At 39.8% G+C, this 60,948-nt stretch overlaps 2 protein-coding genes across 3 annotated transcripts; both read right to left on the reverse strand.

Annotated features, from left to right (window-relative positions):
• Positions 1-13,433: 13,433 nt before the first annotated feature.
• SOD2 (superoxide dismutase 2) lies at positions 13,434-23,097 on the reverse strand. Of its 2 annotated transcripts, XM_026109831.2 has the most exons (5): positions 22,948-23,096; positions 21,427-21,629; positions 17,083-17,199; positions 15,252-15,431; positions 13,434-13,953 (listed from the first exon to the last, which is right to left on the reverse strand). In XM_026109831.2, the coding sequence occupies exons 1-5, from the start codon at positions 22,974-22,976 to the stop codon at positions 13,808-13,810; spliced, it is 675 nt and encodes a 224-aa protein (XP_025965616.1). In that variant the 5' UTR covers positions 22,977-23,096; the 3' UTR covers positions 13,434-13,807. The 2 variants fall into 2 exon arrangements, with proteins under 2 accessions (XP_025965616.1, XP_064365280.1); XM_064509210.1 differs by lacking the exon at positions 17,083-17,199 and having other exon boundaries at positions 22,948-23,097.
• A 7,501-nt stretch (positions 23,098-30,598) lies between these two features.
• Positions 30,599-59,015, reverse strand: WTAP (WT1 associated protein). Its single transcript, XM_026109829.2, has 8 exons — positions 58,733-59,015; positions 54,810-54,847; positions 54,667-54,722; positions 47,103-47,161; positions 45,394-45,521; positions 38,800-38,978; positions 33,801-33,955; positions 30,599-31,821 (listed from the first exon to the last, which is right to left on the reverse strand). The coding sequence occupies exons 2-8, from the start codon at positions 54,837-54,839 to the stop codon at positions 31,238-31,240; spliced, it is 1,191 nt and encodes a 396-aa protein (XP_025965614.1). The 5' UTR covers positions 54,840-54,847; positions 58,733-59,015; the 3' UTR covers positions 30,599-31,237.
• Between the last annotated feature and the right edge of the window lie 1,933 nt (positions 59,016-60,948).

Consider the following 60,948-nt stretch of genomic DNA (forward strand, 5'->3'; position numbering starts at 1 on the left):
GTACCAAACAAAACAACACTCCTCCACTGAAGGCAAAGAAATTAGTACCAGGCTCAAAGGTAAGCATGTCCTGAAGTGCTTTGCAAAAACAGATGCACCATCCTTAGCACCACGGTGTTCATGGTGAGGGCTTCCTCCTGATAGCGGGTGTTCACAGATGTAATGTGGTTCGCACATGTGCTACAGAGAGGCAAAGGCTACAGAGAGGCAATTTATTCATGGCCTGTGCATCTGTGTTCCCTGCTAAAAGAGCAAAGACAAATTAGCCAACAATAACAATGATTGTTTTATTGCCATCTCAGTAGACATTCTAATAGAGCAAAATAAAGAAAGCTCACCAGAGAAGGAAAAGGTCTAAAGGCTAATAAAAAAAATGCGGCTATTGTGTGTTCACTTGGCAGTTCATAAGGGAGTATGATTTTCTTCTCTTTTTTTTTTTTTTAGTAGTGAGAAAGTGCATTGATGAATCCAAAATTAAATTTCAGCTTTTCACATAAGGCTAGTCATTGAAAACCATGTGATTGCAGAGTCAGGATATTGACATAGCCTACAGATGACAGATTTACACGTGCTAGTTTTCCCCTTAATATCATTTCTGTTTTTTGAGTTTTCCTTCCAAACAGTTCTGGCTATCAAAAAGAATCAGTGCAGTCCATGACAAAATGTTGGCCAGAAAGGCAATTTTACACTGAAAACACTATATAGTTCTTATAGGCCATAGCTGGCCAGATGCTGCCCTTATTTAGTGTTTCCAGCTAGGTAATTCACTATTTTTAATCTTTAAGCTCATAAGTGTTCCTTTGCTCATAGTCAAACACTTGCTGAAATGTCTGGCCGGACTGGGGCTTTGAACTCTGATTTAGCAGAACATGATACACGGTTTATTTCTGACCATACTCCTTTCCAGCACAATAGCTACACCATGGCTTTGCTGGAATCAGGAACCCTATTGCTGTTTATCTCAGAGGACACATATACCTGTATACATATACAACTATCCTACGTATCTAAGAGTCACTTGGTACAAGCAGGGCTGGAATTTGATTTTCTTACAGTAGAAAAACAATCACAGTGCTGGAAAACATGCCCCCAAAGACAAGGAATTTTAATAATGCTGCCTTCTCTAGGAAGGATGCACCTGCTCTCCCCTGCCATCTTGCAAGGGTCAAGACTCTCAAGCAGTAACAGTAGCCTGGTGCTATGAAAGTGTGGGCACCTCAGGAGGATCTAAGTACCCGAGGTACTCTGCAACCAAGCAGGGCAAGTAACTGAGGCAACACGTTCGCCTGGGCTGCCAGACCTTGGCTCTCTTCAAAGTCAGTGGCGAGAAATAGTCCTCGCTCTGAAGTGAAGCAGGTGCTGCAGGGAATCTGAATACAGGCCATGGTATGAGGAACAACCATTTGCCACTGTGACAGAAGCTGGGGGATAAAGCAGCTTGAAAGGCTGCAAAGTAAGTTGTATGGCCACACTTAACAGTGCAGGATTGTTCCCAGGAAATAGCAAGAGAAAGCCACTGTTGCTAGTAAAATTTTCTTAGTTTTGCAGGAAAATACACTCAGACTAGATCTCTGCATTTTTATAATAACCAGCACACTTCCCATTGATGGAATCCTACACAAATGTCAGCTGGAACAATAGCATCTGTAATTGGCCTAAGTTTAAAATGCATGACAAGAGCTGCATCCAGGCTTCTTGCTCAGCAGGTTGATGGAAGTAAACAACTACAATGGTCTGTGGTGGAAAGAGGGCAGTGTTTCGATGGGAAACACTTCCCTTCAGAGGCTCCAATGGGAAACCTGTAGCTGAATTACTCTTCATATTTGAAAAGCAGTTTTTTCCCTTTTCTTTTTTTCTTGGGGGGGGGGGGGGGGGGAGGGGGCAGGGAGGAAGCGTTCCCAAGACAGCATATTTTCCTTGCTTTAAAAATTCCACCTTGGGGCCTTTCACTTCATCCTTTGCTGAAGTTATGCTATGATCACAAAAAACTCTTTTTGTGCTCTATCTAGTATGTTACATATCTATTAGTATACTCTTTGTATGTAGTAATAATACATCCTGCCTCAATTTCTCTTAACTTTATTTCATTCCTCTAAAAAATACCAGCATGAGATTCTGCAAAGAGCTAATGCAACGTTGTGGCAAGTAAGCAGGGGAGTATTAAGTGACAGTAGAGGATATTTTTACTCTCTGTGCACAGGACTTGTGAAGTAAGTACAAGCAGGGCCCTAAGTACCAGGCTGAGGATCACACGTATAAAGGGATGCTGGAAAACTGAAGCAGGTTCATGGCAGGTTTAGCTAAAAGAAAACTTTCATCTTTGGTTGGTGTTCATGTCCATGAAACCAGTAACAGACATACAGGATGTGCTATCAGGCAGCTCAGTTAAATAAAGCAAAGCGTGAGAGGATGAATTGGCTTATGAACAACTTAATTCAGTTTTTACTCTACAGAAGAACCCACTACTAGAACTTGTCTCCTTGGCAACCTGATTCTCCTGCTCAAATTAGTACTATAGCTCCTCAGGTTTCCCATGAGAGTTTCATGGGAGAATATCAAGTGTCTGTCTGAAAACAAGGCTGATCTCCTCTTCCAAGCTTCTTATTCAACAGAAGAAAAAGAAATTACGTTACATCAGTGAAGTTTGTTTTGTAAATTAGTTTTACAACTCTGTTTATAGAACAGAGATCATCTCAGCTTTTTGAGGATATCTTGCATTATTTGGGAAAGAAAAACTAGTTTTTCCATATGCTTCAATGCAGAGGCTCAGAATAGCCACACGCATTCTACTAATTCACGTGGAAGACAGGATTACACAAACTAGTAAGAGGAGATGAGGATTTGATCCAAGTCCTCAACTTCTGCAGGATCCCTATCCAGGAAAAAAGGTAAAAAGTTTAAAGTAAAACATGGGAATTGAAAAAGACCATGGCACCGGATCCCCATGGGGACACACAGAGAGCTCCTGGGACCACCCATTTCATATGAACTCCTGCATAATCCAGGCCGTGATATGATTGATTTCATCCAAACAAATAGGTGGTTAGATTCTCTACAACTGTAGTTACAGGTATATTCAGAGTAAGAGTATTAACTTGCATGTCAATATAGCAGTATTTTACCAGCATCACCCAACAGCAGATTCACCTTTTGGGAATACATTTGTGTACCCCTTTGCAAACACTAGATGTGAATTACTGTCCATATGTGCAAAAATACCTCACACTTGGCCACTATATTAATTAGGCAATCTCAGAAGAATATGGGATGCACCAGACCTCTTAATGAGAGAACACATACTGCTGTTCAAACTTCCTTTAAATCAACAGCCCTCAGAGCAAGAACTACCTCAGATTTTTCAGTGAGGTCTCACTACTACAGTGGTAGTTATGGTTGTACCTTAGGGAGAGCAAGCAGACAGAATAGCTTGTCCTACGCAAATCAAAGTCTCCAGGTCCTGCTTATAAAGAATGCTCTTTTAATATAAATTTCCATTTCATCTCATGCCAGGGGTTCAGGCAATGACCTTCTAGACACCACCACAGCCCCAGCAGTAATTGCTTGGGCAAAATTTTATGTCAAGTTAACATTAATCTGTTAAAGAGCACACACCCTATTCCAAGAAAACATGTTACAACATTTCTACTTCCATTCCAGCACAAAACAAAATTTGAATTTCCAACCTTGAAAGCTGCCGTGAAACAGCAGTGTTGTGCTCTGGCATGCTGTTTCTGCAAAACTTTGTCAAAAGAGAGGCAGTCACTGAGCACTGAGGAAGGGGAGGCTGGGAGAGCTGGGTTCATCAACCTATTGGAAGGGTAGAGAGAAGATGGAGCCAAGCTCGTCTCGGAGATGCACTGTACTACAACAAGAGACAACAGACACAAGTTGCAACAGTGCAAATTCCTAGTAAATATAAGGAATAAAAATTTCACCGTGAAGGTAGTCAAACCCTCACGCAGGTATCCAGTGAGATGGGGAAATCTCCATCCTTGACCCTGGGCAACTTGATCTAGGTGGGCCTGCTTTGAACACTGGCTGGACCTCTGGTCCCTCCCAACTTAAATTACTCTGTAATTCCACAAAGGATAGATCACTAGAAGGGTTTATGATCAACACAATACACCAGGTCTTGACACTGCATGGCACTGCCTTCTAGTTTCATATTCCTGTGTGAGCATGACCATCTGGGCAGCAGAGCAGGGAAGCCATGATTCAGGCGACTGGCCCTCCTGGGAGCAAGCATTTTCTTTGGTGAGAAGGAAGAACTACCTCTGGAGGACAACAGAGGGTGCATAGGTACTCTGCTGCCACTCATTTTAATGCTAGTTATTTCTAAGTTGAGACTGAAGGCTATTGTAGCAATAGGAAACTGTTGGGGTCTAGGGCTTCGGTGGGGTCCGTCTTTTATTTACCATATTTTTCTTAAAAAATGTTAATGTTAGCAAGGCTGAGGGATTTCAGATAATCCTTGACTGAAAGCAGAGAATTTGACAGATTAGGTCAATGGAGGTGATGGGTAGTTTGGGTAGGTGTTGGTCTGGGGGAAGCAAATAACTTATTTATTGAATACGGGGTGTTGACTGATTCAAAGTAACTTGCCAATTAGCCCAATTCACCAAATGGTTGGAGCCAGAAAGAGGACGTAGCATTAAATTAACAGAATGAGACCACGGCAAGGGCAGACAGTTCCCCTCAAGCAGTCAGGATACCTGTCTGCAGTATTAATTGGAAAGGAACTCAGAAATCCAGAGTTTTCCTTTTAGGCAAGTAGCTCAGGCACTGGGCTGGAGGTGGTCACGTCTGTCTGCCTGCCTCAGCTAATGAACATTCATTAAGTTACACAGTGGCAGGAACTGAGAATTCCCCACCTCCCAGATGCTTTCGGCATGGCCGGTAGAGCACTCTGTTGGAAGGGGTAAGTTCAGGTCCATTTAAGCAGAATTCTTATTCAATGCTAGTCTCCTTCATTTTGGAGAGGCATCCTAACTATCCAGCCAATTATGAGAGGCAAAGCTGAAGCACCAGCCTACTCCCTTCTAGTATGAATAGTGCTTTTATCCCACCCTTTTTCAGTCATCCAGAAAATAAATCAAGGGGGGAAGGCAGAAGGTCTCATTTCAGTAAGGGGGGAGGAAATCAAAACTTTTTTTTTCCTGAATTGTAGTTCAATGACTAAAAAAGGAAAATCATTCATAACCACAGCCCAGCTGGAAATGCCTGAAGTGAAGGGCAGACAGCTTTCCTTTGTCCTGTTCTGTAATACACCCCCTGGCCTTCAGTTTTGATGACAATGGTGAGACGACCAGCGTTTCACCTCTACAGTACATCTGGGTAACCGCAAGAGCAGTTCCAGGCCAAGCAATAGCCTCTAGAGGTTTAGGCTTTAGTGATGAAGCAGTACAAGAACCACATGCATTTACTGCTGTTTTGATTAGTTTTGCTACACTTACATGTAAACAAGTGCTAGTGGTGGATACCTTCTTCCTTTCCCCTATGAAATGGTCTAGCATGCTGTCAGCTTGCACTCTGTCACAAGAGGCCAGTTCCTCTCCAGCACTGGGTCAGAGTGGGGAATCAAAGCATAGAAACCACATGAGCAGAGATTACACAGCCTCTGGCAGCCAGATGTTGGATTGCAAGGATGAGCATAGCCAGCTGATTTTTCTGCTGTTTTTTTTCTCTTAAGACCCAGAAAAGGTTAACGGAACCACACATGCAAAGCTCATGATCACATTTGCATACTCAGGTGCATACACATACTATCCCTTCAAATTTGTCATCCCTAAGGATCTGTATGTAATTCAACAGCATGGCTAGGATTTTTGGATATAAAGTCCTGCTCAGATTCTGCAAGAAGTTCCAAGTGAGCAACAGCCAGATTAGGACTTCTTTGTATCACCGCCTTGATGCTGGAACCGACCCAGGGATCCAGCCCACGTGATCTCTGTGCAGCTGACTCTAGTAGTAAACAAGCATGCTCCAGGTTGCAGCATATGGGTTCAAATCCTCAGGTAGCTAAGAACAGCTTTGTTCTTTTCTATCCATGCAAAGCTGTCTTACAGCAAGCTGTTTGTGATTTACAGTAACAAATACAGCAGGAGAATCACTGCAGTGCTGTGACACACCATCTCCTGATGCAAAGGGCTTGGTCAAAAGAAAAGGGCTTAGATGGGATAGTCCTAGATCCCAATACAATCTAGCTCCTGGAATGCTTCACTGAGGCTACGGACACACACCTTGTCAAATGAAGGTGACATTGGAGCTCACTGGAGAGCAATCTGGGCAGGTCAGCCCAGTATCAGTAGATGCGGATGTTACTTTGAAGGACCAGTTTCAGAGCTGAACACTCAGCACCAGTCCACATCTGAATATGGCCCACAGTTTGTATAACAGACAGCCACATCTGGAAGTAACAAAAACATATAGTTCCATTTAATATCATGTACTTTCTCCCATACAAAACACATCTTTGGATGTCACACACAATGTGCATTGCACAGTCCTACCACAGCAGGAGAGAATGCAATTAGAACAGCAAAGAATATTGGCAGATGGATAGTAACAACCACTTAACTGCTACAACTTATGTTTAAGATAAAACAAAATCCAGGAACAACTCCAATTCGCAGTTAGATAATACAGCAAAGCAGCAGTTCCGGCTCTGAACTACTTTCAACTGACCTAGATCCCAGGAAAGCAAGGGAAAAACTGCCATAGGAGCTTTTGACCCTCAAACAGGCAAGTTCCAGTTCATTGTTCCCATTTTATTCAGTTATGAAAACAAGCACCAAACACTACACTTAGAGATAATAGTCTTGCATCCCCCAAAAATCTAGGTGCGAGCTCTAGATTTGTGATCCTTATTCTTTTGTAAAACAAGTAAATAAGCAGAAATTCATGAGTATTTCTTCCCTGTAAACATCAGTATGACTACTGTAATTAAACCCAAGGTATTTTGAAAGAGCCTGAAATCTTAAGCAGAGGTGGGTAAGCCAGATGGAAGAAAAAGGTACATCATTTCTGACATACTTCAAGTCTCAAATTACTTGGCAGCTTGGGAAATGCACTTGCAAACACTCACAGGACCCAAGAGTCCAGCTATTCTCAGCCAGAGGGAGAGGCTGGCCATATTTGTGAGCATCTTTTATGGAAGGAAAAAGTCAAAAACAGTCAGTCCACTGATGCATCCTCTGAAAGCTTGGATTTCCTCCCCTCCCTACAGCCCCTTACTCATCAGAATTCTTCTCAAGGGATAGGAGTGGCTGGAAATTTCCCAGTGAAACATTTAGTCAATAGATGGATACATAAATAGACAGATAGATACGTAGATAGCTTTCTTAAATGCTACTTTGGTGAGCCCCAAATGCCTTGTTTGAAACAGCCCTATTTGAATGGCTTTTGCAGAAGCCTAAGGCTTGAAGCCCGCTACAGCTGCTGCAACTGACAGGAAGGTCAGACTCCCCCAGGAGCTGTAGGGCCTGCGGGGCCTCTGGTTTCCTGGAAATTTTGTCAAGTTTTTGATTCAGGCCAGTTTTGACAAAAGCCAAATTACAGTTCCTGCAAACTGGAAGCACTTGCTTTTAGCTACCTCAGGTCAGGGGCATAACAGAGGTTGCAGTACTGCCTGTTCCTGACAAGACCATATACTGAAATGGTACAAATAAGCCTGTCTCAGAGTTGTGGGATTGTCTTCAAATCATGACGCTTAAATTAAGAGATGCCCTTTTTCCTTGTCTTCTGGTTTCCAGACCTCTGATGCACATGTCCCACAGCTCTAATGATTTTCTTTGCAATAGAAGTGTGAAAACTTGTAACCTTTTCCTAAAAATAAAGAAAAACTGAAATTCCTGCACAAAACAGTCTTCCAATTCTGCCAGTGCTGCAAAATTCGCTGATAAAAACAGCAGAATTCCAATGCTACGTGCTTCTAGATGGGGCTATTTAGAATTACAGTTCTATCGCCAACAGTGTAAGGGACAAACCCTTGTTTTTTGTTTTTTTTGTTTTGTTTTTAAACCAAGTGGCACAGATATGGTTAGTGTCTGCAGGCACTATGGAGGCAACAGATTGGAATGAACACAGCTACAAAGAACAAAAGCACTTCCGAGATAACTATGAAGGAAGTAGCCATCCATAAAGGGACCAAGATGAAGCACTCTGTGGGTATGGAGAGAAGCTAAGAAGGTAGGCTTGGTTATTCATCAGAAAAAGGTAGGGAAATCAAAAAAGAACTAAGGAATTGGAGTTCGACTGAAGATAGGCCTCAAATTTTCAAAGTTACCTACCTCCTCTAGCACAGCAAAACCCCCCGGAGGAGTCAGATTCTGTAAGTCCTCAATCTGCAAACACCTAGTATTTCTCCAGAGTTTTATGGATACCTTTATATCAGAACTTGAGAAATTGTGATTTCTTCTTCAAATTTGTGTGTTACAAGAGCCGGTAACTATGGGACTGACAGCCATGTCAAATAGCCTTAATTCCAAGACTTCCCAAGTGCCGTATGTAGGAAGCTGAGTTCCATAAATTTGTCCATTAGACTGGAGGGATGCTTAAAAACATTGCAGTGGAACAGCTCAGAGCACTGCATCACTGGTATCACAAAGGTACCTGGGAACACCAGCAGCTCTGGCAAGACCAAGGTGGGACTCAGGACAGTACGTTAGCTGACTTGCCTCTTGCCAGTTTGTCCATCCACCTCTTCAGGTAAGAAGATCCAGGGTTTCCACCTGCTCCCCATGCAATAGAAGACTACAAAGCTGGAGTTTCTCAGGTGCAGCAACAGCCCTCTGAGGCAGCACAACAGTAACCGTGCACTTCCTCAGGTGCCTCAGGTAGCCTGCCAAGTACTCTGCACAGTCTTGCTGGGGATATCCCCAACAAGCTTTTTTGTGGCTCAGTGATAGCAGTGTAACAGACTACATCCTCTATTGTTAAACCTCTAGCCTCTGGGCTTGAAAGACCATTCAGGGTGCCTCTGTCATGGCCACAAAGAGTCTGATGAAGCAGCCCAGTGGGAACCCTGAAAGCTTCTTTAAGTTAGGAGCACCCTCACCTAGCCTCTACCTGGCAGTCTCTGGTTATAGCAAATCCTACATTTGACTGTATATATTAAGATAATTTGACTTTTCTACAGCAGCATTGCCTCCTCCCAACATACTGTTCACTTAAAGGTAGCTTCAGTGACAGAGGTTACCCTGTTTGTTTAGGGTGTGGAAGCAACAGGCCAAACACAGTTCCCCTCATGTGCAGTGAGAGCACATAAACTCCTTAATCTGTCTCTCCAAAACTCAATTCTGAAATCCTGCTGACAACAGCATAAAGCAGATACACACCTCCATCTAGTGGGTCCCCAGTTCTCTGGGACAGGAGTGGCTTTGGTTCTATAGTCAAGCCTACACACCTCCCATGGACCCCAAAAGGAGCTTTGTTTTTTAAAACAAAGGAATAATAATGACAGGTATGATGAAATCTGAAATCTGCATTATTTTTAATCATTAAGCAGATGGCAGCTTAAGAAAAGACAGATTAAGCCTATTAAGTTGTAAGAATTAGTTATCTGCTCAATATTAGACATGACTATGAAAAGCAGTCTTTTGCTTTATATTAGTGTAATGATATGCTTTGGCAAAGACAATGTAATAGGAATGTAAAATGTTAGAGAAACAGAATAGCAGCATTTTATACTGCTTTTGCTGTTCTAGAGAGGACTAAATTCCTGAATGAAAAGTAAAAAGCCAAGTAAGTCTTCTATAAATATATTATTATATCTGTATGAGCCTACCAGCTTAGCTGAAGGAAGTCTGCACTGAACAAAAGAGTACTTCCCTTTTCCAAGTAGCTGAATCTACAGTTCATTTCTTCTTGAGTCACTGCTAGTGTTTTCTGCAAATAGTTCGTGGTTTGCTTTTTTTTTTTTTTTTTAATACACACTCTAGATAAAGGTGAAATAAATAATTGTGACGTGGAAAGCAGAAGCTGGGGAAAAAAAAGCATCTTTTACCTAGTCCCATTTCTGACTCTCAGTATAGGCACCTATAGATTCTTCCCGTTTCAAAAGCAGGATAAAGGCGCCACCCTCCGGGCTTTCTGGGACTGGCCAGTAACATTAAGATGTACTACCCAATGCAGACAGTGACAGCAAAAAGACTGCAATAGCTAGGTTTGGCTGACTTTAAATTACTTTAATCTTTTCTAATTCAGAATGAAAGACACATGCTTTGCATCTGGCATTAGCCTTTAAGTGCCTTTTTAGAGGTCAGAAAAAATAAAAATGTTCACTCACATTTTACAGCAGAATGTTGCCTTCTGAGATCGGAGTGGATGTATTTCCGAAAAGTTCAGCTGCTAGAATTCTTTTGTAGCCTGCAAACCAATGCCTCTAATTAGACACAGCAGCTTTGCTACCCATTAAGTATTTTTATGGGATCACTCACATGCACTTTCTTCTGATTCATAATACATAAGCATTTCCAGGAGGATTTGGTTGGATACTGCACTTATTTTCCCATTTAAAAATGATACTAAGTTCTTGTTTTAACATAAAATGACACCAAACCTACACACAGTTTAGCTGCATATACACATGCAGCATCTTTACAAGCGACACATTTAAACAAGGACTGACAAAAGCTAGGCTCTAGGGGACTGTTGGGATGCAATTCTGCATCGGCTGTTTGGCCCAGGAGACTTCTAACTTCAGTGCTTACTGAATCAAACCCATTGTCCCTGTGCCGTAGTTCAAGTCCTCAAGTACTTTCATGCTCAGTGATGTGAAATACCTTGCACAGTTCAGGTTGGAGACAACTTTCCCTTCCATTTTCCACACACAGCTACTATTTTCACTATTAGGGTCAGGAAGCTCTAGATGGAAAAAACTGTGTTAGTAGTTTATTTTTTGAATAACATGTCTTAGACTTGTCCATTCAGACAGGTCATTTCAGATTGACTGTGATTATTTACCTTACCTCACCTCAGCTCCCATAGGGATATACCTGCCCCTCTCAAAAGCAATTTTTGTAATGCAGAGTGCTAGTTCTGAATAGCAACAGAAAATTCAAAGTTTACTTTGAACAAGTTTATGTGCTTTTCACTGCACAGTTGACAGTTTTGCTAACAGACTTGCTAAATTACAGGCACATACTCCAATTCTAGTTTCACAAGAACCACTGGGACTTCTTCCAGATTTCACCTAAGTTTGAAGTTAGGATAGTTTAATCAAACTCTTTCCTCAGAATAGCTGCACACACAATCCTCAGTCCTTTATAACGGTTCATTAGAACATGCATTAAATCATTTTCATTGCTTCAGTATTCTTGTATTTGCCTTCCACATTTAGTAAGTTTTCCTCTTCCTAATCCCCAAACATTCATGTTTATACACAGCCTTGGACTCTCTACATTCAGTCTTAAAGACAGGATATAAACCATTAGGACAAACTCATCAGCTGACTCATCTTCTTAGAGTGAAGCTTCTTAACCTGGTGCAAAGCAGAGACTGAGCCCTCGCAGCATGGGTGGAGTCTCACCCTAGGGGCTTTAAAGCTTGAGTAAGCACCAGGCCTGCTTGAGGAGCTCTCCAAGGTTTGCCTCATTACGCCCCGAGGTTAATGCAAGCTTCCTCCATAGCTTAAGCAGTTGCTTCCACCGAGCATCAGTGTATGAGCATGTTCATTTCTCAGCTCTTAAAGAGCATGCAGTAGCCGCCAAGCAGATGCCCAGCATATGCGCTATGGCACTCACCAACAAACCCCTGCTATAGTGTTCGTCTTTGAGGATGACACTCTGCTAGGGTTTTGGCTCCCCTTTGCTACATGCTATTTCACCGTATCATGTAGCCTTCAGTAAGGAAAAAAAGGTGCTGCTGTTTCCTTCAGCTCCAGGAAGATTCCATGGTAAATACAACCTGCTTTCTCTGTACTTTGAAGATACTTCTGGAAAGCAAGAAACAAAGAATTCTCTCCTTATCTCAAGTCCTTGTTTCCTCTCTAGAAAAATGCCACTGCTTCTCTCCCTCCATCCCATTCAACCCACTTTATCTGTAGAATTTCAATAGTTGAAGTCTGACAACTGAAATCCAAGTATCTGCCTTTATCTGTCCAGATACCAACTCAACAGAAAAAACAAACAAAAGTGTATGTGATGTTAGTGTTTTACTCACAGACACCCAGGCCTCCTCTCTAAGAGGAAACGCTGAGCATATTTTGTGATACAGAGCCTTCAACATCAACTCCCCAGACTTTCAGAGGATTTTGCAGACAGTGTATATATGGACCTTTCTAAAGTCTGATTTTTTCTTTTTTTGAAAAAAAACTGAAGTCAAAAGCTTCCAAATCGTTTACCAGCAGGCTTACTTTTCTTCATCGCTGCACACCTCAGCAGTAGACCAAGGATCTGAGGCCCATGAAGAATCTACGTTTTAAACAAGATACTGCTTTGAGGCAGACTTAAGCAGAAGCTCAAACTGCGTATTCAAGATGAGAACTAGGTGTACAGAAAGAAGATCACATAGTAGAAAAAAACACATTAAATTTGAAATAAGTCATCTTAGGTAACTCACTTTTATTTGCAACAGTTAAAGCTTTGGATAGAGACCAAGAAATTACTCCTGTGGTAGGAGTTATCTTGCATCATCTGATGAAAGGCATTTATTTTCTTTTTTTAAATACACTTCTCCCCTTAATCTTACATTACCAGACTGCAATTTTTAAGTATGAAGTAAGTCTTTTCCTTGTTCCTCTCAGAATGCATCCTGAACTTAAAGCAGCATACTGAGCAAGCTCAGAAAAACTTATGTATAAGGTACTATGCAAGTCCAGTTGCACCCAGTCTGAAATACTTAAGGCAGAAGTAGCAGAGTAAACAAAACACACTAATCTTTTCTTATACTTTTCAAGACCTACCCAGGCATGCTCCTTTGCACCAGACAGTATTCCATTCCTGCCTCAAGCATTAAGTTTAACTTGCTATAACTGCTTCAGGAACAAAGCTCTGCAGGGACAGTTTATACATGATGGTTGCAGCTAATCAGTCTCTAAAGTTGAAGGGTGTTTTAGGATATGCTTTAACAACTAGTATGGAATGAGTATTGAATGCTGCCATTAAGTTCCTGTGTGAACCATTTAGTCTGACCCAGTAATCTCTCACTCAAAGTAACACTTCAAAAGTTAGTACATCAGTGCAATAAATGAAGATCTCGTTTAAGAGATCCAGGAAAGGGGAGAGTCCAAAACATGGATTCTTCTGATGACTGAAGACAGTCAAGTCTGTTCAGGGGGGACAGCAATGCCCACTTTCCCTTACGCCCATCCTAATGTCTAGGAAAGTTCCATAGCCTGTAATACAACAAATTACAAAAGGCACTCCTCCAACCATCTTCAAAGCAAGTAACTGGACCAACTATTACAAAAAATGAATCAGTTTTAAACAGTTAAATAAGATTCTTCTTTTGAGTTTTATTTGTTTATAGCAACATCAAGTACATGTTTCTACTTAGATATTTAAATGCAACAAGGAAATCCATTACCTCACTAACCTTAAGAAAGGTCAGTTATGTTTCTATATGCAGTGGAAAATATTATTTAAAGTCTCTCTCTTTGTCTCACAAGTTTAAAGCTTCAAAAATCTAAGTAAACACCTCTCTCAGAAATAGACAAGCACACATTTTGCTTGATTATGAAATGTTTTTGCTGGATGAGCTAAGTGTTTTCGGCAGTAGAGCCATTCATTTGTAAGCCACAGACACTACTACAAAAGCGGTATTAAAGTAGAAGTGGTGCCATTTTAGTAGTCTGTGCAAGAATTCCACTCTACTTTTTGCAGGACACATATCTTGAAGATACATTCTCCCAGTTGATCACGTTCCAGATGGCTTTCAAATAATCAGGTCGAACATTTTTATACTGAAGATAATAAGCATGTTCCCATACATCAATTCCTAGCAAAGGAATAAGACCTATAAAAAAGGAAGATAATTTTTTTAAGTTTATGAAAACACTCTTTACATGTAAAATATTATTTTACATCCCCAAGTTGTACTAGATTTCTGAGTCTTTATCTGCAGGAGATAAAGAACTCTCCAGCACACAGGTGCTCATTGCTACGTATTACAGAACTGCTTATTCTCCAAACACACATACATTGTATGAATCAAATGAGCTGATTAAGATAAACACCTATGAGTACTTTAGAACTTTCTTGAAAACATGACTGAAACTAGATAAAGTCTCTTTTGAAAAGTTTACATCTCTCAGTTAGGCAAGCATTTTCCTTAAACACTGCAACACAGAAGAGTCTTATGTCCTAACGGTTTGCTTCCAGTTAAGTAACTAATTACTTTCCTTGCTTTTGTGAAAAACATATTTCTTCTTGATTTTTTTTAACTGGGAGGGTTTTTTATGCTGTACTTCCCTGTAGTAAATTTTTTTTTCTCCTACTAATAAGCAATACATGGACTGCTGTAGATGTTGACAGTAGATATGAACTGGTATCGTATTCCTGGGCATTCTGTGTGAATTTCACAGAGGATGTTTTAAAGGTATCTGCAATAGGATTTGAAGAAGCAGCCACCACAGACAGGATTCTCATTGCACGTGAGATCTTCCCTCTGTGGAAAGTGTCTGGCCTCTCATCATCACTCCTGTATGTCTCTATACAAGTAAAAATACTTTTAAAAGGGTATGGCCAGCATTATTCTGTTTGCTTAGCCCTAAGAATTATCCCCATCCAAGGCTGATTTAACTGACAAAGGAAGCATGTTATAAGCCTACCATTTTAAATTTAGTCCATTTCAAAACAACAGTTATTATACATACCTTCTTCTCTCCTGTTGTCTGGCCTAATGCAAATGGTTCTGTAAGTTGCTCCTCTGTCAGAGGAAACAATCTGAAGGTAAGAAACTTAATCTTCCCAATACTCTTCACAGGTGAGCTACTCCAGTTACTCAGGAAGTTTGAAAGAGCCTCAGCTAAAACTACTGCCTAAAAGGGACAGCTTCCATAATATGCCTCATCTATTTTCCCTTTGACTAGTCGGACTGTAAACCCTACTGCTCTCCACAGAGTTTGTGGAGATGCTGTTTTAAAAACTGCAACTGTTTTTTAATTTTTGCTAGAATAATATTCAGACAGTTTCCAGCCCTATTTTTCCAGTGATTTCTTCTCATCAGTTGTCTAAAAAAGCCTTTTCAGATCAGATAAACTTGTCTCTGAAATCTACAAAGACAGAAGTGGCGGGGAAGGAGAGAAACCTGACCTGTTGTTCCTTGCAGAGGGTCTTGATTTGCACAGGCTGCAATCTGTAGCCGTCCCTGCTCTTTGTTATACCCAAGCCACCCCCAGCCTGATCCCTGGACGCCAACTGATACAGCTGTCAGCTTCTCCTTGAAGTTCGCAAAGGAACCAAAGTCACGCTTGATGGCTTCCATCAATTCTCCTTAAAAAAAAAAAAGGAACAGCGCAGAACGTCAGGTACTTAACATTGTTCTATTTCCATACATCTCCTGGAGATAGGCGGAAAGACAGAGACAGGTTGGGATTTGGGATCTGAGGGAAGGAAGTCTCTAGACAGGGTAGTTGCATCATTAATTAACAATTCTGTCCTGACCTGCTTAATAGAGCAAGAAAACAGGAAAGAATTCAGTGCAGTAGTCGAAGATGCCATTGTCAAAGACACCGCCATGGTGCTATCAGCAGGACACTCAGGAGTTTACATTCTTGTCTAAAAGACAAGGGAACGCTACAGAGGAGGTCTAGGAAAAAAGGTAAGAAGGCTTTTTTGATCTGCGTATCTAAAAGGGCACCACAGAATGGCTATGATTTGTCTTAGTACAAAGAAATATCTGGATGTCCTTCACATCTGTATAAATGAACGTACACAAAGTCTCTCAGACTACTTCCTCTCCCCTACACCCCAGTGCACTTTTGTTTTTCAGATACATAAATGATTATTCTAGACCTGAAGGTGTCTGTACTGCTAATTAGCTGTGTAAAATTACAATGTAACAATACTTCATATAGTGCCATGCTGAAGAACTCATTCCTTATCCCTCCAACCCTCAGACAAAAGATTTTCACAGTCAGTCTCTTGGTGATAGCTGCTAGTGCATCTCAGAGAGGCTTTAGCAAATTTCCTACAAAAGCCTTGAATGATTCAGTTCAAACTAAAACATGGTATTTTAGGCTCATTGACTTTTTATTGACATAAAGTTTACTAACTGCTCAAAACAGAGCATAAAGTCTTTGTTACATTTCATGATTTCATTTGTACATTATCACCTTAAGCAGAGAATCTATGCCAAAGCCAGTTTTGCTCATCCACACAACACCTCAGATTTTTCTGTTGCTATTGGATTAGGCTGTACTGCAACAGCAGGACTATTCTTTGCCAAATTATTAGCACAGCTACACTAATCAGGCTAAGAATAAGAATGAAAAAGAGTCATTCTTCTTACAGTAACAATCACGACACTTCAGGATGATTAACTATACCAAGCTTTGCAAAAACACTTGTTCCTGGAAAGTTCCACAAGAACATATGCAACACTTCACTACTAGCATGGCCGAACTGAGATGAGCCTTCAGCTGCAGATCTGTAGCTCAGCCCTCAGGCTGCCAAATGTAGAGGACTGAAAGTTTATGCCCCAAACCACAGAGTGTAGGCTATCATGGAAAGCAATAAGTGGTCAGTTCATGCAACTCAATCCAGCCACAACACTGCGTGGTACATGATCTCTGGATCTCCAGGTGAACTGAGTACATGTATGTCACATCTTTATTAGCACAGCTTTGGATAACTACTTTCTCTTATGAAGATGGAAGAGATAATTTATAGCAGTAGCCAATTATTTTGCAGCATACGGATAATCAATGTTAGAAATTAAAAATACTTAGCACAGGACCAGCTTTTTGTATTTTGCCTTTCATCCAAAAGACCCTGAATTCCTCAGAATGGTGATAATTGTCACAGAAAGGCAAATTAACTCTGAAGGATAAAGATCCTTAGGACTCTTCCAAAGAGAGAAAAGATCATCAATTCTAATGGTTAATTAAAATTGACTCAATAAACCACAATAACAAGGACTAACCTTTAGGCTCTCCTCCTCCATTAGGAGAAAGGTTAGTCCAGAAGATTGTGTGATTGATATGACCCCCACCATTGAACTTAATCGCAGGCTGAAGAGACACCTGAGCTGTAACATCACCTAAAGATGCAGAAGATAAAAACAAAAACTAATAAAAACATCACTATGGTAGTCACAAAGTAACAGCTAGGCACCCACTGCTCTCCAAAATCTGTTAAGTCTTACAAACCTATAACATGCCTATGGAAAAAAAGAGGTTGTGATTGTTATCAATATTTTAAATAGTCACTGTCATAAACCACATTAAAGATTTCAAACTACCTTTTCTTATCCCATCATGATATGTGATGTGCCAATATTGCACCTATCAGGCAACCCACACCACACACAAAGTGTGTAAGTATCTACTGCCACTCTGTAGTACGATAAAGCAACTAGCGGAACCAAAACATTTTAAGGACTAGCATCTGTAAGCTTCCCAGTATTACCACTACAAAAGAAGAACACTGTTCACCAATTAGCTTCATTGATTTTCAAGTTAAGAATTTTTAAACTTCTTAAAATATTTACAGGGCAAATAGATTGTGCTCCAGAAAAAGTTGATGAGTACAGTCAGTGCATACATGAACAAAACGCTCCCCTCCCTCATAACTTTGCATCAGAAACCTCTCCTCCAAATGCCACTGTTAAACATTGGTGAAATCCCCATCTCTTCTCAGTCCAGGCAGGCTTTTAACTCCAAGAAAAAAACAAACATCAGGACTCCACTTAAAAGCTTCCACAGACCACAGAAGTAGTTTACATGTAATCCCAACCCTTGCTTCCAGCTCTGCATATAGCTAACCCTTATGTCACCCAAGGCAGCTCTGTGCTTCTTCCCCTTCACCCATCATATTCCTTAAAGAATTTACTGGTGCCTTATGTCTCTAAAGGGGATCTCACTGCTTTAGCACAAATGTTTTTTATGCTATTTTGACTTTAAAAGAATTCAATGCTTTTTTTGAAGTTCTCTGAAGCTTTGTCCACTGCTACAATACATTCTCTCATAAGAAATCAATGCAGACAACTGTTTCTTCCACTCACTTTCAGGAATCAGTGCTGGAAGTCTTCCTATAGGAGTAAATGAGTCATAGAAAGACATAATGGCAGGCCATGCAGCAGTAGCACACCTGTTTCTAAGGTTTTAATATAGGATTACAGGTCCTCAGTATTGCCTCATATCCCTAAGAAACTACAACAGCCTTGGTAGGCCTCATATGAATAAAACATCTGGTTGAAGATGTTAAGCTCCAGTGACTCACAAGTCCCCAAAAAACAGCATTCAGAGCTCTTTAAAATAAATTGCAGTAGTGCTCAACCAAGCACCCATGGCTTTCCATTTTTGCTGGAAATGATCACTGTTATAGTAAAGAGTTTCCTTAAGACACAGAAGGTAAACAGTTTTCTATAAACTTTTCTTAAGAATAACTTTATCTCTACAAAAATTCACTTTTAAGTGCAATACAGGTTAAATTTTTTCCCATTCAGAAATATACCCATGAGTTAAAAAAACCTGTTATTAATGTGCGGTCTCTGTACCTACAGTCACAATCATACCCAGAGCAACAAAACCAGACAGGAACAGGATTCGAACAAAGCATCCCTTGTAGATGGTACAAATGGTAGATGCTGAATTCAGATATCAAGTTAAGGATGTCAGGTGCCACACAACACTCAGTAAAACAGCATCTTCGGGACATCTTTCTTGAATTTTTCAAACCTTAAGAAACTTTTAAGTTCATCCAGAGCATACAACATTATACGCCCGGGGTCCAAAAATAACAGAGGATATTTTTAATGTCTTTGTCATTGTTTATCATACCATTCTTTAGAGGCACCTTTCCCCCAGGACCACTATGATACAGAGAGAGCATCTGATTGCTATCCTTAACATGCAATATTTGTGGTGCTGCCAAATCAGTCCTACTGTACTTAACAATGAAAAAGCAATGAAAAAGGTAACTTGCCCTTCAGTTACAGCAAAAGTATCTAGGGATCTAATTGTACATAGGGCCCCTGGCCTTTGCTCCGGCTTACCACACTCCTCAGTACAGCCACCTGTGACAATTCAGAAAAACAAGATAGAAAGTTTAAAGACATGCAAGAGACCTGTCCACCTCAGTTTCACAGTTTACCAAGAGGCATTTGTTTTCCTGTAAGAGCAGCTGGGGAAAGCACCACAGGTCAAATGACTGTCAGAAAAGAAAAGGAAAAACTCTCATAGGCATAAGTTTTCAGTGAAATTAAGTTGCAAAATTACATCCTTCGATTGGCAAATCTTGGACATTTTGATGAGCCAGTGATGAGATCACAGCTTATGCTGAAAACTTTCCAGAACAAAGACATTACTTCCCGCATTGGTCCCAATCACAGAACTGCACACTGATTTTCAAAAGAGCTGACAACATAAGCCCATGGGACTCAGCCCAGGACAGCTTTTGGCTGAGGTACCTAAATAGATGTAGACAGATTACGAACATGCTAAAGATGATCAGAAAATAGTAATTTATTTTCTATTGCTGAACACAAGCCCTTATCAAGGTTGTGTTATCTGGAACAGGTATTAGATGGCAATTAAATGTGTTGTGTAACACAATTTTGAACTGCAGTGCAGAAAATTTTGGTCATGCTCAGTTTTTAAGTATGGAAGAAGAACAATACTGACAGAATTAGGCAGCAGTTCAGACTTTGCTCTTTCCTAAAGCCTGATTTTATAATGAGGGTCAAAATATTACATGGATAGTGCATTGGGATGCCAATTAGGGAAAGAGCCAAACCAAAACACAAAGAAAACATATTGTAAGCAAATACGTACCATGCTCATGACAACCACCAATAAATTATTCACTTGAAAAGTAATGCCCACAAAAATCCTTAAGCAAAGTTTAAGTTCTCCATCTAGGTACACTATGTCCAGCAGCAAGTTATGAGAGCTCATCAAAGGGTAGTATTTGTTAAAAATATGTCAGAGGATCCACAATACTGCAGACATTTTTGCTACCCAGTAATTCTGCCCCCACTAGTGGCTGAAGCCTTAGGCGCTAAACATAATTAGTAACAGCAGCAGCAGGTATACCGATTTCTTTAAGTTTAGATTCCCTCCTCAGTTCTATTTACACTGATTAATCTCTGGAATACAACTTTCCTAGATCCACCACTGGCAGGACAAAGTGACAAGCAATCTTGATGTCACAATTTTTAATGGAATCTCATTAGTTCATTAATTCAGACTGCACAACATATTTTCAGGTTTACTTAGACACTTGAAAATCTCTAACCTTTCACAAGTAATCAACATTCATTATTCAAGCATACCCAATACTTCTCAGGGGCTACAGGGTTCCAGTTTACTCAGATATTCACTATTCTCACTGTCATCGAAGCAATTAAATTACACTGTGGAACCACATGGCAGTCAGTCAAAGCTGAATATATAAACTGATTGCCTCTCACACATTATTAGAGATTCTTTAGAAAGGTCAGTAAAGGAAAAAAAAAGGAAATATTTCCATGTTGTTAAAAAGATATAACACACTTCATTCATTTTCATCAGTCCCATAAACTAATATTGAAAGGATTAAAAAAAAAGCATTTAACTGTTTCAGCATAGCTTGGCTAGAATGACTGTAACAGTTTTCAGAGAAGTCAGCGTTGCTCACGATTCAATTTGGGAAGTTAAGAAACAAATCCACGATGGTTTGCTGTGTATTTTGGTATCTCACACTGGCATGTGAGCTAGATAACCCCTTAATTTGACCCAATGGCATAGCTGGCAGCAAGATTCAGATCTCTTCACTAGATGTCATATGTATTAACCACACTTCCCTCCGTCTGTAAGGGACTAAGATTATTTTATAAGAATCAGCAGAACATATGATGTGAAAACCATCCAGTTACACAAGTTTTGCTTCAGATAATTTTGTTACTGTGCTTTCATTATAAAGCATTTGTTCAGTAAAATAACTGCAAGTTCCTACTGACTTGCCTTTAGTTCCAGCTACTTCTGCAAATACAGACTAAATCCACAGGAATCACTGCAGTTTCTTTTAGGTTTACAGCACAAAAGGGGAAAGAACTCATGCTTTTAGCTACACCTAGTTTCTAAGTATCAGCACCACTGAAGCCCACAATTAAATTTTTTTCCTTAAAACATTTCACTTTGTAAAAAAAAGAAAAGCAAGCTTGAATTAGATATTTCAAAACTTTTAAAAGAAAGTATTTCCCCTGGAAAGAAAAGTTAATCTGTTTTTCCGATAGCATGTATTTTGACTAGCTTCCTTTCCATCTCTTGATTGTGAATATACAAACCTTTTGCGAGTGCCTCTTTGTACTTCTCCTCTGCAACATTCAGGTTGTTAACGTAAGTAGCATGATGTTTGTTATGGTGCAACTGCATGATTTCTGCGTTAATATGAGGTTCAAGAGCCCCATAGTCATATGGCAAGTCTGGGAGAGTGTGCTTTTGTCTGGAGACCAAGCATCCCAATGGCGCTACCAACTTAGCACTGCTTCTGGAAGAGGAAAAAAAACAGAAGTCTTATTCTGTACTTGTGCTTTAACACTGAACTAGACAAACCATGACTGTTATAATCCACTGCTATAAGTACATGGGGCAGTATCTTAGAAAAAGAAGTCCCATTTACCTACTTCAAGAGCTGGAAGCTACGCACTCTACAGCTTAGCTACCAAGATGAATTCACATAACGGGCACAGGCAGAGGGCTTTGCAGCGTAAAGCTGCAGGTCTCAAACTGCGTTCCACAAAGCCACCACAGAAACTCACACTCCAACATGCCAACAGGCAAGGCAAAGGTGGGGGGAGGAAGGGGAAGCCAGCAGTAGCACACTAGCGTTCAAAGCTTCACCCAGTCTTTACTGACTGGGTTAAACAGAAGCCAGACAGAACATCCCTGGTAAATCTCACTCCTTCACCATCCAAAATATTTTTTAATACAGCGATCACTTAACCAAACAAGTTGAAAAATTAAACAGTCACTGAGTTCCTGGGACAGAATCTTTGTAACATTAACTTTTCTTCTGCCAACCCCACATATTTCAGCAGAAATACATGTGCTTCGCTGCTCTTAAAGCTGGAACCTGAAACTACATACTGTGTGATGGGGGGGGAAGGCAACTCCACCAAAGTAAACAACGTTTCAGGCAACCTCTGCCCCTTTTCCACCTTGCTTTTTAGAGAGAGATGACAACTGTGATGAAAAGAGAACTGCTGGGCTGGGAAGAAGCTCAACTCCTAAAGCCCTTTTACATTTCCGCTGGTGACCTTGGCGTAACTAGGCAGACCCCGCAGCAACAAAACCCGCGTGGCTGCCGCAGCGGGGGAGGCCCTGCAGAGGTGACCCGGCCCGACACAGACGGGGGAGTCTGGTGGCACCGCGCCGAGTCACGCGACTGAAGCCTCCCGCGGAGCGCGGGGCTTATCGGGGGCAGCAGGCAGGGCAGAGCCCGGGCAGCTGAAGGACAGCAGCCGGCAGCGCCGGGAAACGCCCGGCGAGGCCGCGGGAAATCCCCGGCGCCAGCGGCCCCAGCAGCCGCGCGGCGTCCGCCAGCCCGAAATGGCGACGAGCCCGCACGACGGGGGGAGCCGGCACCTCCCGGGGAGCGGAGGGGAGTGGGCTGCCCGCCGCCGCCGCCACCGCCACCGCCGCCTCCTCCCCTCACGCCCGCCGCTCGGCCATGAAGGACGAGGGCGGGGTCGCCGCTGCCGCCGCCTCACGCCGCGGCTGACACTGAGCTCCCGCTGCAGCTGCAGCCGCCACCGCCTTCTCCTCCTCCTCCTCCTCCTCCTCCTCCCGCGCGGCGCGGCTCTCACCTGCCCGCCGACGCGAGGCGGCACAACATGGCGGCGGCTCACAGCCGGGCACCCCTCCGACACCGCAGCGCTGCCGCCCGCCGCTCCGCGCCGCTCTGCGCCTGCGTCCGGCACCGCCCGCCCCCCGCAGCACTGGGCGGGCGGTGCCGGGGGGAAGCATAGGGACAGGCTCGGGAGTGGGGGGGAAAGAAGTATGAAATACTGGGTTTGCAGAAGGGGTCGATTTCGCGTGCGTGGCCGCAGAGGTGAGACTTTGCCCGGCGGAGCGGCGAGCCCCGTTTCCTCTGCACAGGCGGCAGTCGCCCCCCGGCAGGGAAGAGGGGCTGGGTACCGCTGCCCCTGCCGGGGTGAGAGGGGGCGCTGAAGTGGTCGGCGCCCGCAGGCGCTGAGCCCAGGGGCGAGCCCAGGAGGCGAGGCGAGCTGTCCTGGGTAACGCGTAGCTCTGAGCAGCCCTGTGAGGCCCGGCTTCTGGGCAGAGGAAGTGCCTGACCCCCTGCCCAGCAAGGGGAGGCCGAGGGGTGCCCGCTCGCGTTGGCTCGGTGCCGGTGCCGCGGGGTGAGCCGCCGTTGGGCGCCCGCTAGGCACCGGCCTGAGGTCAGGCTAACTGAAGAGGACGTGGAAAACGGCTGGACATGACATGAGAAATAGCGGGGTGCAACAAGTTAAGCAGCGTGAGAAGCTGGCAGAAGTTACAGATAGCGCCCAGGGATGGCAGGTGGCTGACGAGGAGGTACGTGAGAAACAGCCAAGCTTTGCAGATAAGCGGATGGGAGTACTGAGGACCTTTAGGGGAGTACAGTCTTGCAAGGCCACCAAGTGCCAGTAAACGTATCAGTAATACCGTGTAAGGCTGAGATTACCTAGGTAGCAGTACCAGAAATACCAGATTTGATTCCAGATGTGGCAAAACTGCGACCAGTGGGGACAGGAGCGGGTTGCTTGTTTGGGAGTAGGCAGGTGGAGAAAGGGAGATGCAAGGGTACTGAGAAGGAAGGCCAGGAAATGGGAAAAGAAATAACAAGGTGCAAATCAGTGCCTGGTGCTTTGTAGGGTAGCTATCAGGCAGTCCTATGGTGATCACCACAGCTTGAGTAGGACAATAAACCAGCTGCTCATTTCTGACTATACCACTAGAGTCGAGACTGCCTTCAAGGTCAGGAGGGGCTGGTCAGGGGTTGGGCGCTTTTGCTGGCCACTGTGGGCACGCCTGCATGGGTGAGCACCGCCATGCCCCCATGTCAGCGCCTGTGCCAGGGCTGCATTAGCAGCTACCTTACTGCTTCATAACCACCACAACCCAAGGAATGTGCCTGGGAAATGCAGTCACTTATGGAGACACCCGAGAGACCTAAAATTTCATACGAGATGTAGTGTAAGTGCAGGAGGCCAGGTGCCCTTGGAAGAACAGGCAGTGGCCCCTTGTGGAACCTCCCAGTTAGCCAGGAGATCATTGCTAAAGCAGTTTTAGCCTGGACCTATCTTGGAAAATGAGGAAGAACTCAACATTAGGGAATTGGGAAGTTCACTCCAGAACTTCCACCCCTACAGTGTTTGGCATTTGAACTGTCACCTTGAGGCCTACCATGCTCAGAGAGGGATGAGATCTTTCTCCTGAAGAATCCCTTCCCCGTTCCTCTTGCCAACTAATGATCAAGATATGGAAAAAGAATACATAGCACATTAGAGGCAGGTGTAGTACTCTTTCAATACTAGGCAGAAAGTCTTTGGAACACAGACCAAATGTGGGACCCTAACTTGAAAGTGACCTCCACCCGAAACCCCCACAACTGTTGTAAAGGGGATAAGGATGGTGGTTCAGTGTTACTGCAATATGAAAACATACATCTAGGAGATCAAAAAATACAAATCAGTCTTCCTGCTGAATTGCTGGAATAATGTTGGCTACTACTATGATTGTGAATTTGTAGATATTAGCATTCAACTGCTAAAGTCTGAGGACAGGTTATTTACCACGTTTTCCTCATAAGGAAGCTTGTGCACAGCTCCTTCTGCTGAAGTAACTGCTGTGAAACCCTTGCTCTTGAGAAACAGTAAGCCTGGGAGCAAGGGAGAAAAGCCAGCTTTTCCCAGCAGATCAGTGCCTTATCTTGAGATAAGAGAATCTCTGGTGTACATGCCAGATTTGGTAGATGGTGCCACTGTCAGTGTCCTACCTCTTGCTCTGCCCCAGCCTCACAAGACAGACTGCGGGAGCTGAGTGTAAGCAAGAGTGCTGCACCAAGGAGCAAATAGGCTAAATCTTCTTCTAGACTTCTCACTACAGATCTGGTATAGCATGTGCTCCTGACACAGGTGAATATTTCTGATTTACAACATATGGAAGGTTTGCTATTATTTCCTTAATTCTTAGGCTAACATCGCTCTCCTGCTTGTGCAGTTAAAAACAATAGAAGGTCATTAAACTATGTATTAGGAATTAAATAAACATATAATGGCAGAATCATAAAATCATAGTAAGGGTTATAGGAAAGTCAAGAATCATTTAACACATTAATGTTCTCTCTTTGGAAGGAAGTGGGAGGATAAATTCATCTCGTGATACTGATATTAAAACAGTCTTGCAGATGTAACGAAGGAGAATATAAGGCTTCTTTCACTAAAATTAAATTAATTAAAATTGTTCTAAAAAAGGTCTTTAAAACTTACTGCTGCAGTATTAAGGAACTGAGTTATATGAACCACTGGTAACAGTCTGCTCTTGGAAAGCAAAAAAAATCCCAAAGAGTCGGAGGACTGCCAATATGATGCCAGTATTTTTAAAAAGCAGTGGAATCTTCTGTAATGCTGTAAGATCAATCAACCTCTTATGAATCGTAGACAAAATAAGGGGTTAAAGTAAGGAATTCTATCACCTGAGAGTTAGAAGCAAAACATATAAATTGTTATCAGGCAGGACATCTTCATGGAAAGCAGATCTTTTCAGAGAGACATAGCAATCCTTTTAACAAGATTGCAGGTCTGGTTAACAAAAGCAGCTGTGCTGATACGACATACTTCGTTTTCTCTATTTCCAAGGCAATGACTTAGTACTTTCTATTTGTATTTAAAGGACTTACCCTGTATGGCATTAACAGGGCACATGATGGATGGGATTAAAGATTAACTCACTAACTGAGATACCAGGCTAGTGGTTCACTGATGTTTCCTAATAGGGTCAGGACTAACAGCATTCTATCCCTTTAGGGTCAAGTGTTGGCCCAATGTCCAAATTGCTAGCAGTATCCTTGGGAATATTTTTTCTAGTAGGCAGATGACAAAAAGACTAATGAGAAAGCAAAAAAGAATAGGCTACTTCTGAATTGCATTGATTATCAATCACAGCCCATTAAAACTGATCAAAATAAAAGGTAGCATATGAACAATGAAAGTCATGTACAGGATAGATGTGTGTTTACAACTGATTCAGAGAAGAAAAATCATTTATGTAATATGTAAACATGTACTCAGAGTACAATGCCCATGGTAAGATAAGTAGATCAGTCACTAGATGTTTCAAAGGTTAGCATTAGACAGGAATAGGAAAGCAAGATCACCTTTCCATGCAAGCACTGCTGAGTGTAACATTCCGGTAGGAAGTGGAAATTCTAGAAAGGGGTGAAAAAAAGTTTCTTAAGTTTAAAGAGCTTAACCTTGCTCTTTGAAAAGGAGGCTGAACAAATTACCACATGTAAATCTTATTGATGGAGAAAAGCCGTGATATACTGAGCGATGACTGGGAGAAGCAGTTAGACAAATTCAGCCTTGAACCAACTGGAATATAGCTTAGCAGCAGACATAGCAGACACACAATGCGAAAGGCCAGACTACACCACAGCAGTTCCTTTTGACCTCAGGTGTCTAGGTGTATTTTTCCCATTTATAATCAGGTATTGTCCAACTTGCAACTGCATAAATCTCTAACAGAATCTGACATATGCAGAGTCGTGTTTTTAGGGCTGCAAATTCAGTGATGGGGGGGCTAAATAAACATCTATTAGATAGCCTTGCTCTTTTAGGTTTTAAAAGCAACTTGTAGAGGTGAAAGATTCATTTATGTATTTCTCTCTCGGTTTGCAGTTTCATGGGTTTCAGTTTTTAATAGGTAATGCTGCAGTTACCCTATTTCTTTAAATTGGGAAAAATACCATTTTTCATTGCAATATATGTAATTCAATATTAGAACTATTAAATGAACATATTGTTTGACCTTCATGTAGCATAGGCAATAAAAATTGTGGTTGAACTAGGCCAAACTACATCTGGGGAGTCTTAGATTGATTTTGAACTCAGGGGCTGGCATTTTTTGGAATTCTCCCTTCCCTGTCTTTTATTATAATAAAGGTATCAAATACAACTATATCTTTATTTTGAAGGCAACAGTTAATGGAGTAGGTATGTAAAATACTTTGCACTGCAGTATTTTCAGTGTATCTTTGTGTAAAGCAAGTCAGTTTCTTAGATGGTCTGTTCTGAATCAAAAGTGAAGGTAAGTCTTTGACCTCATTTGTCACATCCTCCAAGTTATGTCCAGACATACAGTAGAGGAGTCCACCATTAACAGCTTCCTAAAACTCAGGGCATCATTACTGCAAGCAGATCTAGGAAGACAGCCTGTACTTCAGCATGCAAACAATCCTTTATTCCCATAGAAAGTTGTGTGTCATAGGGCCTACCACCTCAATTGCTGGGAATGGAGACTAAAGTAAGGCAAGGCTCTGCCACCAGGAATTGTCTACTAGGCACTTCTCTTTTACAGCTATTTTGCACTGCATAGGATACCACAACAGCACAAAATAGCATATTAAGCTATGAAAACTTGCCTTGCAAAGCAAATGTTTCTATCTGTTTACTGATAGCTAAAAAGGTGTTAGCAAGTGCTGCTGATCCTAAGTTGTCTATCTTTTTTTGTTTCATTTCTGTTCCTTTCCTCACTTCATTGCGTATCTTGTTTCCCCACACCTCTCTTTTCCTCCAGATAGCAATACACCTGCCTTTAACACTCATCAGAAAGCTTCATTCTTGTACCTTTACCTCATTAGATAAAAGAATCAGTATTGAATAGTTAGGGCAAATGAGTTTAAAGACCCATTAAAAATTAGCTCTCCAGAAAGATCACCAAGGGGAGTTCTTCCCTCAAAATTATGAAGCATTCTGTAGACTCGAGACAAACACTAGATAAAATGTACATTGTACTGAAGGATGCTCTTGGCTACTGCAAAAACCCATCTTTTTTGTTTTTTTAACAAGTATATATTAAGTTCCTACAGAACCCATGTTTATCAGAGTACAAAAATGCAAGTTAGAAGATTATAGGAATTAGGTCTGAACTGCCCTGTTGAAAATAAACCTCATCTTGGTATTTGCCAGGAAGTCTACATGAACAGATCCAGGGAATCAAAAGTCAATTGTCATGCATAGGTTCGTAGGAAACCCTCCTCCCCCTTTCTTTAATGATCCTAGAAAAAGCATGTAAATTTACAGTTCTGTATCTCTCATCAGCCAGCTGTACTCTCTGGAAATCTGAGCAGTAAAAATAAGACATGCTCTATCAATACATATGATAAAAGATGAATTCTCTGCAGTCAGCAGGAGTTTTGGAGACAGGATTTTCCCCCAAATGCTTAAAATCTATACAGCAAGATTGTGCAGTATCTAGTTTTAAAGAGAAATGTTGTACCTATTGGTAATCAATAAAATTTGATCTTCTGTTAAAATGAACTAATTACCTTTAGGATTAAATGTCATCATATAAGCTGCAAGTATTCACTGACAGGCAGCCAAGAACATTAACATTATAGTTGGCATTTCTATATGCATTGTTAGATGCAATTCCCCTAATGCTTCGCAGCAAATGCTCCAGGAAGCAAGCCAATTGTACATTTATAGGTTTTTTTTTTTTTTTTTTTTTTTGTTATTAACTGATGGAATTGCTGGGTTGCTTTCATTTTTGATAAATTAAGCAAACAGCCCAGCCAGCTTATTTAGAAGACACCACGTGAGTAGAGAATGAAAAGGGGAATGGCTTACCTTGTCTTACAATTATTTTCCTATACCAACATAAACCAGCTTTTATTCTAAGAACGGTGTAACTAAAAATGTTTTTAAATGGTTTACTGTCTAAAAATTTTGCCCCACTTAGTACTGAGAAAACAAACTACTCAAATTATATGAGGTTTTAAAACATGAATGTCCCAGTGTAGTAACTGACAGATATAAGTCGCAAGTTGTCACTGCTTGAAAGCTATGCATTTTTACCTGTAAAACAGATTAATGGCAATTACTGTAACTCAAGTGGTATTTTATGATTCCCTATATTTATAGCAGGTGAAAAGAGGTCTAACCTTTTTTTGGCATGAGTTTCAAACTGAGTTTTGAACCACCACCATAAATTTCATTAGAAGGCTTGTTACTATCTGTATTATCAGATGAAGTCTGATAGTACTTTCCCTTTCATGCGTTCAACTAGTAACTGCTATTTTTCAGGCAGTGAGGGCTAAAGTAATACTCAAAAAACCACCAGGTATTGCCAGTGGGATTTATGCTTCTGGTGAGAAATACAAACTAGTTTTAACACACTTATAAGCCCTATGAAATTAAAGCAGCAGTGGTACATAGACTAACATGTTTCTAACATACTATTAGTTGCTGTCATGTATATTGCATCCCTTTGTCCTGGACAATACTACTGTAGATGCTAATTTTCATATAATATGCCACTTATAAAAGGTTTTCTACAGTACCATTTTTCATCTAGGAATTTATTACAACACTGTAGTTTAAAGTTAACACACACCCAAATATCTCCTAGAACTAAATATAGCTTTCAAACAGGAGTCTCAATGTCTCTGGAGTGAACTGCAAAGCTATAAGCAGTTACTTACAATTTTTTCTCTCCTATAAAACCAGCAGAATAATTTTGTTAGTCATCAGGTAATAGAGGTTTTCAAGTACAAGTGCTGAAACTGAACTTAAGTTTACTAGTAAGTATAGTACTTTAAAAATACTTTTATTTTCCTTTTAACCAATACTTATTTAGAGCCACAGTCTTTTTCATCCCCTTGTTTACAAGTCACCATCACTAAAAAAGTAGACAGAAAATACCACCAGAAATTGAGAATCTGAGAAATTTGTAATAACTCATATTGCTACTGAACAATAAAAGTATAGTTGATAACACATGCAGAACATGAAAAAAATTACTTTTAAAGTCAACTCAAATTGCCCTTCAGCTAGGTGTTAAAAACAAAAAACAACCCCCTGCCCCTCCCCCCAGGACTTGGATCTATTTTAAGAAAGAATCTTAATTAACTCCTTAAAGTTTCATAGTTTAATTGGTATATTTACTTACGGAGTACTTTTATTACACTATCTTTTTAATAGCTAAGTTCTAACTCTGGGTTTGCTTTTATTAAACTTTTCTTTTTTTTTCTTATCTGCTGACAAGGAAACAACCTATAGAATAGGCACCATCAGTCTGGCCTGAAATTAGTAAGATAGCACACCCTGACAGCACAATTAGTAAGATAACACACCTCAGGCTTAACTTATATGACGTAGGATTGATCACAGGGACAAATTCAATAAAAAACACGTACTGTAAGTACACTGCATACAAATAAGCCATGTAAACCAATGCAGAACAATGAGGAAATTACATTATTAAAAGTTTTTATTTAGGTTTGGTCAGTACAGGTAAGATAATATTGGAGTCACAGAGCAATATGCATAAACAGGATACAACAGTTCTTAAAAACTGAGTAACTATGCACACAATTCATAAACATTCGGTCACCTAAGGAGAAAAATGCACAGATGTATGGTGGGAAAAACTGTAATTAACACTGAAACTACTACAGGACTCCTGTAAGTCCATCTTTTAGTGATAAAACTACTGTACTGGGCAAACTTGGCAGTCATAAACCCACAGCTATTATGACAATTCTTGAAGGTGGTGTTAAGTATAACAGTATGAGTAAGAATGCCCTTGCACAGCACAGGTTCTAGATATACACAGATTTGTACAGACATCATTTATGTTATACTTTGTGGAAATAATTTCCATTTCAACTTCACATTAACTCATATAAAAATAACTTGAGCTACACAAACGTCCTTTTAGCAACATTCAATGTAATTAACTGTTAAAATTTCCAAAGTGGCAGAGGTATTGAAGCAAAAAGAAACCCACAAAAAGGCAAAATTGTGACAAGTATGCACTAATTTAAACGGCTTCTGGACAGTATCCTCTCCCAATTTAAATGACACTGTATAAAAATGCTGCAGAAAAATGTTACAAAACTGAACCCTGCACATTTACACTGGAGTCCAAACCATTCTGGACATGACGAGAACCCACAGTTCTGTTACCTTTCATGCTCACTGTTTTCTCCTCTTGAGGATCATGATTGGAGTCTGTGTCATTTGAGTGGTGAGTGAGAGAGTTTTCACTGCCAGTGGGAGAGTCTACACTTTCATACCCAGTACTGAGTTGGTTTATGTAGCTACCACCTCCTCTACCAGTTCTATCTTCAGAGTGGTTGGACAGCTTATTACCATTCCCTGGAGAAGCCGGGAAGTCATCTTCCGTGCTGCTACCCTCCCTATAAAATCCAGGCCCAGACGTCCGCTGATGGGAGGAACTACCGTTACTTGGTCCGTTAGCCAGACGGCTGCAGTCTTTACCCACAGCCTCTCCCTGTTCTGTAGGCTCAGAAGATGGAGTCCTGCTGGTACCTGGGGTGGAGGCCTGGGACTGCTGCTGCTGGTACTGAGCCAACTGCTGGCGAGTCTCCTTCAACTGCTGCTGAAGAACTAGAATGGTACTCTGCATACCCTCTACCTCCTCATCAAGCTGGATGATGAAGTCATTCAATTCTATATAAAGAAAACACATTTATTGCAAATACTTAATAGCCCATATATAGCCTGAGTCTCAGATAACACAATTAAAATCCAGTACCAACATTTTATGCTGAAATTTTTCAACAAACCTGTTTCCAGTCATCATCGTTTTTGATATTCTGCCTTTGAAGGAGGAAATTCTAAACTGTCATCTACATACTTTTTATAATGCTATTAGGAATACAGAAGAATATAGGAAAACACTGTATGAGAAGACATTCATTTCTGGGCAAAAAAAGGAGTATATTTGGAGAACAGCTCAATTCAAACAATGACTATTTTGCAAACAGACTGTACTCTCAAGTGCAAAAATCTTAGCAGAAACACTAAAAAAAGCAACCATGAACCACATGGCTGTATGTAATAGGTTTGAATACAACAACCTATTCAGTGAGAAAAAAGTATCAGTATCAGTCACATTTCAAGAAAGCTTCAATTCTTACTGCTTTTAATCCTGTATAACAGGACACTAAAAGAAAAGGTAGATTTTTGCTGACTTTCATATCAGTAAAATTGTTAATTAATTCCACAGGGTTTTTAGTGCTGCTTATGTACAAAGAAAAGACTTTTCAATGGGGACTACATTTTTGAGCAGAACAAATGTGACCTGGAAACAGTGAAAGAAACATTGAACTCAAAGTTCCAACTTTAACCTGATAGAGCAAATAAAATGCAAACTGCTTATTAAGAAATTATTCTTAAAAAGCGTTCTTGCAGGTACAGAAAAATACTCGCTGGAAAGGTAAGAGTGGTACTATCGTATTATTATAGCCTTAGTCTGCTCACAACTTTGCTTACCACATTTGTTTTAATAGGGAAGAAACAATGGGGACTAAGAACACATCTTGCACTATTCTGGAGCTTACTGCACTATACTGCATTTTGGAGCAGATACCCTCAATGAACGTCCACATTGCTTCAGTTATGAACTTGATTAATTTAGATGAAGTGCATTATGTAAATAGTAATTAAGAAGCAAAAACGTAACTATTCCAACAAAATATCCATGGTTAATGCCCTTACAGAAAATCATTTTCATTAAGAACTCTATTATATATCACTTTATACTGTACTTTCTCACAGAAGATGATTCTACAGGAAAAAATTATAGCCTTTAAAATATAGGATATATCAGACTTAAGCAGTGCCGAAACACATCTGTGTTGTCCTATAGGTTTCAGTTGTAAAACAAAAACAATATATTCAGGTTTAAGCAATAACGTCAAAGAGTTCATGTCCCAAGACTTACTGTAATAATCAGACAACCTATTGTGTAACACTACCAAAAAGCCAAATTTTAATCAGAGATTAAGAAGAACTCTCTATCTATCCTGAACTCTCAACTGAAAATCTGGAAATTAAGAAATTTGCTTTTTTTCCCATCCATTTAAATTATGCAAGAGGTCAGAGTTTACAGGTAACTTCAATTCAGGCTCATAATGCTGCACAGTGTGGACTGTGGATACAATAATGGAACATTTTATTTCAGCTGAGTTATTTAAGCAAAAATTGTATTTTTGTTGTATTAGGCATAGCTAAAACCTACCCCCCCCCCCCCAAAAAAAAAACTCAAAATGAGTCACAGTTGACAAAGAAACATTCTGTTCTCAGTGCATGCTTAGGTTCAAGCAAAGTTAACAGCTCTGATCTTACCAATTCACCAATAATGTGTTCAATCTAAACATTCCCTATTAAATAGCAAGTCCTAAAATAAAAAAGCCTGGCAATTTCAAATTCAACCCCCCACATTACTGGAGCAGCAAATCTCCCCAAGGTTGGGTTTGTTTTTTGATTTTGTAATTAAGGCAACCAGTGAAGACTTACGATTGTCATATTTTACTTCATACTGCCCTTCCATTCTAGCAAAGGAGAATTTACAGTATCTGCATCCCCAGTAAATTAAGCTAGCAGAAGTGCAAGGCAACTTCCATTTTCTTAAAAAAATCCCTTACCATCCTGACTGCTTTTAAGTTCCTCACTATATTTCTTCTGTAAAGCCAACTCTGCCTCAAGCTGTGCAATACGTCCTTGGGACAGCTGCCTTCCAAGCTCTTGATTCTCCTGGATAAGCATTCGACACTTCGCCATTAACTTTTTGCCTGTTTGGCTGCAAAGGAAAGAGCCATCTATCACAAAAAGAATATAAAACCTTCAGTAATCTTCCTCAATCACAGTTATAGACAAAAAGGAGATGCAATTTCTGCATGTCACAATTCAAGGAACATTATGCCTTAACATAATTGTCATAGCAGAAAGTCTCCCTATAGTTACCACATGCTGTTCCAATGTCAGTTGATCTTCTGTCGCTGGCCCATAAAGTGGAAGGCAAGTTTATTACTGCAAATATGAATGAGCATATTGTTCTTTTTTTAATACCAACATCCGGATTATCGGTATGCACAATCTTGCATGTGCTGATTCTCAATGGAGTAAAATATTTGATTAAAGATGTGCCTTGTAATTCAAAAGATCAAGGACAGCATAAAAATGTGTAAACTGAATCATACACGAACAAAAAGCTGCTTCCTTTATTGTACTTATATAATTTAGTAATTACATATGGGTAAAGAGAAAAAAGTTGATTTGGGGAAAACATTAAAATCCCATGCTCATTTTTACAGTGACATCCATTTTTCTTTGAGAGGCTTAGATATTTATTTGAATGTTATCTGGGTACTTTTGTTTAAAAATTTAGGTGTCTATCTTTCAATTCAATTTATATATTTTACAGTATTGTACACAGTCAATTTCATGATTCCTTCAGTCAGCTCTTTCTGTGCACATCTTGCATGGTGAGGAGAAAGTAAAGTGCAACTAAAAATTGGCAGGAAAAGAAAGAAGTATATTACTATTTGTTTAGAATGGCCACATTTCAGATCAAGAACAATGCTTTAGGATGTCCAATTTCTGAAATGAGTCGGAAATATCAGACAGAAAAGCTGTTTTGAACTGACAAGACATCTTGTCTTTACTAAATAGGTAACATTACACATCTTTAATCTTCACGATAAAAACTGCATTGTAAAGCATTATAGGAAGTAGTATGCAAATTAATATATAGGCAATACAGCTGACTCCATAAAAGAGCTAAAGTCCTCTAAGACTCTTGGTCTGCCGAAGTCAGGACAGCAACCACAAATAGTTCTCTTTTTATGAGGTTTAGCAATATAACAAAGCTGTCCTCTTTTCTATGGAAGTGTAAGCTCTGTTTAAAAAAAGAAAAAAAAAGAAAAAGAAAAAAAAGAGAAGACTTGAGCAGGTTTATTGTGAATTCAATGGCAGGACTTGTTTCTTTACAAGACCAAGGAGGTCAGCTTAAAGTTGTTTTTGAACAATTGACAAAGATGGAAAGAGATTTTGAAGATTAAGAGAGTAAAACAGGAATTTCTGCTACTGTGATTCACAGCCATGGTTCTCTCCTGCAACCAAAATACCAAGAAAGAATTTAAAATAATCATTTCCTAATCAGCCACCTTTTAGGCATTCAAGCCTTAGACAGTTACTAAGTTCTGCCAGCTCTGCCCCATTTAACATTTTCCGACTGACTCTCCCAAATCTTTCAGATGGGCTGCTCCAGAAGGAAATCTGGCTGTGTAAAGTCCTGGAAGCCTGCAACTCTGCTAAAGGCAGCAACCTGTTCTCTTTCTCGATGTGATGTCCAATGCCAGGTCCTTGACGTTTAAATTGTGCTGACCTAATACAATTCAAGTAATACACTTGAGATAAAAGTTTCCTTAAGATGTTCATTCTTTGTAAAGCAGGACCACTTTGGAAATAAACAATATGGCATATCCCAAAAGTGTTTAGGCAGACACGCAATGATTTTTAGTCACCTGTATTACTGTATTCATCATCACTACAAGTTAAAGAAGTTCACAGTGCTTAAGTCATTTAACGTTTTTCTCTTCACAAAACAATGTAAAACTGTAGTATTAGCAAGTACCAGTTACCTTAAAATTGGGAAAATTTTAGAATCCCATTAATTTCTTCATGTTAATGCCTGCCAAAGTGTAAAATATTTATTACCTGTATAGAAATTTGCATAGTTACCTATAATGCTATTTCTTCCCATCAAGATTTCCAGATGTTCTGAACTAGTGCAGCACAGCACCAAGCAATCTCCCCTTGCAATTTATGTAAAAGACAATACATGCACAAGTAACAAATCCAGCAACTATTAAAATAACTCCTACTAGCTATAAAACTAAATTCGGCAATATTTTCACAAATCCACTTGAACATACATGCAACAAAACCTGTAAGAATATAAGTGGTTAAATTTCAAAAGACTACTTTTTGTAGTAAGCTTTCTGCAAATCAAGATTTTTCTATTTTTTTTTTAATTCAAGTGTATACTGTATGTTCAATGATGGCTAAAATGGCTTAACAGAGCCATTCCTTGATTACATGCCCTTTTATCTTCTGCTCCAGACATCAGCAATGATTATGCTGTACACCCTTATCTATGGTTAAGGTCCAGAACTGATACTGCTTAGGGTTGGAGTCAACATGCTACCTCAGAACACTGGCTAGAGATTTGAATAGGAGCATCACTTCTTTCAAAATCTAGGTCAGGTGCCATGAAATAGGAGTAGCTGCATATGAGGAAGGACAAATAGTGGGGGTGGGGTGATGAGGGCATGAAAGGAGAGATGAAAAATCCTGCAGACCCTTTACATGTGAGTCAGCATTTCTTCAGCTTTCAAGAAATAAAAATCAATCAAATCATAACTCAGTTTTGAAGACAACCTCTATTTACCAGGAAATATATCTAATTTTCTATATTCCAGCTATTGCACATATCTATTATGTACATTCACCAGTTATATTCACTTATATGACAAGTATCAAGGAAAGTTGTAACTACAAAAGTGACAAAATTTTCTTTGATACTTTTGCTTGAAAGAAAGTGGTAATAGCTACTTGTCTCTCCTCAGTGGTACATGTAACTTTAGAGCCTGAGGACTTAAAAAAATAAAATAAAATAAACCCTGTATCTAAATGTATCAAGTCATTTTCTGAATTCCAAGTTAAACAAGCAATCTGCATGGCATGCCAGATGAACAATCCCAACAGCTGCCTCTGTCCGCACATTATAGTAAATTTTACAAACAGCTTGGTAATACGTTAACAATTTATTAATGCAAGTCTTACCTCTGTTTTGATGCTAGATCATTATAACCTTAGATACTGCTACAGCAAAATCATTCCAGATGTATCACTTTTTTAAAGGTAAAGTTTTTCTGAAGGTTTTTCTTTTGCTGTAAGCCATTACTCATGCAAAAAATAAGCCTGCATAAGAACACTACTCTTCCTTTCCATATTAATAATCTAAAGCACAAACAGTTAAGATATTTGAGTTGAAAAATATGTAATGCCATCTTAAAGATAATTTTACCAATGAAACAGAATTCATCACCTTCTATGAAAGCTGGACCTCTTAAAAATTTAAAACTGAATTTTCTAGAGTCATGAAATATTGCCCAACTGATTTGAAAATCAAAACCTTAGTTTTCTAGATAGAACTCAAATTGCTTTAAAAAAAAAAAGTAAAATGAAAACAAAAAATACACAAATGCTGTATCAAGTCTGCATTTCACTTTACACACCTCAGACATGCACTCCCAGCTGTCCCATATTGCTACTCTTACAAGTAACTTGGGACAACAGAACAGAGGCATCAACAGAGTAGCAAAGGCTCCTTCCACTGATTCCACCCAGGAAAATGCATGCATTTAAGGTTTTTTGCTTTGTTAAAATATTGTCTTCCCTTTTTTCAGAGAACGAGACAATTCAGAAATAACAATCTGTTCGATTCTCGTTCATCCCAGGAGTTTCACAATACAACAGTATAACCAGTAGTGTTCCTTGATCTATATATTACAACTATTTCAAGGCACATTTTATATAGAAGTGCAATACAAAAAAAAAAAAAAAAACAGGTGTACAAAGGAATAAAAATATCCCACCAACACTGAAGACAGTTGCCATTGTATGTGCCTTCTGTAGTGAGCATTTGAGATCAGTTCTCAGAATAGAAGACTGAAAAATTCTCATTGCTGCATGGAAGCATGCAGTGAAATACTTATCACAACTAGTTTCACTTATACATGCTAGTTGTGATCAAATATATATCACTTCCAACAATTTTACACCTGCAATTAGATAGAACGTACATTTTTGTACAGTCCTAATTTTGAGGCGTCCACAATATTTCCAACCATCCAGAGAACAGTTCATTATTTAGCAACATTGACTTAAGGCTCCGTCAAGTGTTATAGAGCCCAAATGCTAAACAGTCAAATGTGTACACTACCACTGATGTGATATGAAATAGCACTCTCATGGCTATTCAGAACTGGTTAGCAAATAAACTCTTTAATGCAAAATTCACCTCATTGAGTTTTGACCCAGCAGTTCAGTGAACAAGCAGGAAGTCCACAGTCTTATTGGCAAAACTGACTTACAGTGTCTCTAAGTCACTAGGCTCAAGGTTAAGAGCGAAGCATATTCCACTTCTACATTTTACGGCAATTTTACATGTTCAATTCATGATTTATAATCTCTAGGTTCTCTCTCCTCCAAACTGTCTGTAGACACAGCGTGCCACAGACTTAAGACTTCTGTTTTTCCCTCTATTTTCTTCAAATAGAACAATTTTGCAAATGTCTACACGTTCTAGAAAGGATTTTTTTTCGGAGATGGCCATTTCTTCAGAATAGTCCGACGCCGTCAGGCCTCTGAAGCAAAGGGGGAGAAAAAAGCTGAAACACAAGGTTCATCTGGTAAGTTTTACATTAAGCATTACAAGCTGGACAGTATAAGAATGTGGCTTTTGGCTCAAAACGTCTGAGTCTTGGTGTGGAAACGAGTACTTGGCTGTCCCACCATAGCATTCTCGTAGTGGGACTGTCAGGGAAGTCTTGACTGGGGAGTATTTGTTTTGTTTACCTATCAGGCGTAAATTTCCAGGCACTCAGTTCATTTTGGGCTTGTTCCAGTTTGTCTTTAGTCTGTTCCAGTTCACCTTTCATTTTTAGGAAAAACAAGTTGATGGCTGGGTCCACCATTGTTGATCTCAGTTGGGCAACACTAGGCTGCTGGACTTGCTTGAGGTACTGAATCTGATTCTGCATAAAACAAAAAAAAATGTTATTTATACATCACTAAACAAAATTCTATAATCATTTGGATACAATTAAAAAATAGTTATTCTAAAGAGTATATTAAGAAAGCTTGCTTTCTCCTTCAATATTTTAACCTGAGGAGAGCAGGATAAAGAATCACTCCCCCTCCCTATTAATATGCATACTCTCCAAATCTCGTCCCACCCCAGCTGAAACTTTCAAGGCTGCTTTTCTTTCCTTCTGCTTCAAATTTCATCTTCTAGATGTCAGTTTACATTTGCAAAAGAAATCACTGGTATATTATAATGCTCCCTTTCTTTTACACTGCCTACATTCTTTCGAAAAAAATCTGTACACACTAAGACTTGTCTGGTTAAAACAGATGGCTAATTTCTATATAACTTCGGTGAAAGTTACCAACATTAATGGTCCAAGCATTTTCTTAAAGCAACTACTAATAAGGTTTTGCCAAACAGTTTTTTTTTTTTGCTGCAAAGGCTGTAATCACTTACAATATGAGTTTGCCTCCTCCCCGCTTTTAAAAACAAAATCATTTAGAAATATCAACACCAATTAAACAGATTTTGTTTGGATTTAGATACTCTTGCAATAAGCACAACCCCAAAGACTTACAATTAGTCATCAATATTTCAGAAGGAATAACAAAGACTGTTTCTTTTAAATATAACATTCGTTAAGTCAAAACTAGGATGTATTCAAACAAGATTTCCCCCCCCCCGTCTTCTCTCCCAGTTACTTCAATTTTAATTCCATCATAACAGGCAATCATAAAATGGGCTACTAAACAGCACATGATTATAATCCAGTCACAACACAGAAAGTGTTCATTCTTAAGTTCAGTGTATTACACTCCCTGTATATACACCACATTTCTCAGTTACAAAGAGGTAAACATAAGATTACATTAAAAAGAAACATTAATTAAAAATCAAGGGGTTTGCCTGCTGCTATATACATCTTGCAACTAGATGGACAGCAAAAGACCCTTGCACATACAGTTTCACTGGACAGCAAAAGACCCTTGCACATACAGTTTCACTGATAAACAGTACAAGACATCAGCAGCAGAACTGAGGGACAGAGCAAGAGTCTCCCCTCACATACACTTAGCTTATTTAGGACAAGCTGACCTTCACAGTAAAAGGTACAGTCCAGTTTAACCATTTTCCTGTATGGTCAGTTTATTCTGTGGAGTCTTTCACATAGCAACAGTGAAGAGAAAGTAGAACTATAAACATTTTATTTAAAGATGAGCAGTAGCAGCTCCGAAGTCACTTCTCAATTTAGGAAGACAATTTATATATTAGGTAGCACCAATTCTTGGATTTTATTTCAAGTGATTTCAAAGTTATTGAAATAGCTGAAATATTTCAAATTAACTTCACATAAATATTTTTATATCAAATTAAACTACTTTAACTACTTTTAAAAGTTTTTGAAACAATCTTCACACTTTGTCTATTTAAAACTACTTAAAATATATTTATAGCTATGCAGAAAGAAATGTAAAAGGAATAAACAACAAGCACAGCGTAAAAAATTTTCAAGAAATAAAGCACTCGCAAGCTAAGAACCTGCCTCTGCCAACTTGACTTAGAAACAGGACATCCAAATTAAGACTCTCATAACAGGTTTTGGTAGTATTTTTCCCCCACAGGACCTTTGCTTTCCTGAATGCACAAAATGATGCTCATTTAATAAAAAGCTATTTAATTCATCTTTACCAAAAGATCATCTTTCCTATCCACTCAACTTTCTGATGCTTGGACTAATGGGAATATTTCAACAACCTGTCATTCTTTATGAGGACTAGCACTAGTACAGGGTGAAACAGCTCATTTAACAGATGTCTGTAGACATGTAGACACTCCAGTTGGCAACTTATTCCAGGAACAGAACCATGCTACAGCAGTATGGTTCCCAACCTATTTTTAGAGAGGCATCACTGAGAAAAAACTGACCATGTTCCTTTCCTTACCTAGTCCAGCTAGACTGTACCTTCCCTCTTCTACTGCCAGGCCAAGAACTGTAACAGATTCCTTGGATCACTACCACAAAGACTGATGCCACCTGCCCCTCACTCATGCCAGAAACACACTTCCAAGTTCACCAGCACCCAGCTGATTCTGTCCAACATCAGTCATATAACTGTCTCATACAAGCATCTCTAGTGCATGCTTCTAGACCAAGCAGAAAGAATTGCATGGGCTCCGTGTTACACCTCAGGTGTCATTTCCAAAACAGGAGAGTATGAGAAATTTACTTTAGCAGACCAACCCTCCTGCATCCCTCCCCAAACTTAAACACCATTCATTCCTCCGGTTTTTCCAACACCAATTTTCCTCCATCTCTCTAGAGATGCCTTCTCCGTAACTCCAGAGTTTTCACTTGTCAGACTTTTCAACCACCCAGGCCTAACAACTGTCTCCGGATCTGAACCAGTCCCAAGGCAAGCCCATACCTCTTAATCCCTCTGCCTACTTCCTTATTCTATTCATCTTCCTGCTTAGCCAGTCCCAGTCACACACTGTCCTGCTACCTCTAACGACTCTCTGCTGTCTCTCTCCTCCCCTCTGTATTCCAGGGAGTAAGGGGCAGGAAGCAAAAGAATTCACCTGCCTACAGGTCCAACATCTGAACCTTAAACTAGAACTGAAAATACAGAAAAAATTATGTCCAACACCAGATTTTGACATGCCTACACTTAACACGTAAAATAACTATCGATGTTCATATTCTCAAACATAAAAGCACACACTAGCTGGTATTTTTCAAAAGCTTGTAAGCTGGACAAATAGGGATGAATTTCACAAGCAGAACAGATGACCTTGGTATCAGCTCTCTATCCGCTCTAGCTCAAGGCAAGAGGGTGCTGAAGTATTCTAAATAGGAGGACATCAGGCTGTGTAGGTTTTTGTTTGCTTGGATGGTGTTTCTTTGTTAAGACAGAAACACTTCAACTCCTCCGCTCCTCACATTTTCTTGGAAACAGCTGAATCCTTTTGGCTTAAGGTGTCTAAAGACATCCCCACAGAACAGACCTTCAGACATGAAAAATAATTAAACAGAAATCAGAATCTTAATAGGAAATGTCAGCAATCTAAATAAGCACAACTATAAATGCCCCCTTTAAGGAAGGAGTAGAAAGGAAGAAAAAAAAAGGTAATGATGGGGAGAGGAAAAAAAAATAAACAAAACAAAACAGTAGCCCTAACCACAAGCAGGTTAAGAGTAGTGACTATCTAGGCACTATGGTCCAACTGCACCCCCAGGAAGTTTCCACTCATTATCTCTTCCATGGAGGAGATAGGGAAAAGCTATTTGACAGGCAAGTATTTCTAAATGCCTGTCTGCTTACAGCCCAATAGCAGCTGTGCAGTAGTTTAGGAACGGTGTTAAGGCCTTTCCCTGAAGCAGCAGTCACTCCTTCAGCACCTTCTCTGTCAGAAATAAAGCTCCATGTAGGAACAGTAGCCACTACCTCACCTTCACTTTCCTAACAAAAGGAGTCTTTTTTTTTTTTTTTTTTTTGGGGGGGGGGGGGTTCTTGCTAGGGGGAAGGTACCGTAAGGCTTCAGCTGACATTGCAGTAGATGCAGAATTAACCCCCTAAACTCCCATCTAGCCCCTTAGCTAGCTACCCTAAACCATAATAAGCTTGCAATAACAGTCAGACAATCAGTAAACTTCTGTCATTCCCCCCCCCCTCCCCCGCCCACCCAAATCCATTCTGCTGCTAGAATCAGCATAGAGCCCAAGAATGGAACTATGTACTAAACCACCATCTTGTTTTTACAAAAGATTATCAGGACAATGACTGCTACACTGACATATATAACTGCAAAGTTTCAACAGCAACTGAACTGATAACTTTTATAAGCCAAGAGAGGTTTTTATTTTTTGCCTTTTTCAAGATGGGGTACAAATGAAAATGGCAACTAAGACAAGGCCTATCACATCCTATTTTAAAATAGGACTAGTTTTTTTTTTTTTTTAACTAGCAAAACATTTTACACATTGGTAATTAGAAAACTCACCTGTGTCTGTCAACTACTACTACATTTCAATTCGGTGAGTTATTTTTTTATCCAGTCAAATTTGTAAGGGTTGAATGTGTAAGTTTATAAGTATTAAGCAAGTCCTGCCAATATACTGAGAATAACATGAGCGATCAGTATCAAAAGGTAAATAATTATATGTAGTTTTAAGAAACTTGACACTTGAGATGTTCTGTCTTTCAAATTTAGTTGTGATAGTCAACACTAAATGCTTATGTATAAATGACAGTGTTCACCACATGTTCAGTCTGAAAACAATAAGGTGCCTATAGTGTCTTCATAATAGTTTTTTCTCTTCTTCCAAGACGCATCTTTCTACTTCTATGAAAGAGATAACATCTTTGATGTAATTTGTGTGTGTCAACAACTTGGAAAAAATGAACTAGCTTCCCCCACCACACACCACAAACTAAAACAAAAGTTTTTCATAGAAGATGAAGTAAAAAAGTTTTTCAAAGAGGATGTTCTGGAAAGCCTAGGCACCACAGCTGTAAACAAAGTGCAGACAAAAATCCTATACAGTCTTCAAGATCTTGTCAGAATTCATAGTCTTAAACAAGTGAAGTTTTCGTTTATGCCATTCTTTTAGAAATATGGAGGAAGAAAGGTGAAAAATATAAACAAATCTGTACTTGGTGAAAAAGCCTTACATTTCATTTGATTTTTTAATATCTATCATTTCAGGTCCATGCTCAAAAGTTCAAGAGAAAAAATATCTTATTACTTCTGTTCCCTACAGTAGAGCTTATCAGTAGAAGAAAGGAGAAATGGGTCCAGCGTTGGGCTCCCCAGTACAAGAGATATGGACATACTAGGGCAAGTCCAGTGCAGGGTCACAAAGATGATTAAGGGCCTGGAGCATCTATTATACAAGGAGAGACTGGAAGAGCTGTGGCTATTCAGCCTGGAGAAGAGAAGGCTGAGGCAGATCTGATCAATGTGTATAAATACCTGATTTTTGAAGGAGTGGTGGGGGAAGAGAATGGAGCCGCTCTTCTCAGTGGTACCCAGTGAAAAGACGAGAAGCAGTGGGCAGAGATTCAAATACGGAAAATTCCATGTAAACATGAGAAAACACTTTTTTACTGAGAGGGTGATCTAATGCTGGAAGAGGTTGCCAGGAGAGGCTGTGGAGTCTCCATCCTTGGAAATATTCAAAACCTGACTGGACATGGCCCCAAGCAACCTGCTCTAGCTGACCCTGCTCTGAGCACAGGGGTTTGGACTGGATGATCTCCAGAAGTACCTTCTAATCTCAGCGACTCTGTGATTCATTCTTTACCAATGCAGAGGAAGTTTTACCTCCTCATTTTTTCTTTTTGTAACAATATTTGCTACAGACTAATGTCACATTATTATTTTCATTACTCTTAAAATCATGAATTAAGTCCTACATCACTACATCTAATAGCTCTGGAAACCTACCAAAAAAGTGGGGAGGGGAGGCTAAAAAGAGCAAAATAACAGAAGGAATGCTACAACGCTAGTGATTGGTTTTGCACTAATTTTCATAAGAGCAGCTCTTAGAAGTAGGTTACACAAATTAGCATCAAGAGGTGTTTTACAGTCTTCTCAGGAACCGCCAATTAAAGCAGCAGGTCAAACAATATTAAGAGTGCAATCCAAAAAAAAGATTCAAAAGCCCAAATTGATAAAAGGCAGTTTCAAGAAACCAAAACTAAACACAGGAAAAGGAAGACATGGAAAACCCACAGAAATGAAAGAGGAAAACAGGAACAACAAAAAAGCATCCAAAAAACATCAGAAACCCTGAGGAGCAGACCTGCCAAATTTCAAAAGAACTCTCCTTGAAAAGTCAATAGCATTTTCCGCCTACAACTACATTCATTTAGTTAGGAAGCAAAGTGTAGAGACTTGCAAAACTTGGTTATCCAAATTCAGCATAAACATCTGCCTGAAAGCTCCTAAATAAAACAAAAGCTCAGCTTCAATTCAATTTGCTTCTGTCTCCACTGATAGCTAAAAGTAACATTTTTGGTAAATATGTACAGCTAATAAATGTCATAAGAGTAAGCATGGCTCATGCAAGAGTTAGCTACTGCTGCAAACCCGTGCAACGGTTTTCAAGCAAAAGTCCTTCCAAGCACAGTTGCTGATGAAAAATAAACTGAAATGAGCAACGTTAAAAAAGCAAAGTCAGAAAAATGATCTTTACTAACTCAGTGAAATATTTAAACTTTAGCACCCTGTCATTTCTTTAGACACAGAAAATGGGATGCTATAAACAGTTTATGAAATACATAGTACATGGGTACATGCTCAAGCAAAAGCAGGTATTTTTCTGTAACTGAAAACACTTATCCTCTATAAATACTTACAGTACACTCTTGCATCTCCTGCTCTTTAGTTGCCAGCCTCATCACCAGAATATTTTCTCTTCGGGCAGACTCTTGCTGTTGCTGTTTCAGCTTCTCTTCAGACTCTCTCAACCCCGTCACATCATTAGCTAATACAAGTAATAAAACACAGAAAGCACATATTATAGCATCCTTTCATAAAGAGTTGTTTAAAGACAACTAGAAAATCTGGAAATCAAACTAATTTATAAATAGCAAACAAGCAAAATAAGCATAAATTTAATAAGCATAAATAACCAAAATGAACAGATCAAAATATCAGAAAGTTCTGGAAAAGCTTGACAATAATTGGTTTTAAATACATCTCTCTGGCCCCTCTCTAAAACTTTCTACTAATCTTTTGAAAATGTTTCCACGTTTTTATAGGAATTAACTGTTAAAATGCTAAATTAACCAGCTACTCTATCCTTTACCACTACCACTTGCATTCTGAGACTGGCGAAGATGGAATTGTCCTGGTATTTTAGAGAAATTTTGAGGATGGGGGAAGTCAACATTCTGGCAAATGATGTTCCTCAGTCTCTGAAACACTGCCATTTGTGATCAATCCTCCAACTAGTCTGAACGCTCCATGAACAAACAGTAAGGCATTAGGGAATTTCAGAAATAGCAGTTCAGTCACAACCAGAAGAATTCTTCTGATCCATGAACATTTATACAGGTTTATATATGAAATATGAATACGAGAAAGTAACACACAATGTTTCCTAATTACTCCAGTGGAAGTAATTACTCTGGAAGCAGCATGATACAAACAGTATATATTTATTCTGCTACTTATCACATATAAAATTATGGAAATAATGGATGAAACTATAAACTAAGAAGGACATAAAAAATTGCTTCAGGACAAATATTTATAAATTATTCTTTGCAGATAATTCAATAATACTGATTACTGAAGTCTACATTAGAGTTGCTGAACTTGAGAAACTGGAAATGTTATGACAAATTATCTATATTAGGATGGTCTGAGCTTAGAATTAAATTAATTGCTTACACTTGCTACATTTTATTCTCTCCAAAACAAGTTATTCTCTAGCTGCCAAAACAATTATTAGAAGTGAGTTAGGATTAGCGACTCAGTCACTTCCAGAATGTATTCTGCTTTCCTCATTGGAGGATATAGTGAAGTTTTTCTACAGCCTCTCTTTTGAGAGACTAAAATATACAAACGGATATTCAAAATTTTGAGTTAAATTACCTAATCAGATCAAGAGTTAGTTGGGGACTCATGGCAGACCTCTACAAACTATCCCCCCTGCCATCTGGTTTACAATCCCGTAAAAATACTGATGGAACAAACATTCATAGGTATTTTGGAAGAGGATAATTTTTCCCTGCTGCTGGAAAAGTCTTAAAAATAAACGTATTTGTGGGGTTGCATTAGGGGCTTTTTGTTCCTAGTAGTCCAGGTAGAGTTGATTCTACAGACGCAAAAACGGACTTTTTAGAAGCCATATAAGATTTGCCAAGGAAAACAAACAGCCGAAGAAAAAAGGCTGAAAACTTACACTAGCAAAAACATGGATCTTCCGACAAATAACATATGCTATCTAGATTACTATCTATTATCTCCAATAACTTTAGAAAGCAAAGGCATTATCCACGTGTTCTACTTATAAGAACATTTAAGGAACTTGTACAATTTTGAAACCTGGCTAACTTACAATTCAGGTCTGTGTACTTGCCCTCCAGAGCTTGCACGTATGCTTCATATTGTTTCCACCTATTGCAGAGAGGAAGAGAAAAAGAATTTTCTGAACCTTAGTTTATTAAATTAAGGCATCTAGTTCCTAACTTTCATAGTACACATTTATAGCATAATCAGAAAGCATCACAAGGGAATTACATAATTGGATAAGTGAAAATTCTTATAAAAAAGTTACTTTATCCATAAAAATATTTAATTTCACCTTGTACCTCAAAAGGAAACAGGATTAAAAAGTGGCTGTGTGTTGCCACTTAAAATTGACATCTTAAAATTTGTTATTTTAGACAAACATTGGGATCAAATGTTTATTATTTTGTACACGTGAAATACCTAAGATGTATCTCATCCTCAAAGCAGAACAATCAAAACTAAATTATGTAGCAGAAACCACAACACAAAGACAACAGAAGTCTGCATTAGATTTACACCACTCATCAAGTGAATAGTGAAGCAAGCTTAAGTATATAATAATAGGACACTAATATTTGCCAAGTGTAGGCTAGCTAGTTATTCCCACTCACTCAAGCCAAGATCATAGGCTAATTATATTCACTGACCAGAAGCCAGTTTGATAACTCTTTGCAGGCATGCTAATAAAGTGATCCATACACCCCGTCGTTGAGAAACTCCACACTTAAAAAAAATGCTACATATAATGCACACCATCAAGTCAGTAGCAAATAAAATCTTCAGTAAAGCTTAGGACAAGATGGCTTCCTGACAAAGTTCACAGGATGGCTGCCTAAAAATCAGTCACAATAAAGTGGCTTTTTTTTTTTAGATGTATTTTGCTCCTAACTACACACTTTCCTCACAGTGATACAATTCCACAAGATGAAATGAATTGATCTAACAATGTAACACTACAAGGGGAAGGTTTCTGCTCCCCTCCCTCCCAGCTACCCCTTCTTTCTCCATCTACTCCATGCCAGACCCATCAGACCACTCTATTTTAATTCACCAACTAGAACAAAACTATCTCAATGCAAAACAATAAAACCAAACTCTAGATCATTTTTGATGGTTTAGTGAATTCAAGCTGCTCATTAAAAAGTCTGAAAATCATCAGTTCTAAGAATGAGTGAGACTACATGGCTGGGAGGAAAGTAAGCACAAAATCTCTTCCTTCTGGCAGCAGCAAAGTTTTACAGATCTGTTCAGCAGCACATGAAATTACTGCATTAACTTGCTCTCTGAAGCTCTGCAAAAGAGAACTGCATTTCCACTTAGCTCCTAAGCTTATCTCTTTGCTCTAAAAATGCTGATATAGAAATAAAAGGAATACTGATAGAGAAACAAAAGTTCAACACTCATTCAGAAGATGTCAATTCCCCAAAAGTAAAACTGAAACAATCCACTATATAGCAAACCTAGAAAGAAAGAACCTATTTTTTTTTCATGAAAGAATTACATAAAGGAATTAAAAAATTGGTCTTCAAATACAGTTGCAGGACTACCTGACTACTAAGTTATGTCCTGCAGACCTGAAAACAACAGTTCAGCTTTAACTGTGACCTCCTGATTGATAACGCTGACTGATAAAAGCTATATAAGGAGTGTTTCAGGGCTTCAATTAAGTCACAAGTTAAACAGACATAAAAGACCAGCACTGGAAAGAAAATCGGTTGCAAATGGCAACCAGGAAAGTTAGAGGCAGTATCTCTACATAATCTCTCAACAAATGCTAACAGTTCAGCAAGAACTAACTCAACTTCCGGAAGAAAAGGTGTGGGGATAAGTATATTAGATCAAGTCATGTACCTAACATATGCCTACCAACTCTTCCAGAATGATCACTCTTCAGACCTCAGACAAAATTATTTATGGTATGATGTTTTGTCAAGATGGACCAAACCTGGACAAGACTATAACAATTAATCTACAAACAAATTTAAGAAATTGTATAGAATAAACTTGTGATCACTACAGGTGACAAACTCAGAATACTTACATCAATTTTAAAGATGTGAAGTTTCTCTATCATAACAACTTTATTTTCACACACCTCCATCTCAACAACTTTGGTATGACTACAGAAGAACTCAAAAACTATTTCTCTTCTAGCAATCCACCTGGTTTTCATCTCACTTCAAGCAAACCAGAAAAATAGCAAGTGCAAAGACAAAAAACCCCCAAGTTCTGTCATGCAATAGGATTTTTTTTTTTATCACTGATACAGGAACTCTGAAATAGGCCAGAAGTATCAAGACAGGAAGTGAAGTAATGAAAGTTGAAGTTTAAAAACATCCACATGATGAAGTAGACTATTCTTTCAATTAACTAGCTCAGGAAAACAAACACACACACGTAAGTAGGCCCTTATTAACAGCACTTCATTCCTTTTCAAACTTCTGGTTGTGGTATTTTATCTGCTGTGAATATTTTTTTAAGCTATCAGTAATCCTGAGGTTCAGCATGTCAAAATATTTGCCCTGAATGCACAAACAGTAGTTAAGGGAACAGGAGAGTTCCCAGATACTGGTACAATAAAGAGTCTGGTGATGGCCCAGATAACTTAGTTTAGATTTAAATGTGTATTAACTGACTTAAGACTTTACACACTGTTCCATGTGTTGCAATTTTTTATAACTTCTTCTGTTAATGCTTTTAATGATCCATTTTGCTAAACACTTTTTCCAGCTTATTATTTCCACTGTGTAATTGTTTCCCCCTGTTGACAGCAGTGGCACAGATCAGCATTGCAAAGATTAGAGTTTGACTTTCGTTCCCTCTGTTAATGTTAAAAAGCTGAAGCTTCTAGAAACTATACTAAAGATAAAATAAAAAGGAAAATATGGAATTACCACAGAAACAAGCATTTTAAAAACCTGAAGCTGCTGAAAGTGATATTTTTTAATGCTCTGACTCTGCATATTAATACCCATCTTTGTATTTCTTCTTTATTATGTTTAGGATGGTAGAGGAATCCAGATGATTCTATGATGAAACAGGACAGATGCATAACTGTGTACTTCTAGGTCTCAAGTAACTGCAGGAATGGTGTTAGAGTTTGTAACAATTCCCTAAGTGAACAGTTCATTGGGGGGGGGGGGGGGGAAGAAGATCTGTTTTTAACATAATAAAGGGCAGGATTTCCAGATGTGCAACTCTGATCTTAAGCTGTGTAACTGAATCCCCATAAGTTTTGCTTTTGTACTTCTTCCAGTAGCATGGACTCCCAGCTGTTGACAAGCAAGGATGAGGTGAGCTTGTATTCCCATTACATGAAATTCTCACACTGTTAAGTGTTCACATTGAGCTTGAAAAAGGTGACAAGGACAGCAAGCTTGTAGAAGTGTAATATGATGTATTTGCTCAGCCATGGCCTGTTGAAACTAGACAGCAGAAGCACAGGCTAATTACCTAGTAGTAGGTGTAGCATCACCTAGAAATCCCAGGTGTCAAGCATAACTCAAGTGCTCTCCAAGGATTCTTAGGCATAAGTTGTGTGCATGTGCACATGCACACAAGATCTGCAGGCTCCACTAAGCCCTACTGCAAACAGGTACTGATTAGAAAAAAATGTCAACTCACTTATGTCACCATATGCCACATTTGAAGTACATCTTTATTTCAATTAGAAGTTTTAATTCCAACTGTATTCATAAACAATGTAATTCTCTGCACAAATACATGGCTTCCCCATAAGACACTGTAACACATTAAAGACATTTGTTAAGTTATGAAAAAATCTCCATACAAACACTGTTCCTAAAGATTAGTAATTTTAAACACTTTTCAACCAGCTAACATTCTGGGCTCTTCAGGGAAGAGATTTCTGCCCCGATCACATTCTAAGTCTCAGGAAACATGTCCAAAAAAAATCCTGAAGTGATATACAGAAAGGTTTTCCAAAAGTATTGTCAGAATTAAAATTTAGAAGTAAAAGCTTGCTACCAACCCATCTTCAACTACAAGCAGAAAGAACTCCCATCTGGGAAACTTCTTCACCCTACTAGAAAGCAATACTCCTGCCACCAGGATCATGTAAACATCAAACCTGCATTAGTTTGAAATGTTTTTAAAACAAACATAAGTAAACTGACACAAAACCAGTTAACCTATTTAATTAAAAGTATGTGCAAATTCTTAAAGTAAATCAGTGATTTATTGGGACTTGCTGGGCAGACAAGCCTGAAGCCTTTCTTCCCAACAGCCAAGACAGACTGTCACCTATCATAGATTATAACTTTGCATACAATCTAACAGATGCATTGCTTCAAGCAAGCCTAAAAGTTGTCTTGCCCCTCCCTGCCCCATATTACCCCTTCTGGTACACCTGCAGGCAGCTTGGAACAGCTCAGCAGTGACCCAGAATAGGGAACTAACAAAGGTTAAAGCCAGCCACCCTCTTCTATCAAATCTGTTTTAATCAGCATCAGTTTTGTCATCTGTTTTGCCAGGGTGGTTCATGTCACTATCTGGCCAGCAGAACACTGACAATCTGAAGTTTCACTAAACTGCTACTTGTAAAGTTGCTACAGAGCAGAGAGACAGATCTGTACACAAAACTAGAGAGACTACTGTGAAACTGATTTACATTCAGGGGGTCACTTGCAGTCTCACTAGAAGATAACTTGGAAGTATTATCAGTTAGCTCCCTTCATTCCCTAAAAATACTACTGTTACCCAGAAGCAGATTTGAAGACATGATGGCTTCAAAATACCCCTATGAATTCTACTTTCAAAGGTAGCTGGTTTTCCTGGAGCATCCAGTTCTGATGCCCAGCTTTGCAGTTCACTTTTTTCCCAAGAAAAAGTGACAAGCACTCTGGGGGTGAGAGGGTGAATTGCCTTTAAGCCATCCCAAAAGTGACTGGCTGTATATCCATATTGGTTAAAAGTCTTTGCTAAGAGTACTATTCTTCAACAAGCACTAAAAATACTGTATTTCACCAGAACAGCTTGTGTAGATATGGGCACTCCAAGATTTTGAAGACTAACCACTATACTACACATTTATGGCAACACTGATCAAGAGTTAAGCTATGAACCAGAGTGCTTGCTCATTGTGTTTCTGGCTCTTCTTCCTTCACAGCAGCTCCTACATGTTCAAGCTAAGTGGCTACTGTATTTTAAAAAAGGAAAGCGATTGGGGAGAATGAAGGAAATGAGTCCACAGCTGCAAGTAATCAGACAAGCAGGAATCACCAGAAGGCCAGACTCAGAGGCTTCTCAAGTTGTAGATCCAGCTCACTTTCAGTCAACAGAAGTTAAAAAAAGCAAACAAACCTAAATTACGTACTTTATAGAAAAGAATAGTGAAGTTTGGATTCATGGCACAGGACCTGATAAACACATTTCTACATACATATAAATTTTATCAGTGCAATTTGTACAGAGATTATGTATTACCTAAAAGACCAAAACCCATAGATTACATAAGCTAATACCTTGAAAACATTTGCCCCACCAAAGCACTGACCAAAAAGCCCATTCCAAGTCTTATTTTGAGATGATCCAGTAGATGCTTTTCTATGTCTGAAAACATTAGACATGCCTTTGAATAAAATATATGTATACAGCTTAACATTTTATATTCCACCTTTACAATCAGGCTTAAAATCCTACAAAATAAATTAGCAGTTAGTGTCATAATGCCAGTTTTACATGAAGTCATAGATAAGAGCAAGCTTTACTAAAAATCCATTAAACATGCACCCAATTCAAAGAAAAAGCAACAGTACTATAGAGGTGGTTAATGCAAACAAGTAACACAGACAGGGCCAAAATGGCATTTAAGTTTCTATTTCTGGGTATGAAGGACAGTTATCCTTTAATCAATCAAGTGGCTTTTTTGAGAGCACAGTAAGTTTCTCTGTCTATGCTAAGAGGAAGATTCAATAACACCACAGCTGTCACAATGAAAAAAATGGGGCAATTTAAGATAGTTTAGCTACTTATTTACAGTACCTCCTTGTGCAGATTCCATCACATTCTCACTTTAATATATGCTGGAAATTGACCGCTCTTCTGGAGCAGCAACAAACCAAGACACCAATTACAGTCAGAAGCTTTTTGTTGTTGTTTTTAAACCATAGGTCAGGAAACAAGTTGCCCATGATCTAGGCTTTGATACTTTGATAGGAGTTTCACAGCAGGAGTAAGTGGCCTAGCTTTAGAAACTTGTAAGCTTGCTACTCTCCTGGGATAAGCCTGGGGTACGTGCATGTGTGTGCACACACATGTGTAAAAACACAACAAGGACAGAGATTTACATGGCCTGAACAGCCTAATTTCAAAGAAGCCCTTTTTTCTGCTAAAGACACTATTTCTTACTATTCAAAAAACAGATACTTGGGTATGGGAAGTCAGAAGTCAGTTTTAAACATAGGAAGGAGGACTACATTGACTTCACTGGAAAACACTGTCTTCCCACTACTGACAGGATAATTTGACCACAAGAGGGAATAGCTGATCCTAAATATTAAGTATTGCATCTGCATCCTCATTTTTCTAAGCAGTTCAGTTTTTGTTAACTCAAATACAAAACAGTAATTTTTATCCAACTCAAGATACTGTAATAATTCTAATAACTTGTGGTGTACAAGAAGCCAAGAGCTAAAGTTTACCAAAATGCACACACACTACTCTAGCAGATAAAACAGATGACTAGTTTCCTTAGTTCCTTTTTTACAACCAGGAAATTCAGGTATATGGAACCAAGTGCCCTGGGTCTATTTCTTCAAACAGATGGCCTGTACAACTGCAAGAACTCTTTTTACAGGGCCCAGAACATGTGCTTAGAACTGTCTCACAGAACTAGCCATGATTACAGTTGAAAAGAATCCAGTTAAGACCATCTTCACTCTTGAAGAAAGGTTAGCTAAAACATGGGAGGGAAGGGGAGAAAAACACCCTTTCAAGTTTGCCGAGATACATTTATAAAATACAATCCACAACTATTCTCACTAAACTTATTCTTGTGACTATACCTGCACAAATTCATACTAGAGGACAAAAAAATGCCAATTTAGAATTGAGGGGAGGGAAAATAATAATTGTTAACTTTTCCATGGTGACATCCAGCTTCCTAAAAGGTGAAAAAGATGTTCAGGCTCTCCTTTGTGTGATTTTTATGCAAAAATTTTACTTAAATATATTTTACCTTTAAAATCTGAACATGTTAGAAAGACAACTGTGTGGACTAAGAAAAAGCAAAATTCATGATGGATTAAGGAGTTGACAGTTTCCTGATGTTTAAAAATAACTTGCTATCTAGCAAATAATGTAAGCAATCTAGTCTTATGAAATTGCAAGTGGGGAAAAAAACCAATTTCAACTCATGGATTAGAAAACAATGCTTAGAATTTTGTTTCCTTCGGAAAAGCACTTGTCCCCAACTCTTAAAGTATTTGGAACAAGGAGAGTTTTACAGAAGAGTTGTATGATGAAAAGGATGAAATGGGTTATCAGAACAAGGATGCTATAAGCAGTGGAGCAGTGGGAAGAGGAGGTTACAAGTTTTCCATTAAGAATTCACTAAAATGTTGCAACAGAAAAACTGCTTGTTACTTTACCTCAGGATCAGCTCATCTCTAGGCAAAACCTTAAAGTCTGCTTCACTAAGGCGAACCTATGGAGCAAAACGAGAAGCACAGTTTAACAGGTTGTCATGACTACTTGGAGAAAAAAAAGAAACGGTAAGTATTTTTAAACATACCTTCTTTGGGAGAGGTTCTTCATTCGTCATTGTGAACTCTAAAAAAGGGAGGAGAAAAAAAGGAGTTTTATTTAATGTCATTACTAGGGTACATGAAGCACACAGCAAGTCAGACACTTGTACTTCTTCCTTAAGTTTTTATTTATTAGTGATACTGGATTACTGAAATGTTGGTACCATACAATGCAGAATACAAAAAAAAACAACACAAGTTTCCTATTGTAATCTACTCACAAGAGACCTTTACAAAAGCTACACAAAGTCTCTTTCGATATTTGAAAGAATAACAATAAATCAACTCTTCCCTATTTAACTAAGCAAAGCCATCTAACTTTGTCCATACTTGTTTTTAGATCAAACTGACATTTGATACCTGTCTACATCTATTTAATTTTTTTTAAAAAAAACAAGGCAGAAGATAATTAGAACCTGAGGAAAGTAATTTCTACTATTATTTCAGTATCTCTTTGGAATAAAAAGAAGTGATTTGGAAACATTACCACTAATATGTGGGGAATGTCAAAATAGCAACTTTTTTTAACTACTTACTCTCCTACTTTTAAGATTTTGATAAAAAGAAAGTATTGGGCAGTTACTTTAAAACTCTTCAAGTTATTTTTAGGAAATAGGAAATAAGTGACAAATGACTTGGGTACCTCAAATACAATTCTTCTTGTCCATTTATAGAACAATGCAATCCTATTACACCTATGTAATACAAGGAGTTGTGGCTAATTAACAGGACATGCTTCCTTACCTCAAAAGGATAGAAAGTATTTTCTATTACTGTGATTATTAAAAAAAGCCCACAAAGATCATAAGTATATAAGAAACAGAGGGAAGCTTTGCTAGAGGCATGCATCTTTGCAATATGCCTTCCAACAGAAGGGCTGCACATAACATTGAGATTTTAACCTTAAAAAATTTTTGCCATGCACATATACCAGAAAACAGATGTAGCCAATTCCTCACTTATTAACAGTTAGCTTCACAAATACAATGCATTTAAGTTGTTTTAAAAAATGACTGCAGGGGGGACAGGGGAGAAGGGGAGAGGAACACACACAACTTACACCAAATACTCTGATAGTTTGAGTGTTTTTGTGAAAATAAGTTTTTGAAACCCTAAAGGCCTCACTATCATCAAAAAGTGAAACAAACATATACCAAGTGAAAGACAGCCCCTTCAACTTATATTAACATTCAATATATAGCACTATGCCAAGCAAAGCTATGATAATACCTACAGTACACAGGTGAAGTAGCTTCCAAGCCCTTCATAAAATAAAAAGTGACATCAGAACCAATGGAAAGGTTTCTAATAACATTCAATACAGGCATCTCTGAGCAATGTCAGCTTTCTATTCCTAATCCTCATAGCACATAGGCACTTAAGTGCTTCCCTGGTCTAAAAATTCTATCCTCCCCACCACTACCTTTCTCTCTCACAAGAAGTTGCTCAAGCATTTTACTTTAACTTCTGGACACAGCTTCCCACTTAAGATTTTTACTAAATACAATCTGAAATGTATTAAAGTGTAAGAGACTATTGATATAAACCAATGATGCTCAATTTAGTCATCCAAAATAACACAAAAAAAACTTGAGATCACATGGGGAACGCTCACAGACCCCTATATTTAGATTGCCTACTTCTCCCATTACAATTTTCTTAAAGATTTTTAGAAGCCTGAATTCCTTCTGTATTTGGAAGGAGTCTTGAATATTACAGCAAGTTTAAGTCCCCAAGGGAGAGAGACCTGCCTTTCAAATGTCCCATGGAGCTACATTTAGCATCTTCTGTGTATGATTTTAATCTATCATATGTCAGAAAGCTATCAGGAGCATTCAAATACCAAAAAAGATGAGTTTTCTGAAGACTTGGCTTGTGAACCCTGCAGCAGCATACAGCAAGCTATAAACACTTGAGTGCTACCCCAACAACAACCGAAAGAAATCAAAGGCTGATGCTCCATCCTTACTGCCTGTCTCCAGACCTAGCACAAGGCTCTCACATTCAGTTTTTCCTCACAACAGCACCAAACCACACTATCCTTCTAACCTCTAGGCCCAACACACTGCCATTTATAAAGTCATCTCTTGCTATCTGATAAGATCCTTTAATGCATGCGCCAAAGATAAAAGTTATGATCCACTGCATTACCTAAATTATTATTTTACTGCCACCTGTTTTCACTTGTTGGACTAAAATTGTACACTAAAAAACACCTTAAATATTTTAGTAAGGCATTATTTTGGAAAACCTAGGTTGATCACATCTGACCTTCTTACTACTACAGCTAAGTGACAGTGTTCTTTTTGTATGTGTGAATTTTGCCTCACTACTCCTATGCAATAGCTTTTTTTTTTAAGCACATACAGTAACTTACAAACAGCTTAGGAGTTTGTTATTGCTATAGGTTATATTTCTACCATCATGCTTAGTGCTTTTGGAAGCAACAGAACATCAGACTTACTATATCACCTAATTATCACAGTGATTTGCCTTAGTTCTTTCCATGCTTAACAGATAAATCTATATACAATAGACATTAACAATATTATTACAACTGAAACATTCATTCTTTGAATTTAACAGAGTAACTTGAAGTGCTGTGCATCTCACAGAGATGCATCTCACCATGTCTCTCCTCTGAAAGAGAGAGGATCTTTCTGCTAAGCAGTTCAGTGATATTTTGCAAGAGCAGGATAATTCCAGTCAGAAAATGGCAGTTTATCATGATTGCACTTTTCAATTAATATGATGAACAATTTAACCTGTACTATCCTAAGTAGGCACTTTGATGATTTCAGAGCAGTGATATCTGTTACACTCCACAGCTTCTACACCTGCTCCTGGCAATGAGCAATATAAATCTGTATCACAGCCTTAAAAAAAAAAAAAGTCATCATGTACACTAAAAGAATTCTCATGTAATCTCATGAAGTCTTAGGCTTTTATAGTAATTAAAATATGAAAGGGCTGAAACAGGGAAAGTGCATTTTAGTTCAAGAACTGTGGCTTTCTGTGCACCTTGTACTATGCTATTTAGAAAACACAAGGTTTAAGGATTTAAAAAAAAAAAAAAAAAAAAGCTAAGACACAAGGCAATCAAATAATACCAGACATAATTGAAGTGCTAGTTTACTGGCGACAGCTGAAGTAACCCCCAGTTATTTCAAAGATATGAAAAAGCATTCCGTGGGAAAAGCCCAGCATGCGCTCGAGTGTCCCGAAACAAAAAAGTTGCGAAATCAGATCCCGGGCTACGAAAGTTTGCACGCTAGCCCCAACGACTGCGGTCGGGAGCTTAGCGGAGCCGGGCCTGGCCCTGCCTCGCGCCCGCCCCCCCCCCGCCCAACGGCGGGCTACTGCCGCCACCGCGCGGCCCCGCCTCCTGCGCGGAGACCCCGCCGGCCCCGGGCCAGGCACAGCTACAGGCCGCTGACCCGACGGCTCGTCGCGGACGTTTGACAGACCCCGCCGCCCCCTCCCTGCAGGCAGAACAGGCGCTGCCCACCTCGCCCCGTCGGGCCGCTCAACCTCAGCGAGAAAAGAAAAAAAAATAAAACAGAAACAAAACAAACAAACAAACAAACAAAACCCCAACGCGTCTCCCTCGCCCAGAGGGAGCCCCAGCAGCGGCGGCTGCGCCCAAGCGTGGTGGAGCCGGGGGCTGGAGAAGGAGGATCTCAGCGGAGCCGCCAGGCCAGGCTCACGGCCTCGCACAAAATGGCTCTAAGTGCTTCCGCTCCTCCCCCTGCTCGAGGTGAGGGATATAGCCGCCAGAGCTGGGCGCCCCGGGACCGCGAGGTGCCCGGTCCCTGCCGAGGGCCCCGCTACCTCCCACGGGGAGAAGGGCAGCGATGCCAGGGAAAGGGGGAGTCCGGCCGCAGGCAGGAGCGCTCGCGCGGTCACTTACCTTCCGCCCGTGATGCGGAGGCCTCACTCTCCCAGGACACCGGTTGCCTGGGCCGCACCCGTCACATCGAGGGCGAAGCGCCGCCACTGCTCACACCTGCCGCCAACTCCGCGCCCGCAACCGGCTCTACAGGGATCGCTGCTCCAGAGCCGGGGTCGCCGCCGCCGCGTCCCCCCACCCCGCGCTTCCTCACACGCCGCTCCCGCCCGCTCTTTATTTGCGGATTCTCTGCGCTACAAAATGGCGCCCAAGGAGGAAATGAGCGCCCAGTCGCCCCGCCCTCGGCCGCCCCCCACGTTCGGGGCGGGGGAGGTGCGCGCGCAGACCCGCGTGGCGCGGCGCGAACCGCCGCAGTGGCCCACGGTGCCGGGGCGCGGGGTGGCGATGCCGCCCTCACCGGTGCGGTCGGCTGTCCTCGGCTCCTGGCCCCGGCCACCGCGGGGCTTCCCTCAGGGAGCTCACCCCCCGCTCTTCCTTCCCCCCTGGCAGGCAGCACTGAGGCGCCACTGCTTTCCCCGTGTGACGGTTTCCCTGGTTATTTGAATGTTGATTTAAAGCCTGCCAGTTAAACAGGCAGAGGGGAGGGGCGAGCGCGCGGCGGGCAGCGAGCCGCAGGGCATCATGGGGGCGGGCGGAAGGATACGGCCGTCGCGAGACGCTGTTGGGAGCTAGGGAGGTGGCGCAGGGGCGCCCCGCGCGGCCCGACCGTGTTGTTCCGGCAGCGAAGGGCCTGTGCTCGGAGGCTGTGGGCCGCCGCGGCACCGACCGCCTACCCCCGGCCCTCACGTGAGACCGGGCGTCCCAGGGCTGAGAACGGAGCTGCGGCTGGGCAGCGCCTTCTGGAAGGCCTTGTGCAAACGCTCCTTGGCGCCTTCCTGGAAGACACGCTGAAAAGATAGGGTTTTCGAAAGCGAAGAGTGCGTGTAGCCAGTAGTTAGAATGCGAGATGGGCATACTGCTTTTCAGCATTAATTCCGGGGATTTCTGCCTGCCTTTCAAGTTGTGCAATGAAAATTTTCACCCAGTTAAATTCACCTCAGTGGCATAAGGGCGCACTACTGTTGTCAGTCAGCAAATGGATAAAAAAATCCTAGTTGCTTCCAAAGATACTGCCTCCAAGGATATTAAACTTCAGTTTTAACATTTGGGAAAGAAAAATAAAATATACTATTTGCCCTTAATTGTAGTCTTGCAGTGAACAATTACTGTGAAACTGAATTTCTTTCTTGTTATCCATGATTTCTCAAGCAATGCTATTACAATTAAATGTGTTCCCTTCTTGCCAACAAAGTAATAAAGTTTCTGTAGGCTAAGTGAGACTGTCAGCTGGGTTGCACGGCTGTGATTGCTTGCAACTCTGAATTTCTGTGAAAGATGCTACAGAAATCTGTTTTCTTGACTGTGTTACTGCTAACAAAAGTAATATATTCTCTGCAGAAGAGATTCCAGTGTACATACGTGCAGAGCCACATATATATGAATTTTTTTTTCCACTAAGAAATTTTTTTTAATAGCCTGACCACACTAAGTGACTTGACAGTTGTCACTTGAAATTAAAAAAAACGGAATGATGTGACTAGTTACCACAAGGACACTGAAATCAAAAGGATTCCTCTGAAGTCCTACTTTTCACATGAAAAAGATGCACTGTGATTACTCTTTGGGATTCAATGCTCCTTTCACTGTTTTTTCATACACAAATACCTTGCACATACTTGTTTTAAGCACTGAAGATACCAATTAACAGATAAAGCCATCACAGAATACAGCAACAGGGAAGAGGTGTTAATATAGAAGAATAGTCCTTACTGTGAACATTAATGCAGCAAATTGATTTTATTTGCTCATGCACAAATGTAAACATTACAATACTAAAAATACATATAAGCCAAGTAGGACAAGAAATGGAAACTTTCTTACCTACAAAAGAGATGCAGAGATGTACTTAAGGCTATTTATATTCCATATATAAATTACCTAATATTTTCTATATATCATGATTTAAACACAATTTGCCAAAATTTGCCAAGGCTAGAGTTTAGCTACTTTTTGTTATGTTGGGAAAACGGGTCTCTCTTCAGTCTATCTTTAATAGTACATGTAAAATTCTAGCTCTGATGGGTGAAGAGATACAGGACCTTAAACCTTCCATTGGTACCTATTGTTCTTCCAGGTCATGAGAATGTAGAAAATAATCCTGCCTTCTTTTCCCTTGT

This window comes from Dromaius novaehollandiae, chromosome 3, assembly GCF_036370855.1.
Source record: "Dromaius novaehollandiae isolate bDroNov1 chromosome 3, bDroNov1.hap1, whole genome shotgun sequence".
In the NCBI taxonomy this organism is placed as follows: domain Eukaryota; kingdom Metazoa; phylum Chordata; class Aves; order Casuariiformes; family Dromaiidae; genus Dromaius; species Dromaius novaehollandiae.

What these genes read in the sequence shown, in the direction of transcription:
- SOD2 (XM_026109831.2), bottom strand. Translation starts at nt 22,976, where the DNA reads ATGTTGTGCCGCCTCGCGTCGGCGGGCAG. An exon ending in CGCCTCGCGTCGGCGGGCAG is followed by an intron (nt 21,630 to 22,947) that starts GTGAGAGCCGCG and finishes TTCCTCTTCCAG; the next exon opens with AAGCAGTGCTAAGTTGGTAG. An exon ending in TGGAGGAGGAGAGCCTAAAG is followed by an intron (nt 15,432 to 17,082) that starts GTTAGTCCTTGT and finishes TTTTTTTTTAAG; the next exon opens with GAGAATTGATGGAAGCCATC.
- WTAP (XM_026109829.2), bottom strand. Translation starts at nt 54,839, where the DNA reads ATGACGAATGAAGAACCTCTCCCAAAGAAG. An exon ending in CAAGTACACAGACCTGAATT is followed by an intron (nt 45,522 to 47,102) that starts GTAAGTTAGCCA and finishes TACTTGTATTAG; the next exon opens with CTAATGATGTGACGGGGTTG. An exon ending in TGGAAATTTACGCCTGATAG is followed by an intron (nt 33,956 to 38,799) that starts GTAAACAAAACA and finishes TTTCCTTTGCAG; the next exon opens with CCAAACAGGCAAAAAGTTAA.